This window comes from Dendrobium catenatum, unplaced genomic scaffold (genome assembly GCF_001605985.2).
Source record: "Dendrobium catenatum unplaced genomic scaffold, ASM160598v2 original_scaffold_109250, whole genome shotgun sequence".
In the NCBI taxonomy this organism is placed as follows: domain Eukaryota; kingdom Viridiplantae; phylum Streptophyta; class Magnoliopsida; order Asparagales; family Orchidaceae; genus Dendrobium; species Dendrobium catenatum.
Window position 1 is genome coordinate 915,403 of NW_021427685.1, and position 72,089 is coordinate 987,491.

Sequence of the window (72,089 nt, forward strand, 5' to 3'; positions counted from 1 at the left end):
CTACAGAATAATACCAAAGTGATGGGCATCAAAATATTAATTCTTAAAATTCTTTGAGGTAAGATGCTTCACATTAAAAAGTTTAAAAACCTTGTCCTTAATATTCTTAATAATATGATAGGAATTTATGCGACTGTTATTAAACCTAGCATTATTTCTAGCAAACCACATGTACCACAAAATCAAGGAAGGAATAATATTTCTGATATGCCCTTTAGAATTGACGAGTTAAGCATTAAGCAGATTTTTAATAGTCATATTCGCATTGAAAATGCTTAACTAGAAAATGAAGTCAAAGTGATACCAAATTTTGACAGCAATCGAACGAGAGATAAGCACATGGTGCATGTTTTCCACACATAAGCAACATTGACACTTAGAAGTAATAATGAAACCTTTTTCCTCAAATTGTGATTAGTAGGGATATAATTATGCAAAATTCTCCACATAAAAATAGAGATGGTATTTGGGATACTTTTATGCCAACTCATAGGAAAAACCTTCATAATAGCTTTTTTTAACCTTAAACACATGCCAAGCATCCAAAATGTTAAACTTACCATTATGAGACAAATCACATAAAACAAATCATAAGAATCAATATTAATGGGCAGATTAAGAATTTGGAATATAACATTTCCCAAAAGATTTTCAACTAGTTTGATATAATCCCAAGTGTTATCTATGATAAAACAGACAACTTTAGAAGCGACTGTAGAAATAGAGTTAAAAATAGAATCAATTAACATACCACCAAGCCACTGGTCTTGCCAAAACAATATATTAGCTCTACCAAGCCCCCATTTAAGATGAGGTTTTGCACTCCACTTGATGTTACAAAGTCTTTTTCCACACTATGGAGTCCCCAGCTTTGTAATAGCACATAAAAGGATGTTTTCCCACATAATACTTATCATCCATAAATTTGGACCAAAGAGAAAGCATAGCACGAATATTGGACCAAATAATTTAAAAATTCCCATTATAACCACACCAGAAGAACTTATTGATTAATTTCTCAATTCTACTACCCACAGTAAGCATAGGTTGCAAGGTTTGAAAAGAATAAATAGGTAAAGAGCTTAAGATGCTATTAATAAGTGTTAATCTACCACCATAACTAAAAAAATTAGAATCCCAAGAGAGGAGCCCCTTTTGCATAGAAGTAATAAGATCGTCAAATGCAAAATTTTTCTTTCTACCCGTGTAGAGAGGGACCCCTAAGTACTTAATAGGTAAAGACCTTTTAACAAAACTAGTGTTATGTTGAATAGTGTTAAGTAGATCATTGGAGACCTTACCAGACACAATAAAGCAGCTCTTGTTTTTAATGATAAATAGACCACTACACTTTTCAAAGATATTAATAAACCTCATGAGATTTTTAACCCTATTAATCGACGCATTAGCAAAAATAATAATATCATCACCAAAACATGAATGAGAAATAGGAAAGCCAACCTTAGTTCTAAAATAGTTGTTAGGAAAATTCTCATACAGAATGATAAGACCTCTAGAAAATATTCCATGGCAATAATATAAAGGGTCGGCAATATAGGATCATCTTGTCTCAACCCATGAGAGGACTTAAAGAAACCATGACTTTTTCCATTGATGATGACAAAAAAAAACAATTTTCAATTACTTGTTTAATCAAATTATTAAAAATAGAATTAAAACCAAATAATTACAAAATGTGATAAAGGAAATTCCAGCTAATATTATCAAAAGCTTTGGCAATAACCAATTTGAAAATAATATTCCCACCAAGCACCTTAACTTCCAAATCATTCAAAATTTCTTGATCAATCAAAATATTATATGATATAAAATGACCTTTGACAAAAGCAGTTTCATTAGGGGTAGTAATTTTTGAGAGCAGAGGAGCCAAGTGATTCACAATCAATTTAGAAATAACTTTACGAAACAAAAGTACACATACTGATGGGTATAAAATCAATCCATGAAGCAGCCCCATTCTTCTTAGGAATAAGCACAATGGAGGAAGGAGAAAATAACTTAGGCATCTGATTGCCAGCAAAAAAATCAAGGATAGCATTAAAAAGATTAAAACTCATGATATCCCAAGCTTTTTAGAAGAACTTAGTCGTATAACCATCGTGGCTAGAAACAAAGTTAGGATTCAAATCAAACACACTTTTCTTCATTTCCTCCATCGTAGGAGGAATAGTAAGAGCCAAATTATCCTCATGATTAAAGAGACTAGGAATAAAGCAAGGGATATCAATATGGACATGAGTGAAAAAGTTTTTAAATAGATTTCTAAAAAAATTACACACCATACTCAACAATCTCACCAACATCATCAATGTGAGCCCCATCATCAGAAGCAATTCTATGAATCCAATTCCTAGCTCTATTCCTTTTAACTAAAGCATGAAAATACTTAGAGTTATTATCCCCATCAATAAGTTCTTAGAAGCTGCTCTTTGCTTCCAATAAGTTTCTTCTTATTCGTGATAATTACAAAAATGAGTTTTAGCCAACTGAAGAGCAGTAGCATTAGAATCAAAAGGATAGTTTTGCAACAACTACTCCAAAATAGTAATTTTCTCTTTAGCCATCATAATTCTAGTTAAAGATTTTTTAAAACATTCTGATTCCAACAATTAATTTTTTGTTTAAGTCTTTTCAACTTGACCCACAGCCTAATCATACCAAATATATAATTATCAGAGTGAAGAGGGGCATGAAAATTTTCCTGAACCAAACCCATGAAAGAGTGATCCAATAACCACATATTTTGGAATCTAAAGTTGGAGATGGAGATGTCATTTCTATGCTTTTACCATGACAAGTAAAGGAGTAGGATCAGAAAGGGTTCTACTAAGTTGCTCAACATGCATAGAGGTAAAAGTATTAATTTAACTATCATTAAATAAGACATGATCCAACATTTTCTAAAGATTACCATGGTTCCAAGTGAAATTGCTACCAGTAAAAATAATGTAAATGAGGTTGCAGTCAATTATCATGCTATTAAAGTCCTCCAAAGATTGATAAATTGGGGTAGTCCCCCAAGTCTTTCACTAGGAGAGGAGATAGTGTTAAAGTCACCACTAACTATCTAGGGAGGGTTAATACTGCTGTGAAAAAGAATAAGTTGGCCCCACTCTTTCTACTACTATGAGAGAAGGCTGAATAGAAAAATGAAGCAAGACAACAATAGTGCATATAACTAATATGACAATGAATCACCTGAGTAAAATCTCCCATAATATCAATATTCAAACGATCCTTCCACAAAACCCAAATCTTATTAGAAATATTAGCCACAGCATGGTTAAAACCCAAAAATCTAGCATGACCATTCATTTTATCACTAGAAGTAAAAGGCTTGATCACAATCAACATGGAAATAGAATGAATATGACACAAGTTTTGACTCTGACTCTAGTAGAAGGGTAACGAATCCCCCTAAGAAATATCAGACTTAATCATGATAAATAAGTTGTAAAGCATGAGATCTGGTGGTTCTAGGGGATTTAAGCAAAACATTCTTATGTTTCTTGTTCTTTTTAGCAAACGTAGGATGGAAATCACTTTCCTCCTCACAATTTTACTTAAAATTATTAACCTCATATATAACTACCAATCTTAGAAATTAAGTGTTGAGAAATAGTTTAAGAAACCTTACAATTATTTACCGCAGGGGTTTCCACTAATTCTCCTTGATCAAATTCACCTTCCACCAAAAATTTTCACCAAAAACCAGCACAACGGAAGTAGAAGCATTATTAGTCTGTAAATTGGCCTCCTTATTAAGATTATCATTACCAATCTCAAGTAAGGTATTATTAGTAGAACAAGTTAATTGGAAAATATTAATCATATTATTTTGCTCAACAACCATAGCATCCATTTGCTCCCCTGAATAGGTTTCCACCCTTTGCTCATCCTCATTCAAATTATTGGTTGAGGCAAAACAGTTAGTGCTAGTAGTACCAAACTAAGGATCCACCTTCCCACCAAGCCTTGGGGGAAAGACAAGATGGATTTTCCCCCACCTAGATAGATGTGGGAGTCACAACTTTTTGAATCAGATTTGGAGTTCCCCCATGCTCATTATGTTCCTCAACAAATTCATGCACAAGGTAAAAATTCCCGTTAATTTCCCCTTGTTGATCTTTAGGTGCATCCTTATGCTAGCATAAATGAGGATGTAATTTAAACCATTCAGAGTTACCAAGACCATGCATTTTACAAAAAACTGCATAATATAGGGAAATTTTCAAAATCAACTTTTTAATCATACAATTGATCTCAGAGCCTACCCAAATTTCCTTGGGGTGCTTCTTCAAAATGTCCATTTCAACCAAAACCCGAACAACAAATGGGCTAGAAACTGAAGAAGTCGCTTGGTTTGTCTATAAAGGTCTACCAAAGATGGAAGGTAAATCAAAAAGAATTTTGGAATTAAAAAAATAGCAGCCTCAAATTAGGGAATGATATCAAAATAGGGGCTTCAGGCAATTCTTCTCTAACGTCAAAATTAGGTGTCCATTTAAGAAGACACATTTGGCAAATGATAATGTAATAAGCTCTTTTCAAAAAAATATGGCAATATATTAGGTCATTAGAAAGTTGTATATCAATATGTCAGTGATCCATCAAATTGATCTAGAAGTTACCATAAAGTTTAAGGTTAACAAAAAACTTGTGAATAATGTCCAAGTTAGGTCGACGCAACACAAATTTTCCTACAAGTGTAAAAGTGAAAGGAGCATCGAGGTTAGCAATAAAATTATTGTCAATGAACAAAGTCAGTAAACCTTTAAGCAAACTATGAATGAAACCAATTTTAGAACCAGAAGATAAAGCACCACCCTCAAGAACTTACTTGAAAGAGCAAAATTTACTTTCCCATTAGCAGTGATCCACGGGTTAGATGATGATGGAGTCGTCATTACCCCAAAACTACTAAAAATGTAAAAGGAAGAAACAAAATCACGTGGCAAAAAAGAAACAAAAAGAAGCACAAAGGGGGAAAAAGAAAATCAACCATAAATTATGCTCCATAATGAAGAGAAAGAGCAACGAAGGAGAAGCCCTATAATCACCTCGAAATTTCCAGAGAGAATAGAGTAGAGAGCCATTGCATGATGACCATAAGAAAATATGGTAGGATTTTCATGATTATGATCATACTGTATGATCAATTATATAATAAAATAGGTTAATTACTAATTTTGTCATTAATGTTAATGAATTAATCATATTGTATGATATAGATCATACTGTAAGATATGTTTCAATCAGTAAACCCTAGTTGCCAAATAATTTAAGAAAGTATTTTCAAAATCATATTTTGAACTAATCTTATTGCATGATCCTAATTATATTATATGATATTTCAAATTTTACTTAAGTTATTCCCAGTGATTAATCAATTAATCAAGGTTTAATAAATGTGGCTAATTGAACTGTACAACAAAGATCATACCATATGATTGACAAGAAAGAAATCCAGTCATCTATGAGATCGTATTAGAAGGAAACCTTAATTTTTGAACTAATTGTACAGTACGATGTCTACAACACTATATGAACTCTTGATATTTGAATTAAAAGAATTGTTTGAATCATATAAGATGATCGATGGAGACAATTTCCAATCATCCCCTAACATCTTTAATTATTATTCCATCATACTGTATGAATAGAGTGAATTTGAACTAATCACATTGTATGAACTCATTATCATACGATATGATAAGTATGTAGAATTTGAATAGTTTGTCAGAATGATTATTCTATCATACTAGACAAAAATCTATTTTTGAAATATTCATATTATATAAACTCAGATCGTACTGTGCGAATAGAGATCGCCTGATTAAAAAAATACGGTTTCATGAAGCCTTATACTTAAGCAACTCCATAAAGTTTTTGAAAATGAATTTTTTTTATTGAAGGAACTTTAAGGGAGAATTCTTTTGAGAGCTTTGGGCTCACAGAGGGAGAATGTGAGGTTGTGCATGAGGGAGAAGCAGTTTGATGGGTGCTCACATAGTTAGTCCAAGAAAGCTTGGACCTTGCTTCCTCTAGTGGCCTTGGTGTGTTCCTTGAGTTGCTCTTTAGAGATAAGCTTCAAAGTTAGAGTCTGGAGTTTTCTTCCTTGATGGTGAAAAATGATTGACAGTTCTCTTCCATCACTAAGAGGGTGAAAAAGACTTCGTGGGTACTCTGCCTTCACTAGGAGGGTGAAAAAAGATTGAAGGTTTGCTTTCATCACCAGGAGGGTGACATAGCATTCAGTTTTTCATAGCATCAGGTTTGGTGGAAGTGAAGGTTTGGAAGGGCTTCTCCATCTTGGTGTGGGGGCAAAAGGAGAATCACTATAGTGTTAGTGTAAAACATGGAGGGGAGGACACTTGGGAGTGAACGTAGGTCAAGGTTGACTAAACCACTATAAAATTTTTGGTGTGCTCTTTCTTATTTCTCTTTCTGGATTTTTAGTTTTTTCAGTTTAAATTTCCATCATGAATTTTATTTCTCATTGTAACCTATATATAGTTTAATTTGTGTTAGGAAGTAACTACATATTCTATTTGATTTAAAAATTAAAAAAAATTAAAATTATTATCAAGTTTTAAATGGCTTTCACTTTTGCTAGTTACTCATCAAGATTTGTTTTAAGTTTTTATCCTACATAAAACAAAAAATAGTATTTTTGTTGTAATGTTTTTCTAAGTACTAATTCTTGGTGTGTAAAGGGATAGTTCAATATGGTCTTATAACCACCCCAAACTATCAATTACATCCTAAGATGAAGGAACATTAGTATGAAATGTGAACCTCAACACCTGGAATACCATGCTATAGGGATTCTTATAAGGAAAATCCCTAGTCTGATTTTTTTCTTATTAAAAGGGTTTCTAATCAAAACTTTTGGGATGTTATTAAGTAAGGCCTTTAATCTTTAAGAGGAGATGTCTCAATTAACATTTTTTAAAAGAGCAATATCATGTAAAAAAAAAAGAAAAAAATGTAAAAAATGTTAGAAAAGAAATTTGGATTAGTGTCAATAGTGGATGAAGGGAAATAGCTAATATAGATTCAGATAGAAAATCTAAGTTGTCTTTCACAACATTAGTAGTAAAACAAACCTCAGAATGACATTGGCTCTGTCTAGGCGTTATGTTACTCCAATGGAAAATAAATGGAGGTTTTAGGAATTCAAAAATAAAAGCAATTCATTCCAAAGAGAAGCCATCAAAAGGATATTCAAAAATTGTGTGAACCTTAGAAGCATGAAGATGTGGGTAAAGTAGGGCAACCTAACGATTTCACATATCATGAAATGATCTATCCTGAAATTGAAGAAGATTGTGTATCCTTCAAAGAATGGCTTGAAAGAAGCATTAAAGATGGATCGGTTGTGATAACCAAGGAGTATTTTATTGATTCTAGTTAAGGATCTATTAAATACATAATTGATAAGCCTTTTATATCAATCTCAAATTTAAAATTGATGATGATTGGGATATTGATTTATCTCATTCTTATAAGAATAATTTAGAAAAAACTTTATCATTAATCTGCTCATGTATCTTAAGGAGTGTAGAGTCCTATCCTGATTGTCTAGTAGCTTTTAAAAAAAGAAGTACATAATAAGGTTCCAACTAAAGAACTTAAGAAGATGTCAGCTAGTTAGTCTTTGATAATTTAGAAAGAGGAATCCAAGAGTAAAAGTGGTGATGTAAATAAAAAAATTATAACTTTTTTCAATAGCAAATAAAAAAGTATTTTACCCCTTACACTGTATGATTTCCATTTTGTCCCACCAGGGGCAAAGAAAGCAATGAAGATTCATTCTATGTATATGTTTTCTATATCTTGTGATGATCAACCAAATGGTAACATAAAAAGTTAAATAGAAAATAAAAACTCTATAGAGAAACAAACAGAGATGAGTTAAAAGAATCTCTTCAATATTTCTCTGATATTGATTATCCTATCCTCAATGTTTAGGTTGATCCTATTTGCATAGAAATTAAGATGTCTAATTTTGATAGTTTGTTAGATGAAGTGTTAAAAAGTAAATAATAACTAATAATTAAAAGAATCTTTTGTCTCTTCCCTATAAGAGATGGTTCAAGTAAATTTGTATAGTGGTAATGTACTACCACTATCAGCATCTCCAGCTAACAAAGGAAAATGAATTGTTGATAATAAAGAAACTTCAACTCCAATTCAGCCAGATTCAGATATAGTCAATTCATATATTCCAAAGTGGAGTAAAATTTGTTAACTCACCTTCAAAAACTTCCTATGAAATTGAGTATCTTTAATGCCTTGGTTCTTTCTAAAGAAATGAGGGAGGCTGTTATTAAAGCCTTACTCAATCCAATGATATGCATGGATAAGTTAGCATTAACCCTTTATAAGGGGAGCAATATTTTAAAGTAATCATATGGATCACATTCATGAATGAATACTTTCTTGGGAATCAGATATCATAATCATTAGTTATTTTTTTTTAACATAGAAAATTTTAAATTTTCTTGCATTCCTATTGATAACTCTTGCATACATGAGATTGGATTCTCATAAACTTATCTTTGATAAAATGATGCTATAAGGATTCACCAAATATGGAGAGAGTGATTTGAATTCATAGCCTTTCTTTTAGGAGTAGGAAACATGAAAATTGAAGCCAAATTCTATATAATAGATTTTGAAACATCATTTAATGCCCTCCTAGGTAGACTCTAGTTAGAGAAGCTAAGTGCAGCTAGAGAGAGGGTGTCCCAGATTGTAGAGAGAGAAAACATTGTTTTTTGAATTTTTAAATTCCTGCAAAATTGTATGTCCACCGATGACGGTGGAAGGCCATCGACCTCCTTCCACTGACTCCGGTGATGGTCATTAGTCATCTTCAAATGCTGTTAGAATTCTTTCCAGTCAAAATAAAGCTTCGTCTCTGCTTACTTTTGGAGATGCAACCTTGATGTTCGAACAAGAGGCTAAGATACGGTATAAATCTGGTTTACCCCTTGTTATCAACGAAGGTGGATTACTTTTGCCCAAAAAATAATTGCATTGCATTAGAAAGGATAAGAAGGTGTTGATGGATGTCCTGGATAAATTCCCAAATTTGTCTAGTTTTCACAGAGAATCAAAATTTGAACTCAAATCATCTATTAGCGCATCTCAACCTTCTGAATTAGAAATTATCCCTATAGTGGTGAATGACAGCCTTATTACTGATGATTCTAGTATAATTGAGAATGTAATCTTTGTTGGTGGTATTTCAAAGTCTGGTCAAGGTTTGGAGGAGATAGCTGATAAGAAGAACTCTGTAATGAGCAAAGATAAGGTTGATCATCATTCTACATATGATTTGGATAAGGTACGTAGTTGCATTTTTGCTGATCTGGGTAACTTCAAAACTATTGATAATTTGATTAATGGTCCAAATCTTCAAAAGGGCAAGGTGGTAGTGAATGCTTGGAATAAAAAAGCTAACATCAAAGCCATGGATATTGATTTTAGTGACTGTTTGATTGAAGATGGGGTGAAGCTACATCAACAAAATAATATGGAGAATACACACAAATTGCATAAATATTTGTTAGTGAAAGTGTTTGGAGAGAATGCCCCATACCATGTCATTGCATGGAATTAAGGAGGCAATGGAATCAATTCGGGATGTTCCACTTGACTTTGCTTGGAATGGGATGGGTATTATGTGCTTTTGAAGATCCAGATGCAATGGAATTAGTCCTTTATAGCAGACCATGGTATGTAAATGGACATATCATAGGATTGGATAAATGGGGTCCCTCATTTCAGCCCACCTCTTTAAAGGGATTAACGGCTCCTGATCGGGATGCCTAATCTCCCATTACAGTGCTAGGATGAAATTAATGTTTGCAAAATTGCTTCAAAGGTTGGAACTCCATATTTAATTGATGGAAACATGTTCCAATGGGGAAGAACGGAATTTTCTAGAATCTTTGTTAGGATCAAGCTTGACAATAAATTGTCTGTTGGTGTTTTGGTGGAGGGAAGCTCCGACAAATTCTACAAGAAGATTGAATATGAGTGAATTTCAAACTTTTGTGTCAATTTTGGCAAGATAGGGCATTTAAAGATAAACTATAAAAGTGTTTGTTTAGAGAACATTCTAGACTACAATAAAAACAAAAAATCCAATCGAAGACATTTCAGTTTCAAAGAAGGTTTCTACAAATGTTGAAGAAGTGGAAAATGAAGGGAATGAAGTTAATAAAGAAGGCTATGGACCTTGGGTTCATGTTGATTATGTGAAGAGGAGATTTCGATACTATAGATTCAAAAATACATGGACTCGACCTTTTGAATGAAGATGTTAAGAAGACAATGTGTGAGAAGGAAAGTGGGGCTGCTATGAAGAACCAAAGTGGAACTAATAAAGTGAATGTTGAATCAGCTTCTCGAGTTGAAGAGTTGCCTAATGAGGTAAAATCTAATCTCCCTTGTAATAAGGTAGAAGTTATGAATAATGATTTCTCAGATAAAGGAGGGGATGCTGTTTTGAAAACTGTTTGTATTCCCAAAAATGTTAACCAATTTGATGTCTTAAATCAATTGATTGAGGAAGGGGAGTTTATTAGCCTTGATAATAATGTAATGGAATCTCCTATGGATTCTATATCTTAAGCCGGGAGTGTGGATGATGTCTTGGAGATGGAAGCTATGGTGAAGAGTTTTCAGGTGGGTATTACAGGAGAGGGATCTTCTAATGTTTAAGAGAAAAGGTTCAAAGCAGCTTAGAGGTTTGGGATCCATCAAATTGGTTCCAATAAGTAGAATATTGGATGGAGAACTTAAGGAGAAAATGGGGAATTCCTCTCCTCTTGTTCAATAATGTCTTCCATAGGTTTTTGGAATTATAGAAGAGCTAGAAAGAGAAAAGCTTATCTATATCTAAAAGAATTTGTAAAGAATCATGGGTTTTCTTTCTTGGGCTGCTTGAAACTAAATGAATTCAATTGATAAAAAAGATGTTAATATGCTAATTGGTAATGAATGGGTTTTTTTTCATGTTTCTTTGGATGAACTGTCATGAGGAATTATGGTGTTATGGAAACACAGCATGGCTTCTTTTAATATCTTGGAATCTTCTTCCCAATTTGTAATACGGGATTTAGATGTCCTTAACAGCGGTAAATGGAGGACTGTTACTGTCTATGCGAGTAAGGATGTTTATAGGACTCTATGGGATATATTGGAATATAATTTTTCTAAGGACATACCTATGGTGGTGGGGGGAGACTTCAACTGCTTTCTCTCTAAGGATGAAAAAAAGGGAGGGAGAAGATTGTTTTTTTTCCCCTTGGACAGACAGAAATGAAGTTATTTTTAACATGTTATGATTTACATGAGGTTAGTTGTATTGGGTCTAAGTATACTTGGCGTAACAACAAAAGAGGAACTGAAAAAAATCCTTGAAAAGTTAGACATATGTCTTTTAAATTTAGCAGCTTTGAACTCTTCTCACCGTTTGATGGTTACGCATCTGGCTAGAGTTGCATTGGATCATTGTCCGATTTTGTTAAACTTATTGGAATTCAATTCATTGTATAAGTAAAATATCAATTTTGAAGATGTTTGGGCTTCAATTCCACGTCAGCTGCAGTGGTAAGAGGTGCTTGGAGGAAGAAAACTTATGGATATCTCTAACAAATTCTGAATTATAAGATGAAAAGGTCTTTAAAAGAATTGTTCTATTGGAGTAAAGCTAAATTTAAAAACTTAAATCAATCAACGAAAATTTTGAAGAAGGAAATTCTAGATTTGCAAACTAAGGAGGCAGAACATGGGCAACTATTAGATGAAGAAAGCTGGCTTTTGAAAGCTAAAATAGATGATTTGAATTCTACATTGGCTTGGTTGTGCACTTGGTGGAGGCAGCGGGCTAAGGTCCAATGGCTCATGGAAGGTGATAGCAATTCAAGGTTTTTTCAAGCATTTTCTAGTTTTAGAAGGAATTCCAACTTCATACAAAAAAGCAGAGATGAAAATGGGTTGATTGTTGAAGATCAACACAAAATAGAAGTGGTTTTATTCCATTTCCTTAAGGAAAAGTGGAAAGATTGGAGCTGCTCTATGGTTGGATGGCCCAAACCAGGGAAATTTTTAAATGAAGAAGATATGGTTATACTGAATAAAGAATTCTCCTACGATGAAATGGAGACAGTGATCAAGGATGTAGGTGGGAACATTGCTCCAGGGTATGATGGTATTTACTATTCATTTATCAAATCATATTGGGTCATTATTAAGGATGATTTTTGGAAAGCAATTAATCACTTTTCACTTTCAGGAAGATATGTAAAGAGTGGAAAGAAACTATTATAGTGTTGATCCCAAAGGTAAAATATCCTTTATCTCCTTCAAACTTTAGACCCATCAGTCTATACAACACTGTTTTTAAAATTTCTTCCAAGGTGTTATTAAATAGATTGTTTCTGGTTATTCCTAAGTTGATCTCAGAAGAACAAGTGGCATTTCTGAAAGGAAGGTCACTTTCGGATTATGTCATAGTTGCCCAAGAAATCTTCCACAAATTTAGGCATTCTAAATCTTCTAAAGGTTTAGTCTCCTTCAAAATAGATATGGAGAAAACTTATGATTCAATGGGATGGCCAACTTTGGTGAATGAAATGGACTATTTTGGATTCCGTTCCAAATTTGCTAATCTTATTTTGGATTGTGTTTATAATCCTAGCTTTTCTTTGTTAAACAATGGAAATTTTTCTAATTAGATTGATGCTAGTAATGGTTTTCGACAAGGTTGCCCTTTATCACCATTCTTGTTATTATTTGTTCTCAACTCCTTTTGATTTTTTTTGCAAAGGAAGGAAAATATTAGTATTCGCATTTCTCCAAATGGACCAAAGATTTCTCACCTACTCTATGCATATGACATAATTATATTATCTGAAGCCAGATTGAAGATGGTTAAAGAAATTAAAGGCATAGTTTAGGACTTTTGTGGTTGGACATGGCAAAAGGTTAACATTAATAAATCGTGCATTCTATTTAGAAATTCAGTTAAGAGAAGGAAAAGAAAAGTAATCTCCAGAATTATGAATTTCAAGGTGGTCAAAGAATTTTCCTATTTTGGCAACAAAACTGCACTAAGGAGACTAGTAAGAGCAGACTTTCAGTTCATCTTAGACAAAGCTCTGAGTCTGTTGAATGTTTGGGGTGGCAAATTCATTTTTTAGCTGGAAGAATCACTCTAGTCAAGTCAGTTTTACTCTCCTATCCAACTTTTTATTATACACTCTCCTTGGTTCCAAAGGGTGTTTTAAATGAAGTTGATAAGCTTTGCATAAGCTTTATATGGAACAAAAAGGATAGGGGTGTTGGAATTCACTATGTGAACTGGGATCTCATGTGTAGATCGAAGAATTGTGGTGGTCGTGGAATAATATCATGTTCAAAAAAAGCTGGTCCTTTAAGAGCCAAACTGGCTTGGAGATATAGCCAAGATAAAGAATCTTTAATGCACAAAGTTCTTTTCCCTAAATATGGTTCAATTTATAATGAAGAGGCTTCAGAAAAAAATAGGTTCAACTGCTTGGAAGTTAATTTATAATGGATGGGAATTTCTCAAAATGATTGTCAAGTGGAGAATTGCCAATGGAAAATTAATTGATTTATTCAAAGATATTTGGATTATGGATAAAAGCATTGATAGATGACCAATCTTTATCCAGTTAATAGATAGCAGCAAATCATTGGTTGATAAGTTTATTTCCAATGGTTCCTGGGATGTTAGGAAGCTTAAAAAATGCTTTGGTGAAGAACTTGTAAATCTTATTACAAGTATACAGATTTCATCTGATTGCTCAGAAGACTAATTCGAGTTCATTCTTAAGAATTCTGGTAAGTCAATTTTGGCTTTAGCAACCAAAGCTGTAGAACACAATAACTCTGATTTCATTGGTTGGTCCTAGGTTAAAAAAGCAAAGCTCATTCATCAAGTGGAAACATTTTGGTGGAGAGTACTCAACAAAGGAATTCCGACCTATCAATTCTTATGTTATAGGAGATTACAAGGGAATGACGGATGCCCAAGGGGCTGTGATGGAGTTGAAGATATTGAGCACGTTGTGACCAAATGTAGAAAGCTAAAGGATGTTGTTCAGCAATTAAACAATTGGTGATTCGGTATTCCTAATTTCATTTCTTTTGATGTATGCTATAAATGGTTGGATAATCAGAATCATTGGCTGGTTATTTTATTTTGCAACGCTGTATACTTATCTTGAAATGCTAGGAACGAGTTTGTTCATGAAAAAATGAAGACCAGCCCGTTGGAGATTGCAACCAATGCTGTGAGTTTTGATGTTGTTTCAAATTCTTTTAATTGTTTTAACTCGAGTATCTAGGATGTTAATCAACCTGTCAGGTTGTTGGATAATCATTGGCATCCTCCTCCACCCGATTGGATCAAAGTTAATGTACATGCTTCATTTTTAACGTCCTACAAGGCTGGGATTGAAGGTGTTTTTTGAGACTACAAGGGGAGATTCTTGTTTGCATTTGGTCATGCTTGTGTTCATTAAGACATAAATAGGTTGGAGCTTCTAGCTATTCAATCAATCAAGGATGTTGTTAAAGATTGGATGTTTGCTTACAAGGCTATAATTATTGAAGGCGATAATAAAAATGTTATCAGATTCCTTAAGACAGTTGTTAGGAAAGGCGGGTAAGATTTGGGAGATCTCTCTTTTATCAAAGATTTTTTAATTGTGCAAATAGGGAAGGCAATAAGTTAGATGATCTTTGTGCTGACTATGCTATTTTTAGTTCTTTCTTTTTGGATGACATAGTCATAAATAAGGTTCCCCCTTTTATTAATTTGTTGGAGGAATCAGATGCTATTAGTTTGCAGTCTATTTTTCTTTATTTAGTTATTAATGAAGCAATTTGATTTTTTTTTTTTTTAAAAGATATACTCTAGATCTATGAGTATAAGATGGTGCCTTTCACCCTTCATCAGAGCATCAAATACTCTCCAAAGGGGGGTAGAGCAATGTATTATAGGTGATTTACAACCATTTTCAATTCATAAAGTTGGTATATATGAAGAAGCTTCATACTATAATATGCCTAAGAAGCATAATTTCTTCTCTAAAAATTTTAAATTTACTAAAGTAGAATATAAAGAAATAAAAAGAAAATAAAACGCATTCTAATCTCGAACAAGATGTTCATTGGTCACCTGCCCTTCCCTCATAAAGATGTGGTAGAATGGCTTAATGATCTAGATGAAGAGCTTGAGGATGTTAAGATTCAATAGTAAATAAAAACTGAAATATACAAATAAAGGATAATGTAATACATATTAATTTTGAATCCACCTCGGAGGATGAATCATATGTAATTGATATTAATCTATAGGCTGTAGAATATAGGAATCATATAAAATAATCAAAGTTTAAAATTTCTATAGAAGCTGATAGTGATGAGGACATCGCTAGGGAAACTGATTCAAATTTGTTTACCATGGACAATTTAAGAAAGTTTGTGGAAAATATTATCCTAACCCCACTCTTCCGGTTAGAGATGAAAGCTTATTTTTCATTAAACTCATAAACCAAAGATAATATCTTTGTACCCTCTTCCACAAAAACACTAAAATTGGTGAAATCCTTAACACTCTAATTATTGATGAAATAATAGAAATCTCTTTTAACTGGTACTCAAACTGCATAAAAAAATTCACTAAGAAAGGTTTAACGTCATTAAGTTGGACTAGAGGTGAAGCTCAGCAATTTAAACATCTATAGAAAATAAAAGAATATAAATATACATCAAAATCATATGTAGGCTTCCCTTCTCTATATTTATTTGATGACGATGAATATTTCTCAGTCATATAAAATAATCTAAAGTCTGATAGTCTCTTTTTAGTAAATGTTAAGAATTTTAACAAACTCCATTTAGAAACATTAGATGATCTGGATGACTCTCAAGTTAAGGATGCATCCCAAAACATAAATAGGAGATTAAATCTACCATTGAGGCTATAAATGAAATCAAACAGGGTACTGAAGATCTATTATTCATAACCACTATTGAATGAGGATAAGGTGAATAAAATGATCGAATTATTATCAAAATTTAAAGATTGTTTCACTTGGAGCTAGGAATAAATGGTTGAATTATCTCCATACCTTAGTTCACAAACTAAAATTTCAACTAGGAATGATCCAAATTAAATAAGTACCTTGATGGATGTGACTCTACAAAGGTTGCCCTAAAGATGAGTTACCACTCCCTATATCGAAACTTATGATAAATATTTCATCCTCGTATGTGATATTTTCTCTTATGGATGGATTATTCGTGAAAAGTTCATATAGGTTGTTAAACCTAAAGTAATTGTCTAAAGGTTAACCAAGAGGGGGGTGAATTGGTAATTTAAAAAAATTCTCTCTTGAAATTTCAAGAAAACCATTTAATAACTTTAACAAAATTTGGTTTTTTTTAAATAAATTTTTTAACCATCAAAATAAAATTCTTGAAAATAAAAATACATAAAAATAAAAAAATACAAAGATTTATAGTGGTTCGGTCCAACTAGACCTATGCCCACTCCCTAAAGACTCCCTCTTTAGGTATTGTACTATTACCTAAATGACTCTCCATTTGCTCTCAAAGCAAGGTAAAGAAGCCTTTACAACTACCCTCTCTTCCATCAATCCATGGTGAAGTATAGTATCATCATCCTTTCATACACTCCAAGTGTCAGCAGAGAACAATCATCCTTTCACACTCTCCAAGTGTCGGCAGAGAAATTTCATCCTTTCTCACTCTCCAAGTGTTGGCAGAGAATCGGCATCCTTTTACACCCTCCTAATGTCAGCAAAAAATCAGATCTTCTTTAAAAATCTTCCCTCGAGAGTCTTCAAAGAAGTAAAGAAGATTTTTGCAAAAAACATAAAGAGATTCTCACCTTTGAGAAATCTTATGAACCCTTCATACTCTCAATTTGTAAGAACTCTCTCACAAACACTCTCCTAAATCACTCTCACACTTTTGCTATCAAGAGAAATAAAGAAGGATTCATCCTAAGTCAGTTTTAAGAACTTTATGTATGAAAGACATGAAAAACTGCCTAGAAAATAGAAAATTTCAATTATAAGCATCCACGACCATACAGTACGAATGACGATTGTACCATACGAATAGTTTAAAATTTGCTCATATGATCTTATACGAAACATTTTCATACAAGCTGATCGTACAGTATGAAATTGATATCTTACATTACGAACAGTTATAAAAAATTTCCTATTCATATGGATGAAAGGATAGCCCATATTTTTCGTACTCAACATGTCGTCAGTTCGTCCCGGATAAACAATTCACAATGTTTTCGTACTCTGGATGTCATCTGTATGAACTCCAGATCGTCCTGGACAAACAGTTCAAAAAGTTTACCTATTCGTATGAACAAAAATGTTTGCATCATTTTTGTGCTCTAGACATCATCTTTATGAAGCCAACTATGTACAATTTGAATAGTACTTAGAAATTATTTTTTACATTCATGATTCGATTAATTGCTTTCTGGAGGAAATAATTGATCAAATTGTCTCGTACGATACGACATTGTACAGTACAATTAGTTTTTTTTAAATAATTAATTTTAACACTCCCCCGGTGTGTGTGTGTGTGTGTGCATGATTACCCAATTATAATCTCACTCTTTTAAACTCAATAAAAATATAAAATATAGACTTCATTTATAAAGAACCCTAATCTAATCTGATTTGAAGTCTTCAACAGTCAGAAGTATGATTTTCCTAAAATATTACTACATACAAATAATAACTATAATATATCCAATATATGTTAGGAGAAATAGAAGTTAAAATAATAATATTTGGAGTCATCCAAAACATCCATGATATGAAAATATACTTATGAAAACTATGTTGCAACAATCTCCCCTTTTTTGTGATGGAAAAATAATTATTGTTTGATTAACATTTAAAGCAAAAATTTCTCCTTAGCTCCCCCTAAATAAAAGACCAATGTAAATCTAGGAATTCCCATGAATATAAAAAAACCCTAAAAATAAAAAATAAAAAAATGCAAAAGCAAAATAAATTCGAACAAAAATGCGAACACAAAACACAAACATGAATGAACACTCAAAAACATACACATAAAAAATATACACATCACACAACAACCATCAATCAATCAAACATACACAAAAAATATCAATCAATCAAACAATATTATTACTCCCCATTTTGACAACAACAAAAAGGAAAGTAGAACTTGAAATGAAAGGGTCTCAATAGATAAACATAAAGAATTGATTTAGAAAGTATTTTTAAACTAATTGCAATTACAATATTAATTCAATAATACTAAAAAGGAAATTTTTAAAATTTTAAATTAAAAAATAACTAAGATAAGAAAAGTTAATCAAGGTTATGATTCATGCTAGATAAATTAAGTAAAGATGATTATTGCAAAAATGATGAAATAAAAAATTAGTTAAATTCAAGTACAATATAGAATAGAATTATTAATTTGATTAATTTGGATTATAGATTAAATGATAGTGGAATGAACACAATCAAAAATAATTTCAATTTGCAATATTGCACATCTTTTCAAATATTTGTGGTATACTTTGTGCATCTTTTCTATTTGAGCTAATTTTGTGTCTCTTTTCACTTTGCGAATCATTGCTTATTATTTTAATTTTTGCACCCATTGTGCATTTTCTTTTGATTTACTTTTTAGGACTTTCCCAGATGAATAATCTAAATTTAAATTTCACTAATAACAAAAATAAGCATACTGAAAAATAGATAATAAATAATAAGACATTAATATTACAATAATAATATTCTAGTTATGTTTGCCTAAAAAGAAAATGAAATTAGTCTCCTTACCTAAATCCAGTTATAATCTAATTTAAAATTTTGAAAGATTAGATTTTCATAAGGAAACTAATTTGTAAAGCAAAATAATTTATAACCCATTTTCATGATTAATTTCAAAATGATTTTTCTTATAAATCATACTAGCATTTCAAAGAAAAAGAAACAAATACAAGTTTCCAAAACATGACATTTTCCATTGATATCAAAAGGATCAAATACATTCATTTCACGAATATCAACTAGAACAAAACACATCATCATTACATAAAAACATAACAACAAACAACAAACATTACTAACATGAAAGAAAATACATCATAACATCACTTGCAAAAGCTCGGTAGAAACAACATCAATGAAGTACATCCAGAACTCAGAGGGGCCTTAATATGGTGGAGGCTGGTTGAACACTGAAAAATAACTATTTTCTTTTTTAGCACCCACTTAGTTCCAACAACACTTTGATCATTTGTCCTTTCTATCAATTCTTAAACATCATTTCTTATAAATTAATTGAACTCTTCATACAATGCTAAAATTAAAAATTCATCTGAAAGTGCTTGATTAACATTTATGGGTTCAATCATTGATATAAAAATAGAATAGTTAACCTCTTGCTAAATCCATGTCTAGTCCTAACACCCTCACTAGGTTCACCAAAAATTAATTCTTTAGGATAATTTTTAGAAAATTTCAATTCTCTAGCCAAAAGATTTTCAATTTCCATATTCTCTTCCAAATCAATCGTTTTTATTCTTTGGGGGTTATTTTCAATATGATCCTCTTTCAAACATGGCTCTTCCAAATTGCTAGATTTATTAAACAAAATATGTGTGATCTCCTCAATAACCAAAGTTTTTTTTATTAAAAGCTCTATAAGATTTTTCAACACTAGAGTATCCAAGAAAAATTCTTTCGTCACATTATGGATCAAATTTTCCTAAATTAGATTTTTTATTATTATGAATGAACACCTAACATCCAAAAACATGCAAATGTGATAAATTTGATGCTCTATCCTTAAGAAGCTTATAGGATGTCTTATTCAATTTTTATCTAATATTCACCTCAGAACATAACAAGTTGTACTAATCACTTCAGCCCAAAAATATTTTGAAAGCGAATACTCTACCAATATGGCTCTAACGACTTCAATTAATATTTTATTCTTTCTTTTGACCACTCTACATGTTAAGGGGTCCTAAGTATTGAAAAATTGTGATCAATTCCTTTCTCTTTACAAAACTCTTCATATTTTTTATTTTAAAATTGACCTCCATAATCACTTTGAATTGATAATATTTTACATCCTAATTTTCTCTGAATCCAAGTCAAAGAATTTCTAAATTCCACAAATAATTCACTCTTTTAAAATTAAAATATAACCGAAATGAATTTAGAAAAATCATCAACAATCACAAATCTATATACCTTACCTCCTAGACATATAGTGCTAACAGGTTCAAAAAAATCTATATGTATAATCTCCAATGATTTGTTAGTTCTAAAATCCTTAATGCAATGAAAAGAGGACTTCACCTATTTTTTTAGTTGACATGTATTATACAAGTGATCCTTAGTAAAATCTAATTTTGGTATGCTTATAATAAGTTCTTTTTGGAAAATTTTTCTAAGATTTTTTATGCTAGCATGACAAAATCTCCTATACCATAACCAAGATTCATTAGAAATTGTTTTCAAATAAAAAGTATTAGGAGATTTAAAATAATGTAAATCTAGTATATACACATTATTTACTCTAGTTCCATACAATACATCATTTCTAAGTCTAAAAATTCCTTTTTGAACCACTAAATTTTCCATAAAAGCCAATCTTCTGAATTTGGTTTACAAACTTTGATTAATTCCTCTAATTGTCACGTAGCAATGGAGCAACTAATCTTGGACAAGTATTTCTTGCTAAGCTTTTGGGTATGGGTTCTTCTATGAAAACTAATTAAATAATTGCAAGAAATTAAAAATGACATGAATAAATATACATCACCCAATTGCGACTACCATTGCCACCCACAACTCCATAATATTCTTCTAGCACAAACCTCTACCTACCATTATCTGTCATAGTTCAATACATTTAAAATAAATCATGATAAATATTTTAAAAATATTACAAACCATTCAATTTGCATCCAACCAAATAGTTTATAAATTTTTAAAATACAAACATTTTAATTTTAAACATATCCAGCCAAACAGCGCATTCTACAAAATAATTTCAAAGAAATGAGTGAACTAAAATTGAAATTTGGAAATTAGTAAATCTCATAGTTTACCTAGTCTAAAATAAAAATTCTTGGCAATTTATACAAAAATAAATATTCAGCTTAAACGTTCTGCGGACAAAGCTTTGGATGAGGTCTCTTCATTGTCGGAACATAATTAAAAAAAAAAGAGAGAAATATTTCGAATATAGTGAACCTTATTATTCCCTAATCAAAGACTAGAATAGTAGAAAATTTATTAAAAAAAAAAAAACAGCTAAAGCGTCCTGGGTTGTTAATGCTTTTTTTCAACTTAAGTTAATATCTAAATATTTATAGCCATCCTGAAACTAAAGCTTTCCATCATCGCTCACCATTTACAAAGCATAATATGAAAATGAGAAATTAAGAACTCCAAATCCGTCAGCTAGGATGGAGAAAATGATTGTACACATTATTTTCGGTAATGACATCTATATATATGAACCCAACATGAGAAAAAAATGTTATTAATCAATCATTTTTGCCGATTCAATGGAATAAATGAAACATCAAGCAAATAATGAGAACAGTGATAAATTTTCCAATATCCAAGCTTCTGGCAGTGGAAGATAAATTATGGGCATCAACAGTGTAAATTGCTCCGGTTTTCTCATCATGAATTTTAATGCTTGATGAACCTGAAATCAACACCAAACATATTAAATAGTAATTCAAATAATTATATCAATGTACATATATGCAATGAATATCACCAAATGTTTCAGAAGGCTATTTTTTAATCATATCATACAGCAATAACAATAAGTATTTATCCCACTACGTGGAGTTGGTTACATGAATCCTATATTCTCAATTGTATCCAATTAACGGTTAATTTATTTAAATTTAATAAAGAAATGCCATTTCTAAAATTTTCTAACCAAGTCTTTTTAAGTCTACCACTATCTTTCCTAACATAAGTCAAATCTAATAAATATACTCTCCTAATCAGGTCATAAGAAGCCTGTCGTTTTATATGACAAACCCATCTAAAATGATTTTCTCTAATCTTATATTCCACTGGAGCTTTCTTTATTGTCACCTACATCCAAAAATCTTTGGTACATACTTTGCTCATAAGCAATGAAAGAGCCTAGTAAGTTGTCAATAGAGTACATATTCAAATCGTTGGATTCACATATTCCATTGACTTTAGCATCAAAATTATCAGGCAAATAGTGTGAAATCTTAATTTCTCAGAGTTAAATAGTTCCCTTCCTAAAGCAAGCAAATATATCACTATCTTGATAAACCTAGTATAAATGTCAAATACAATTTTGCTAGGTTTCAAGCGAAAGAGTTCGAATTCACACAACAATAAATTTAGACGAGATTATTTCACTTCATTTGTACCTTCATAAGTAATACAAAGCCTACCCTATATCTCCTTACGAGTAGAATGAGTAGAAAACGTATATAATTCTCAAAATTTAAAGCAAAAAATAATAATAATAATAATTCAAGCACGTCACATTTCGTTGTGTAAGATCCCTATCATCTATACTTGATACATTAAATGTAATTTCGATTTTAACACCATTAACAATGCGAAAAGAAACATAATATACAATTTGTATCATATGACACATTTTATAGTCAATTGAATATAAAAATGTAGACATGCAAATTTTTAAGAAATCAAATGAGGTATCAAATAATAGTGAACGGCTTATTGAATAACCCTCTAGTTGCAAAGGGGTCGATTTATTTGCTGGCCAAATCCCAATATTCTTTTCATTAACATATAGCTCAAATTTCCAAAAATAAATAGCAATGACATATCACATAAGAACAATATATGCACAAAGAATTACAGTCACTGGCATGAGGCTTATGCCTCACGCTAAATATATTAAAACTTACATAAATCTTTTAGTAAATGCTCGACATTGGACTCTAGAGGAGAGGAGGAAGGGGAGAGAGTAGTTCATCATAATGATGATTCAAATGAAGAACCCCTTAGTGATGACAATGCTGATGATTTATGAGTTCTTATGTGATATGTCATTGAGGCGTTTTTTACTAGAGGCGTAAGCATTGAGGCGCAAGCCTCATAAAAAAAACTAGAGGCGTAAGCATTGAGGCGTTTTTTACTCGAATTGCGCAAAGGCGAGCCTCATATTGCGCAATTTTAAACCATGTGTGCACGTGACTGTAATTCTTTGTGCATATATTGTTCTTTTTATGCAGTGAACATTTGAGATAATATAATAATCTTTCGGTGTTGATTGAAAATCTTGTGTCGTTGATTATAAGCATGGGATTACGTTTCCATCTGATCGTTGCTTGTAAGCGAATGATGTTTAGAATAACATGCCCTCCGTTGTCTTAAAAAATAGCTTATAGTTCACAACGCATTTGTTTGTGGATGCTCACATTTCAACTATCATGATAATCTCACTACAAGTTTTGATTTAATTGCTTGGGATTATGTTCAACACAAGTTTCCCATTCATCATGGGTCCCTCACATCTCATTTATGAAAGTGCCACCCATCCAACTCTCTCTTTATTTACGTAAGAGCATGATTGAGGTACGTTGTTTGCATTCATGACGTACATCACATTTAGTTCAATTGACTGTTATTGCAAGCGAATTTTATACGTAATTTTATTCACCATGATTTTCTCATTTGCACATTTGAGTTTGATTTACATTGTAAGCTTAAATTTCATTCCGAGTGTTAAGTCCTATTCCCACCTGTCCAAATCAAGTTCCTATAGTTCACTTAATGTTCAATCCATGTCCTATGTTATTTATGTAAGTTCTCTTGTTAGTTCATTCAGTTCAATTTTGCAAGGTCCTGCTATTTACTTGAGTTCGAATATGATTCCCTGTAATTTTCTTAAGTCTTGTGCGTCTTCAGATCGAATTTCGACAACCTTCTGGCATCTTTCCCGTTTAGGGGAAACTATAGGAGTCTTAGACTGCCCGCCAAGTCAAGAAAGATGTGACGGTTGGTGTAGGGTGACACCGCAATTTTAGTATTCAACCCCCAACACACCACTGAAGGCGTGCATGGGCATTTTAAAGTACCTGTTTTAAAATGCAGTTGCTTTCCCCGCCATGCTATGAGAGCGTATACGGGTACTTAAATTTTTCCCTGCCGCACTAAGAAAAGTGCGCACAAGGCTCACCTGTCTCGTCGTAAACATCGCACCGAGTTCCCTCCCACCACGCTAAGAAAAGCGTGCATAGGGGGTCCCTCGGCGTGCTTCGAACGCCAAAAGGACTTTTGAAGATTTTCTGCTTCGTCGCGAGCACTACAACAAGCTTTCTCTCACCGCTATAAGAAAAATGTGTATAGATGGTTGCTAGCTGCGACGCAAGCATTGAAAGCGGGATCTTGAAGTTTAAAGACTGTTATATCATTTGCGAGAGGTGACGACTACGTCGAAAATGTGCACGTGAATAAAGGGACAAAAATATATTTTTCCCTCTTTTTTTCTGGATTTTCATTTTTATTTTTTTCTCTTTTTTTTTTCATTTCTCTTCCTATAAACATACTAAATTTGACAACAACAATAATCATCTAATAAAATGCTAATAATGTTAAACACACTGATTAGCATTGATGAGTGATGCTAATAATGAACTGAATAAATGAGGATAAAAATAAAAAAGAAACTGATCGGGTTGATTTGGATTTTGGATGGGCTGGGTCTTGGGTTCGGTGTAGTAGATGTGAATAGGGAGAGGGACATCGTGTTTAAAGAGGGCTAGGGCAAGGATGTTGGGGCTCGACTATTTACGTGAGTAGGAAGCCTTGGGGGGGGGGAGGGGAGATCCGCTTGCTGTAAAGCTCAGTTGAGGAGGGTGATAGAGGATATGAGAAATCGAGCTAGGCCTTGCGGCTTCTAGTGGGCATAGAGGGAGATCGGGGTTGAGCCGAATCATATAGGTGAGTCGGCGGCTTGAAGCCTTGGTCGGGTCTGCTATTCAAATAGGTGAGGGCTTAGAATGGAAGAGAAGAGCGGCAGCGATAGGCGTGAGGTTCTGAAAGCTATAGAAAGAGGGAATGGAGGTGGTTGGAGGCTTGTAGAGTTGGATTGAGACATCAGATCAGATATATCTGCGGCTAAGGAGTCAGGTCTGCGGCTTTAGGGAATCAAAAGCAGCGACAGGTTGAAGCTTCGACAGCTGGTGACGTGGGTTGAGGTTCGTGTAAGAGAAGGCGAGAAGAGGAAAGTCGTTTGTGTGCTTGAGGTCTGCGGAGGAAAAACCTGAAGGCTTTATTTTGCTTGGGTTTTAACAACAAGAATAGCAGAGTCGAGAGAGAGAACGCGTACACAACTCTCCTTGGCCTATTGGTTGAGAGCTAAGGCTTCCAACTAAGAGGTCTAAGGTTCGAGTCTATGTGTATGCATTGTGTGTGTGAGTTTGCCTTAAATGGCCTAAATGTCCCCAAAAAAAAAGAGAGAGAACGCGTGATACGATGTTTCTTCGGTGCCATTGCAGAGGGTACGTACTGTAGCTGCAGCAGGTATGGGCTGAATTTGCGCAGGATTCAGGAGCAGGTTCAGAGGTAATCATTTCAAGCATTTTTTATTTATTTATTTTGTTCCTTTAGCTGTAATATGGAGGTCAACATTGTGATTGTTAAAGCCCACTTGAAGTACAACAGCACATCAAAATGGGGTGAATTGATATTTTATTTTTTTTCCAAGAATCTCTTCTTTGAAAAACTTAAACCAAATTCACAGCTATAACTTTAAAACAAATTTTCTCAAGTGGAAGCGAACAATAAGAAAAATTAAATACTAATTTTTTTAATTTGGTAGAAAAATAAATAGCAAAAGATTTTTCTTCCCTTTTTTTTAGATTTTTGCTTATTTTTCTTTACTAACAAAACTTAAATAAAAACCAATCACAAGATTTTAAATTCGGATTTGCAAGAAGGCAATCGTGCAAGAAAAAAAATGCAAAAAAATATAGTACTGAAAAACAAGAAAAAAATGTCAAATTTACAGTAGTTCGGTCAAACTTAACCTACATTCACTCTTCAGAGTCCTCTCCGAGAATTGCACTAAACCATTTAGTGTATGTTATTTTGCCCCCACATAAGGCAAAGAATCCTATACAAGATTTTCTTCCACCAACCCGTTGCGGTGAATAACTGAATCTCTTTCACCTTCTCGGTGCGGCGAAGTAGTCGAATCCATTTCACCAAATTTGGTGCGGTAGAATAGTCAAGCCCTTTAACACCAAAGATGTCTTTTTCCCAAAGCTTCCCTCAAGATAGACCTTGACTCATGGAGGAAATAAGGTGCAAGTTTGCTAGAGTAACCATGTGAAAACACCCTCTCACACTCCCTTGAAACCCACATGGATCTTCTCCCTCTCTCTTAAACTTCAATCTTTCTCTCCCTAACTCAAAACCCTCTCTTCAACGTTTTCTCACATAATACATAACCAAATGACTTCAAAAAGACTTCTCCAAATGAAATTAGCAAAGTTAAATATTAGGCTCTAAGAAAAAGCTAATTTTCAATTCAGATGTCATTGTTCGTACAGTACGATTAGTTCAATTCTCTTGTAGTACTGTATAATTAATAGTACACAGGATGATCAGTTAAAGCCGATTAACTAATCATATTGTACAATTGAACAATAGTACAGTATGGTTAGAATGACTCATTATCAAATCATATAAGACAAACAAAAATCATATAGATAGTCCTTAGGTAATTTGTATAGTACAATTTTTTTATCGTACTGGACAAACAATACTTTGCCCAAAGACTCCTTGGGTAACTTGTACAACATGATATATGTATCGTATAGTATAGTATGATCTATAATCACTCAGATCCGATTTGATTGCCTAATTAATTGATCTAATTAGGCAATTATTTAAAAGATTGTATAGAAGCAAATGATTCGTATAGTACGGATTTATTATTACTGTATGGATTTATCATTATTGCATTATTTTACTGCCTCTGTCACTAGATTGTTGTTGTTATTGTGTAGATACAGATACTATTTGATACTACTAATTCATTGTACTGATATTAAGCATTTGATATATTGAGCACATGATATAGAATGCCTTGATAACATGTATATATTTCTATATGATTTTATTACATTGATTTGATTTCGACCGTCTTTACCGATATTTCAATTTGATATTTTATATAATTCTTGTACTGATTGGTATTACTGATTCGACGATTTCTTTATAGATTTGACACTCATACTGATTTATTACTTTACAAGCTTCCATGCTATAGTATTTTGTTGTTTATCGATTTCACTATTACTACATATAAATTTTATTATTTCTGCACTAATTCAATAATCACATGAATGCAACTATTATAATTTGACTGTTGACAAGCATATTGCTCTTTTACCGTACTTTGAATTCAGCTGAAGGTTTTGGTAACCTGCTGAGCCTTTTATGCTCATTATATGTGATTAAATGATTTCAGGTCAGGGCAGGAGAGCAGAGGTGTGAGGCATGTTCTATTTTTTTTATTCTAGTTATTCTTTTATACTCATGATAAAATAGTTATAATTTTAGTATGCATATCCTGAGTATTGTATATGATTTTGGGAATGAATATAAATGTGAATCTTGATGTTTTAAATTATAGAATATATTTTATTTATTTATTACTAATATATGATATTAGATAGCTCTGATTGTTGTTTATTTAAAGGATAAATAATTCTTCCAATTTAGATTATGGGACATCACAGAAGACGCGCACTAATTGATGAGACAAAACCAAGAGCCATTCATGAATATGGAAATCTAGACCTTCACAACTCATTATGATTTGATGATGACAAAAAAGAGACTAACAAAAATGAATCAAAAGGTGTTGAGGCGATCTGAGAGGGATGTACTAAAAGCAAGTACTCCCAAGGGATCCTTTGGCTCAACAACTAGTAGAGCATTAACTTCAATACCTCTTGTTGATCAGAGACACTCATGCCAATGATGAAGAGTATACTCCTCTAGCCAAGCAAGTAAGGATAAGACAGCTAGAGTTGACCAATACATTTTTTTGGGGAACTTGCAAAGGCAAAGCCACATGTAAAGTTGAAAATGTCTTACCTAAAGTCATATCATGGAAGATTTGACCCTGCCAACTATATCACGTATTATGGGTAAACAACGACATTGATGCAAATCAGTGACTCATTGAAATGCAAACTTCTCTAAACCTCCTTCAAGGAATACATCCTTCGATGGTTTCTTCGCCTATTGTTGGGCATGAGTAAGCCCTTCTCTGAGTTCAAGAGGTTGTTCATCACACAATTAGCAAGTGCTCTGTGCTCAAAGGCTCTTTGAAAGATGAAGAAATCAAGTGAGCAGTAAGGGAGCTTTTATCATTAGAAACTACAACGAGATACTAGAAGTCAAAGATCTTGATCCGGCTGTAGCACAGACCCCTCTGACTTAAACCAGTGGGAAGGGACATTTAGGTATGCACTTAATCTACATGAATCGAGAACATTGGTCGAGTTGTTAGAATTTACTAGTAGCTATGTCAGTGCAGAAGAATATAATAGTATGGATGAGTCTTCTTGGGGCACTCACCCTAAAGAGAGGGAAATAATATGATATCACCCTCAACATCATGAGCAAAATAGGAATTGCCTAAAGGCTCATAGGGCGGAAAGAAAGCAGCACACACAATAGGACATATATCATCACAACCAATGGAAAGTACCCAGATTAATAAGGCTGCTGATGATTGTAGGATTACATGCACCAAAAATGGAAGAGAAGAAGTGCATCACATAGCATGCCCATATAGAGATGAAAGGGTACACCTTACTCATGAATACTTGATCATCACTCCCCAAGAAGTATCCATAGCCGAGTTGATGGAGGCATTCAAATTGAGTTCATTTAAGTGCCCGATGCTAACAAAGGTGGACACAATGTTAGAGACACTTCCAAATTTTGCACATTCTACAAGACCACAAGCATGATACAACAGAGTTCGAGCACCTCCGAAACCTAGTTGAGGACTTTACAACTCATCCTACTAGAACCATTTAGGTGAGCAGAGAAGATGCCTGTAAAAGATCAGAGAAATGATTTATTTTCACTCATCTTAATAGACCCAACTGAAGCTTGTATTATTGGAGCTCTCTCCCGATGAAGTCGGTTAAGGATGGACATGTACCGAGTGAGTTCAAACAAAGAACACACCTCAATAAGCCTTTACTCGAGGAGGCACTCACATATGATGACTTGGCTCTCAAAACAATTCTCCTCAACAAAGGTTATTCATCATCCACAGATATTCCTTCTCAAGCTACTGGAGGCAAGCACCGACAGAGCCCATAGTAATGGCACTATCAACTATTTTCATCACTAGCCCATAGCGAAAACCACTCGTCGCTCACCCCGAGGGAGACTCACCACTCGTCCGAGAAGCATGCCTTCATAGAATAACCCACAACACATCCTGAAGGACTCATTCATGGCACTCACATTCGAGAACTGAAACATGAGGATTCATCGCCCACATAACACAATAACCAGAGGTGTCCAGAGCAATGACAGAGAAAGATGGCAACACGTGTATACTTTGGCCTATGCACACGTTTGTATCAGTCTATACATGTCAAATCATGAATATTTTTTTTATAGGACTAGCCTTTGCTATAACCCTCTTAACCCTGTACATAAGATGTTAAGAGGCATATTTTGCAATTCATGCCATTTTTATTGTTCATAGATACTACTTAGTTCATCTGTTTTCCATACTTACTAATATACCCCCTCCCAATCCCTTGCTTTAGCTCATCAAATTTATTAGGAACGTCAGGTGTCACTCAGAGACAAATTTGAATCCAATAACAAATGCTTAAAATTATTATTTCGTCTCCAATGTGCTAAGTTAGATTTTGAAACATAAATACATCTAATGACAAGCAAAAGAGGTATTAGTTTACTCATCATAAATTAAGTGCACCCTTCTCTAATTTCTTTAGCACCATCACCCTCGGGGGTTTCAATTACATCCAAGAATATAATTTGTTCCTCACGTTGATTTTCCATGTTTCCCTTCCTGTGGTACTTGAAACAAGTAGTGTCCTTAAATGTACCTATGTAACATCTAGGTGGATGCCCTATGATGAGCAATACTAGTAGAAGCAGATACTGAATCTGAGGGTATATCAATAGTACTAGAAGGGGTTGCACAGATGGTAAAATCTCTAGCTTTTAAGCTAGGAAATAACTTTTAACGTTTATCTATTAGAAAAGCATGATTAAAGGCATCCTTTAAAGTATATGGATCTAAATCATGAGAATCATTCATAAAATCACACTTGCTAGCTACTTGCCAATCTGGATCAATGCAATTAACTCTAACTAGAACATTCTCAATGGGGCTGAAATAATAAGTTACTTAAATCATGTCTTGGCCAAAAGTAAGTAGTTGGCTATGAAGCTGCTTTTCATAGTGCCTTCAGTAATATTTAGATTTTACCATCTCCTTAACTTTTACCCAAGTTAATGTATGTCACTTTATTCTTTTTTCCTTGGCATCAAAATTAAACTAATATATCTTAGCTTGTCTAATCAATTTCATCTTAGCAAACTTAGTTCTTTGAAAGTCATACATATCATACCAATCAAAAAAATAATCCAAGTCAATCTAAGAACTTAGTAAGACCATGAAAACTACCAAATATAAGAGCTTCTATTTTAACTCTTCTAAAAGGATCATTAGAATCATCAACAATTATATTTAAATCCATCATAGCTTTCTCATAACCCAATGGTTTTTCTCATGGTTTTGCAGGAAATTAGCTTCCAACTCAAGATTCATAATAGAGGCAAGTTGTGCAAGGCCAGGAGATCATGCATTTTTCCTAAGATTTATGGTACATTTGATTTATTAAATTATATATTTGATTATTATGTTTGATGTAAATAGAGGGCAGATAACCCATGATATTATAATGAAGATAAGATGGATAAATTCCACCAAATTCTAGCATTTTACTATTCCTCTTACATTGCATGAAATCAACAAAGTTTACTTTCCAATACAACTTGTTCACATATTTATATATTTTTTAAGCATGAAATGCATCAAAATATAAATAATATAAAAATCCTTTCAATAAGGGAGGGATCAGCTATCTCGTGAATCCATAGTCTATTGAATTCCATATTTAAGCACTTAATTGATTGATTCCCTTGGAACCGGAACTTTAAATTACTATTCACACTTTTGTTTCCATTGGAACCTTCATGGAATGTGGAGAGGGAGGGAAAGATGTCACAAGAAAGTTAAAATGATTACACAAATTGACCAAGCCCACTTCAAAAGAGTGCATGACCATGTAGTTATTTTCAAGATATCTAAATTATGTCACCTTCACTTGAAATAAGAATAATACATTCTTTATTTTTTTTATGATGATGAAGATCTCCATAAATGAACGTTAATGGTGATAAATAAATTTTCATCATATCTTCATATTAGTGATGATAATGATCAACTCCTTATATGATGATGATAATGATGATGGCAACATAATAAATTCAACATTAGGAAATTTTTTCATAATTGAATAGTTAATATTTTTTGCATAACTCAACATGTTCTGCAACAATGTTCATCCATCATATTTTGCATTTGAATATTTTTTTCTTTTTTTCAATCCAATCTTGGGTTTCAATTTAATTGGCAATGACCATAGTAGACAAATATTCTACAAGTAAACTTAAAACTCCATATGATTCATTGATGCTGATTGCCATCTACCCTTTCTTAGATCCTCCTGAAAAGTGTTCCCACAACGAGGGTGAGTCATAAAACTCAATAGGTGTGAATGGAATTCAAATAAATTTAGAATCAAAGAAGAAAACTATATCATGCTGGGATATTTTAACAAAAGAAACATCAACATAAAGAAACTTTTGCTTAGAGCAAATGCATATCTTTACCCCAACTTTCAATTTCTTATTCCTTTCATAACATTACCATTTTGCCTTTAACATTTTGCCTCACATGATAGTCTCAAATGCATAACATGAATATGAAACATTCTTAATAGTTTAATATGTAAATATAACACCCGTTTCGGGAGTATCACTTGTACTGATCAGGTACATAAAATTTGGCCATTTCCTTTACCATTGGTTCATAGGAATCATCCTTTACCATAGCTCATAAGAGCCTCCTTTATCATGTGATACTCCCGCGTCAACATGCACATACACTTAATACTGATATACTTATATAACCATAAGAGATGCTTTAAGTAAATCTTTCATAAACTAATCAAGTGTAGTTTCCCTATGGATATGCATGCTTGATATGCTTATGTGTGCTTTTCCATGTAAAGAGGAAAGACATGTATAGTAAGAGTAGAGAAATGAGCATAAGATACATTCATGAATTGTACATTTGCATAAAGAGAACCTTTGCTTTTGCTTTGAGTGTCCATGAACTTTTACAAAGAAGTAAGAGTCATAAAAAGATATCATAATAAGCATGAAAGAATTTACCATTTCTATGTAAATGCAATGAAAGAAAGGTTGGCTAAATTTATAAGAACTTCCATTCCACCTACCTTAATTCATGCACCACAATGCGAACCTCCAAAAATCCTTACTCCCCTTTTCCTCTTATGATATCAAACACTATAAATGACAAAACATAATGTGTAAGCATAAGTTTTCCTCCCTCAAACCTTAAAAGAAAAACCCTAGGCAAAGCATGTAGATAATCAACATATAAAGCATTGGTTTTTCTATAAAAATTCTTCACTTAAACCATGCTAAATCCATTTTATCTTAACTAGAATTAGGATTTCATCCTAACTCTAGCTTTGGAAAACCCTAACTATTAGGGCATGCAAAAACTTCTTCTAAAAAGAATCCATCTTCACAAAAATACTTCCTACCCACAAATAGAAACTTTTCTACAAAGGCATTTTAATAGAAAATCAAAATCAAATAAAACCCTTGATTTCAAAAATCCATATTTTTATAAAAGTAACTCACATTAGGGTTTTAAAAACATCACATTACCTTTCTCTAAGCTTATCCCAAAGAAAACTCTCATTTCTACAAAACCCTAATTTACAAAACACAATTTATTCTTATAAAACTTAAATCAAATTCCATAATTATCTTCCAAGAATCATTAAGAAACATCTTTGTGAATATACTTTGAAAGAAAATCATTTTTGAGTGAAACCCTAACTTCCAAAAATTCATATTTTCAAGAAATCAACTCGCATTAAGGTTTATAAATATCCTTTAATCATTCTCTAAACTTTTCTCAAAGAAAATCCAAGTTTTCTAAAAACCCTAGAAATCTTCTCATCCAAAAATCTTGAGAAAGAGATGGAAAACCCTAGTTTTATTGTATACCTTTGTCTGCCCTTAGTCTCCCCTACGATTTTCCCCAAGTTTGGCCGCCGGAAACCGCCGCCGGAGCCGCCGCCGAAGATGCCGTCCGAGCCTTGCGTCCGCCTTCTCCTTGTTCCGCTCGGTTTGGTCGTGACATGCGAATGGGAGAAGAGTGAAGGGTTTCGGTTTTAGTATAATGGGAGAATGGGTTCTGCCAAATGACTTAATTGCCCCCACTTAAGTAATTTCGGCCTTCATATTGCATAGGGGTAACATTGGCATTTCTAATCTTCCAAAATTTATAATTCTCAAAATACAAATAATTAAACATAAGTCCTATATATCAAAACGATCAGAATTTTGCGCTCTAATTTCTAAAATTATTCCCGTCGAAATCCGACAACCTCGAATTTTTCACTTAAAACTCGTTGCGGCGCTTTGAAAAGCGTGCGAGATCTAAAACGATATTTTCGGGTTTTAGAATTCTTCCTCCCTTATAAAAATTTCGTCCTCGAAATTTAAGACAAGCATAAGAAACCATACCTTAGTCAAATAGGTGAGGATAGCTCTCCCTCATCTCTGATTCCTTCTCCCAAGTAGCATTTTTCTCCGATCCATGTTTCCAAAGAATCTTAACATAAGGAATCTCTCTGCTTCGAAGCTGCTTAACATTATAGTCTATGATCTTCTCAGGCTCATCTACAAAAGTCAAATCTGGTTGAATATCTATTGCTTCAGTATTGATCTTCTGAGCTTCATCTGCAGACCAACAACCGCGCACTTACCGTCGTAGGGAGACGACGGGCGGCAGGTTCTTTTGAGTTTTGATTTTTGTATAGAAGGTTAAGAAATGATAAGTAAGAAAATGATTATTGGATCCCCTTTTATATTCTGTAAACTCAATGTGGAATCATTATATTGGTATTTTGAATGGATGAAATGAAAAGTTTTGCTTGGAGACTCTGCAGTGGCTCTTTCTTTATTTTTGATACAACTTGGAGATATTTTAATTGTTTATTATGAAGTTTCTTTTATCTTCATCCTGTCCGACCTCTGTTCCCACCTCGCACTTGCGAGCTAACCGGGCAGGGTCGTGACAATGATTATGGAGGCATGATGTACACAAGGCTTGATAATTTTATATTTTCATTTCAGCAATATAGGTATTTAATTTCCGATAGCAATTGGAGTCCTCTACGCTTTGAAGTATGTTCTATAGGCAATATTTGGATTCACTTTGTTGGCTTTTAGTTTCTCAAGGATTTCGGTTGGTTGTTCACGTTCTCAATGCAGATTTTATTGGTTGTTCATGTACCCAATGCAGATTTCGGTGGGCTGTTCATGTTCTTTATGAAGATTTTGTGGGCTATTCATGTTCCCTATGCAGATTTCAGTGGATTGTTCATGTTCTCCATGCAGTTTTTGTTTCCATATATTGACTATTTTTTCAAAGGTGTTGCTGCCTTTTTTCCTGTTGTTGTTTCATATTCTAGGGTATTAACTCCTCATTAAAAGGGCTAACTTGTGAGGCTTCTATTGGTTAATTTGGCTGGCACATTTATGTGGCTAGTTGTTAGGTCATTTTTCTTCAATATAAGGAGCTGTTTTTTTCTACAAGGAGTAGTATGTGATGATTTTTAGAATGTAACCTGCAGGTTTTATTCTAGCTTGCAAGCTAGCCTCCTTTCCCCTTTCCCACATCTATTTCATCTTTATTTTCTACCTCGTCTTCTCTATCCACGATTCCCACCACATCTATATCTTTCTCCTCTTAAATTATTGTAAGTCTTAAGTTGTATTGTATCTCGTTCTAATATAATTTGTATGAAGTTCCTATTAGAAGTTGAAAGCTTTGTTGTGTTATATTTGTCATATTGAAAGGAAGATCTTTTTTTATTTCAATTATAGTAGGTGTTTTTTTCTTTTGCATACCAAGTGTTCTCTTACTTGGCTTAGAATTCTTAGGTTGCATCAATTTGATATCAGAGAATTTGTTTTTTGTGAGTCTTCTTTTCTTTGTCTTTAGAAAAAAATTAAAATATACATATGGACAATCATTTACAAGCCGAAGTTTCAAATCATGATTTAAAGGAGTCTCAAGATGAATTTCATCTTACAAATTTTGAAAGTCAACCATCTATGCCAACTATTTTGGAAGAGAAAATTCCAAAAACCAGATGTGTTTCGCCATAAGGATGTTCTATTGATCCAGTTCAGAACAAACTTTATAAAATAAAATAGAAAATATATTTATGTGTAGAACCGTATAAAAATAGAAAACTTCAACTTTTGTTCAAATTTGAGCAAGAAAAGGAGATCATCCGAAGAAAGTATGATGCATTAATTCATGAAACAAAAATGTCACATCTTAAAAATTTTAAAACGATCTCATCAAGGGGTGAGAATTCTCCACGAGTAGAGAATTGATGTAGGCAAGGCTTGATAATTATCTATTTTTTTAGCAATATGGGTATTTAATTTTGGATGGTTGTTGGAGTCCTCTAGGTTATTTTGAAGTGTGTTCCCTATGCAACATTTGGATTCCCTTTGCTGGCTTTTGGTTTCTCAAGGATTTCGATTGGCTGTTCATATTCTCTATGCAGATTTTGTTGGTTGTTGATGTACCCCATGCAAATTTTGGTGGGTTGTTCATATTCTCTATATAGATTTTGCTAGTTGTTCATGTTCCATATGCAGATTTCAATGGGTTGTTCATGTTCTCCATGCAATTTTTTGTTTCCCTATGCTAGCTGTTTTTCCCAAGGTGCTGCCCCCTTTTTTTTCCTACTGTTGTTTTCATATTTTAGGTGTATTAACTCCACATTAAAAGGGCTAACTTGTGAGATTTCTATTGGTTATTTTGGTTAGCACATTTATGTGGTTGTTGAATCATTTTCCTACTATATAAGGAGCTATTTTTTCTGCAAGAGAGTAGTATGTGATAATTTTTGAAATGTAACTTGCGGGTTTTATTCTAACTTGCAAAATAACCTTCTTTCCCCTTTCCCTCTTCTATTTCATTTAAGTTTTCTATCTCTTCTTCTCTATCCACGATTCTCGTCCCATTTATATCTTTATTCTCTTAAATTATTTTAAGTCTTAAGTTGTGTCGTGTCTTGTTCTAATATAATTTGTATGTGATTTCTATTAGAAGTTAAAAGCTTTGTTGTGTTCTATTTGTCATATTGAAATGAAGGTTTTTTTTATTACAATTCTAGTTGGTGTTTTTTTCTTTTGCATACCTAGTGTTCATTTACTTGGCTTAAGATTCCTAGGTTGCATCAAGGCATGATATAGAACATTCGAGAATGTAATAATGTGCTTATTATATTTTTTTCCACGAAAATAATGCTGATGCAATTAAATAAAACAAGATGCAAGTGTGTGTATGTTTATTTTTTAGCTTCCAAGCACTTGTTAGCGATAAATTTCCAAAAGCACAGATAAGAATGCATAAAACATTGAAGTAATAATAATAATAATAATAATAATAATAATAATAATAATAATAAAGACAATAAAAAGAATATACTTTTAGTTCTTATGATCTAAATCACAAACATATTACCCTTAAAAATATAAATGGATTATATGAGTTTTAATGCTAGTGTTAGCTTGGCTTTTAAGTGATGCTCACTAGTTCGATGTCATGCTAATATTTTGAATTGTCAGACATGTATGTTACCTAAATATTTAATTGCAAAGATACGAACAAACTTAAAAAGAAACTAAAAGAGGTTACTGATAAGTAGAGAGCAAATCACCACTTTTAATGCCAAATCAAGGAGCCTTATTAAATAATTTAGTTGCACCTTTTTGCTATGCCAGTTTCTCCAAAGCACTTATATCAAATTTGATGGGATGATAGTGAAAAGATCATTTATGTGTAGAAGAAAATCATGGCTTCATAATGATTTATGGTGTTAAGGTACATGGAATGTATAAGTAATGGAAATTAGCGTTGGGGTTTGTTCCGAACAACTTTTCGATTGTTTCTGTGGTAAGAAAAGTCATAAAACATAATGTGTTTTGAAGATAGTGTTTTCAATACTATTTCAATCTTTTGCCTTTAAAAAATTATTTTTGGTAAAGTATTTTTGAAAATGTGCTGAGAAACGAACTTTAAAAATAAAAATAGAAAAGCTTAATCAAAACCCCAAATAAAGCCTAGGTCTTAGGAGTTTTTTGTGTAAGTTGAGAGTTGAATGTGGAAGGCGATTTAATTATAGAGTCTTGGCAATAGGGAGGGCCAAAGTTTAACTTGTTGGAGGCACGGTCAAGAGGTGGACATAGAAAGGTCGAGGCTGTGTGACCTTGGAGGGAAGAGGGAGGCCACTGAGGGCAAGGGTAGAAGCTATTGGTTTGCAGTGAGGTCCAAAATCAAGAGGACCTAATGTGGGATTTGAGGTTGGGTGGAGAGCATGGATGATCACAGATGCCGTTGGGGCCTTGTGGGATAATTTCTATGATCATGAAGATGTTCAGGATGTAAGCTAGACTTGATGTATGCTAAAACCACGAGTAGCAAGGCTGTAAACGAAAAGAAAAAAAAAACTTCAAACACAATAAATTTTCAAGGAGGTCGGCCAAACTTCACTAAAGATTGCTGACAGAGTAAAATTTCATTAAACATTCAATAATTTGAAATAAGAGTGCAACCATCTTAGTTTTAAAACAAATAAAAAAATTTAAAGCTAAAGCTAGAAATGAGGAGCTAATCATTCCTGCATGGAATATGCTTAAATTGTTGAAATCTTCCTTATTTTCTGTGGATTTGATCTTGATTTGTTTTAGAAGCCTTAAATCATGCCTTGAATGGTACAACTACCCAGATTTAAGCTTGTTTGAGCTTGCATTGGTTGGCCACATGAGTGAGTCCTATGTAAAGAAGGTCAATCATCCTTACGTCAACCACCAAGCAATCAACTCCCATCAAATTTTTAACCAATGTCTAAAAAACATTCAGTCGATTTTTCACTTTTAACTAACATTTTTTAATTAAAAGTTATAATAATACTGATATAAAAAACATAAAGCAGAAAATTGGAACTTGAAAATGTGTTGGTTAAGAGCTTGAGGGAACCTAGGAATTCTAAGCTAAGTAAGAGAACACTAAGTATGCAAAAGAAAAAAAAAAAAACATCAACTAGAATTGCAAATAAAAAAGACCTTCCTTTCAATAATGACAAATAGAACAAAACAAAGCTTTCAACTTTTAGTAGAAACCACTTAAAAATTATATTAGAACAAAACACGACACAACTTAAGACAAGCAATAATTTAAGAGAAGAAAGATACAGATGGCGCAAGAATCGTGGATAGACAAGAAGAGGTTGAAAACCAAGATGAAATAAAAAGGAAAAGGGGAAAGGAGGCTATCTCACAAACTAGAATAAAACCTGCAGGTTACAATCCAAAAATAATCACATACTACTCTATTGTAGAAAAAAATAGCTCTTTATATAAGAGAAAAATGACCCAACATCCTTATAAATGTGCCAACCAAAATAATCAAAAGAAGCTTCGCAAATTAGTCCTTTTAATGTGGAGTTAAAATTCTTAAAATATGAAAACAGCAGAAGGAAAAAAGGGGGAAGCACCTTGGAAAAAAAGTCAGCATAAACAAACAAAAATTGCATGGAGAACATGAACAGCCCACCGAAATCTGCATGGGGAATATGAACAGCCCACCAAAATCTGCATGGGGAATATGAACAGCCAACAAAATCTGCATAGAGAATATGAACAACCCAAAAAAATCTGCATGGAAAACACGAACAACAACCAAAATAGTGTATAGAGAACATGAACAGTCAACCAAAACCCTTAAGAAACCATAAACAACAAAGGGAATCCAAATATTGCCTAGAGAACACACTTCAAAACAGCTTAGAGGACTCCGACAGCCAGCAGAAATTAAATACCCATATTGCTAACAATGAAGCAAAAGAAAATATAAAATTATCAAGGCTTGCCCACATCAATTCTCCCCTGGTAGAAAATTCTGACCTCCTGATAGTACAGTCTCAAAACTTTGAAAATGCAGCATTTTTATTTACTAAATTAACGCTTCGTACCCTCCTCGGATGATCTCCTTTTCTTTCTAAAATTCGAATAAAAGTTGAAGCTTCCTATTTTTATATCATTCGCACAAAAATACATTTTCTCTAGTATTTTGTAAAGTTCGTTCTGAAGTGGATCAATAGAAAATCCCTGTGGCGAAACCCATCTAGTTGTAGGAATTTTCTCTTCTGGAATAGTTAGCATAGAATCTTGACTTTCAAATTTGTAGGATCAAATTCATCTTGACTCCTTTACATCATGACTTGAAACATCGGCTTGTAGATGATGGTCCATTTTTTTTTCTAAAAAAAAATGGAAGAATAAAAAAAAAGCAAAACTCTGATACGAAATTGATGAAACCAGGGAATCCTAAGCCAAGTAAGAAAACATTAAGTATGCAACATAAAAAAACACCAACTAGAATTGCAATAAAAAAGACCTTCCTTTTAATATGACAAATAGAACACAACTAAGCTTTCAACTTTTAATAAAAAATGTTGGAGAATTTTTGTGGCACGGCATAAGAATACGATATATTACCCCGGAGGGTAAAAATATCATTTTCTTATGGGCTCAATAATAAAATTTACAATTATTTAACAGAGATTCCCCCACTCAATGTTTGGTTGAGTGGGGTTTATTTATTTCTGGGGTACAGACATCCCATAGGGGCAAGCCCCTATGGTTAATTACATCCCAAATTTGATTTGGGAAAACTTTTGATTAAACTAGTGGTTTTCTTCATTTTTTTTTTGAAGTCATTTAAATGTTGGCTAAAGTTTGCTTTTTTTTTTTTTTAATCCATGAAAGTCTTGCTTAAAGGGTTTTGGCCTTTAGGATTTCAAGGAGGAGTAGATCAACTTAGATTTAGATTATGGGAATGAAAGCCAAATGAGGTGAAGTAGGGGCACTTGATTCTGAGATGAAACTCAGAGGTGCACAAACTATCCTATGTTGGGCTTTACATTTTAACAACCTAATTTTGGTTTAAGTTGACATTTTTATTAGAATGTTGGGGCTTACATTCCAACAACACTTGTTGGAGGAATTGCCCGAAAGTTGAGGGCTTATAGGGTGATTTGGAATCAACCCATGCCTCGGACCCTAAGACTAAGGTGAGGACTACCGATAGGTAGTGCCTCGAACCTAGATCTAACGAGTGCAAAGAGGGACTTACAAGTTACACCTCACAAGAGGCATAACCCGCCCGACTTCTGGATTTATTGCCCCGCCTGGAATGGACTACCAACACAACTCCTCCTAATCGCTTTTAACAAATGCAGTTCTGGCCGTCTCATGCAAATGTAGAGTGTAGGAGTTCTTTTTATTTAGACAGAGTATGACTATATAGCCTTGCGTTTGAGCCAAAGATTGCCTTAGTATGTGTGGTATGCCAATGTGACTCACAAAAAAAAGCACTTTTATCTATCTAATCCTTATATGAGGGCATTCTACTATGACAACACATTTTTGGCTATGCCATTTGATAATTTGTTTTTGAAAGACTTGCTCCTTGAGGGAGCCATGCAAATTTTTTTTTTTTTTTGAAAAGCATGGAGCCTAATTTGATTTTATTATTAAGTTGCTTACATGTTAAGGGGTAGAAATTTATTTTTATCCTTAAGAGCCTACGAATCCAAGTCCACGGCACACCCACAAAACAAGAGAAGAAAATCAAGGAAAAGACATTTCTTCTACTATGCGACACCAGTAAACACTTCAACACATGCTATATATAATAAGAAGAAATGTGATAATGTCCCAGTTATTACAAACATGTTAGGCAGCTGAGTTCCTGCCATTATACAACCCAAGTCAATATTTTACAAACTTACTTGTGGGGTCTTCAAGCTTTATCCAAAAAGGTCTTTCGGCCATCCTTTACCTTCCTTGCTACCTTGTCCAAACCTCACAAGTTTTACATCACTATTTCTTAACCAAATACATGAAAAAAAAGACTCAAATCTTGCCAAAACAGAGTTACGGAGGCATCTTAATATAGCAGAATCATCTCCAAAATTGTCTAAGCACTTAATGCTAAGTGCTAGGCCCCCTGCCTTCTACCTTTGGTCTCTGGGGGTTATAAGCAGTACCGCCATTGCAAGAACAGATTATAAAATCTATCATTTTTGAGCCCCCCTTTTTGAATACCACCTGCACAGAAAGCATTTATATTTCATTATTAACCCTTAGGGCAAGTGCCCACAACGCAGACAATTCCAAGGAATCAATCCACACATAATCACATGCGCACACAAAGAAAAATCTAATCCTAGCCATGCCTAAGGGGGTTGTGCACACAAGTGTTGAGGCTCTGTGTGTTAGTTACCACCTAAAGATCCCTTCTAGAGTTTGGGTCTAAGAAGGCCTGCCCAACAATGTAATTTTGATTACATGTTGAGGCATTCTTCTTAGCTTTTGCAGCTAAAAAGAGCAAACGTAGAAATTCTCGCTTTTAGCTTTTGGCTAAATTGTTGAAGCATCTTCCTTAGTCTTTTGCGAGCTAAGAAGAGAAAGTAGAAATCCGTCGTTTAGCTTTGCGCTAAAAGTTGGAATGATTCTCTTAGCTTTGGAGCTAAGAACGACGAAAGTAAAATCCGTCGTATTAGCTTTTGGCTAAAGTTGGAAATTCCCTTAGCCCTTTTAGAGCTAAGAAGCAGGGGAAAAATCTCCTACAAACTTTGGAGTGAAGGAGAAGGAAACCTATAAGCTTTTGGCTAAGCGTATTACATCTTCTAAGCTTTGAACCTATAAATAGATGATATAGGAGATCAGTAGCTTTTTGAGGCATACAAATCAAAAAGATGTCTCCTGAATTGTTGTATTCAAAGAGCAGTTGGGTTTCATTTGTTTAATTTGGATTAAAGCAAATCAAAAGTTGAATCACTTATTTGAAGTTTGGTTCAATACAGTGAGAAAGATTTATAGTAACTTTGGGTCTACGATATTCTAGAGAGGAGAACGTATCATTAGATACACTTCATTGTTCTTCAATGGATGGATTTAGCTTGCTAAGTATTGGAGACCTAAGCAAACATAAAAGATATGTGCTAGATTTGCCCTACACATCAAGCATTCTTTAACTTTCTGGTGTCCCAAAGGAGAGCCGAACTCATTCACCAAATTTGGTTAGGAGAACGGGACATTCCTAACAACTTTTGTTGTAGGAATAATGGAGAACAACAGCAAACAAATTTGAATTTCATGTTGAGGGATTTCTTGGACATGGTCCCAAGGAGAGCTTTCATTTGCTTAATTAGGACTAAGCACAAATGATGAATATTAGGATTTGAATCCTATATTCTTGGCGGGGTGAAAGATTATTCTGGTTTGGCCTCCAAACAGATAAGATTACTTGAGAAAGCTTCCTACAACTGAGTTGAAGGAGAAAGATGACCTTCCTAACAAACTTTGTGTGTACAAAGGGGAAATCATGTGCAACTTGAAGTTGCAAGTTATAAGAATTTTCTTGAGCACTGCGTGTTCATAAGAAAAGGACACACATTCACTTAATTTAGCGCTAAGTGAATGGTGTTATTTTTCTACACTTTCTTTTGTTGGTAGAGGGAGCTAAATAATGTGTAACTTGGAGTTCCACATTCTAGGTCCCTTGCAACACTTTGGGTGTTCAAAGGGCGACATGACCATTTCTTCTAGATTTGCCTTAGAGGATATGAGAGGATTTTCTACAATTCTTAAGTGTAGTAAGAAGAAACAACAAAGCAAAATTTTTGAATTTGCATGTTGAAGGGATTCCCTTGGACATGGGTGTCCAAGGAGGAGCCTCCTTATCCCTGACCTTTAATTGTATCCATAGAACTTAACCTCCACAATAAGTTACCAATATGTCATTCGAATATGCATATCTTTTCCTATTATTCTCACATCGCATACGACCTGATCGCATTTGTTACGTTCCAACCCAAACATAAACATCACTGAGAAGCTTCCTACAAACTTTGACGTGAAGGAAGAAACATGTTTTGTCTGTTCCCGCATCCAATGCAGAGTGATCTCCTAGCCTCCTTGAAACTTTGCGGTTTAAAAGGAAGAGAGTAACTTGAAGTTAACAAAAATCTCATGAATGCTCTTTGAGTACTTGATACTCGAAGGCAAAGGTCAATTCACTTGTTCGGGCAGCGCCAATGAATAAGGAATAGATACTTCATTGTTAAATTTTATGACTCAACAAAATAAAAACTCCTTTAGATTCTCCTAAATCCTAGATGATTCAGTACAATAACATTAAGACTGAATGTCCCAACAATAAACCATATATCAGAGAGAAGGCATGTGATTTGTCAACATTCAAATGGAGGATCACTTAGAATTTGCTTTCTAAGACGTCTTGACTAACATTAATGATAATTAATCGAGCCCTTTGGAACTTCAAATATCATTACATGGGGGAGGAACATTCATTTCCAATTGATCTTAACAAACGAAAAGAAGGAAAAATTGGTGATAAGCCTCCTAAGATAGAACTAGTAGACATCAATGAGTATTTTGAAGCTTGTCCTCCAACAAATAACATCACATTAAGAATAATTTTGTATTCTTCTTCGCACCACAAATTAAGGTCATTACCCTATTATACGTTAGGCAAATGAAATAGCTAGATTTTAAAAATCCTAAGCCTAAAAAGCAATTCTTTCATGATCTTAGTCTCAAAACAAAAGAAAAGGAAAACTTAGATCTTTGGCCTAAGCTCCAAAATTTTCATAATAATACAGGTTGAATTTTTAGAGAATTCCCAAATCATCACTATGAAGGAGAAACAATTTATTTGCTAACTTTCGTTTTGTTAGCAAATGTAACATGGGGGAAAGAGCTTAAGATTTTTCCTAAAACCTTGATTCATGTACGTATAATAATTGTACTTAGCAGAACGTCCCAACTATTAAGTGTGCAGACATGTCATTAAGAGAGACTTCCCACTACTCCTACAAAGTTAGGATTTGCTTAAAGCAGAAAGCTTAACTTCCTAATCGCTCTAGAAGCGTTTTCCCAAATCAAAATTTTGATATGATTTGGGACTTGAAATTCTAAGGAGAAACTAAAGATCTATTTGCCAAATCTCGAGGACCTAAGAACAAACATGTATGAACCTAGCTTTGAATCCTAGTTCGAGAACAATCATGCAATAAAAACGATGAGCTTTGTGTGCTCCAAACATACACATGCATGAGCGAAAGCATAGGTGCAGTGATTGTAGAATTCTGATCACAAGCAAAGAGAGTTGAACTACGATTTTTGTCCGTAGTTAAGATTTGTCACGAATGAAAATTTGACACTTGCAATCCCCCGAAAATTGCCATACATGAGAAAGAAAGACACTACTAGAAGCTCCAACATCAATGAAAAAGATTCCAAATTCAATTTTTGGCATGATTTGTATAGCAAAGATGTCCCACAATTTGAATTTGGAAGACAACTTATAATATTATCCAAAGCTCTATAAAAGTGTTTCCCCTAATCGCATACCAATATTATTTTGGAAATTTGCAGACTTGATTTGATATTATCTGCCAAATTAGGAAAAAAATTGAGCTTAAATAACCCCTTAAATATGATGAGCATTGATCATGGGCCTTAGGTCGTGAAAATGCCCAAAATCAATCTCACCAACACTTAGATTAAGTAACCACATTTATTTCAAAACTTTGCAAGTTAAATCATTCACTCAATTTTAAGCAAAAATAAATAACACATGCATTGAAATTCATCGATTTAGTAGGAAAACATGTATCTTAAAGCCTTAAGCGGATCAAACTCACTTTGGCATGCAGTTTTGCACCCATTTCAAAAAACATTAAAATGAGTTTCCAAACTTCGCAATATTTGCGTAACAAAAATGCATTAGCCCATCAACTTTTCTATCACACAACCACTACAACACATCCAAAGCGCAGGTTTTGACTCAAAAAACACTGCTCTAGGATTTTCGTAGTGAATCTTTGGACTCACACTAGATCCCTACAATAAGTCATCACCAAATATTTTGGATATGTGCAAGGCTTATGACAAGCCCCACAAAAGCTCCACAAAACAATTCCAATCATATGTCTATTTCCGCGCATACTACTAATTTTTATAAGTTACAATACACCGCATGAGATTTGGAAAAGATGTGACTATCCCACTATGTTTTACTACAACAAGAACATGCCCTAAGGTTTAATGTAGCGAAGTGCTAAGCTCAATATGATGCATAACCGTACATTTGACAGGGTTGATAACCCAACCCGACCACCTCTACACGCGTTAAAATCCTCTCCGCGACTCTCACATAAGAGTCGACCAATGAAATCACCAACATTTCCATAAATTTTGCGAATGACACCAACGAATGGCTTTTTTGGAGACCAAAAATTAAATTTCTAAGACCTAAGGCTTTGGATCCTCAACCACATTGCAATTGCCTTGGGAGCCTTAGGTTTCGCCTAAGTTTAGTGGTATACCTTCCCCGGGTTGTCCAAGCCTCCCAATTCTGTTCAAGCTCCGCTCCAACCTCCAAATCCTCCAAGCTCCGAGTCAAGCTCCAAAGTCGCTGTCCAAGTATCCGGAACTGTCGCCGCTGCTGTCCCGGACGCTCGAAGCGCCCTCCAAATCGCTGGTTTGAAGCTCCCGCAAGCTTTTCCTGCGCTGCCTGGTCTACACACCCAAACACAGGTTTTACTTTTCGATAGTCTCCCGCAACTATTCGCTCTCATGAGGGGATCGCCGTATTGAAAGGAAACTAACAGCCTTCCTTGCTGCTTGAACTCCAACAGCTTCCCGACTAGCCTCAGTCGCCGAGACGAAGAAGCAAGAGCGTAGAAAGCCTTCCTTTGCTGTTTGGAAGTCTCCAACAGCTTTCTTGACCACCACGAACTCGCCGGACTTGAGAAAGGAAGGAGGAGAAGCGTTCCACAGCAACAATGTCACACCAAACCCAAATCTGGAGGAAGTGGGAGGCGTTGGGGCAAACCTGGAGGTTAGCGGCTCCAAGGAATGCGGCAGACGGGAGAAGACCGAACCCAAAAGGCTTTGCCGAAGCCCTGGACGGGGTCGGCCGGAGGATCCGCACGCGTGAAGAGGGTTCCCGCTCCTGGCTTCCGCTCTCGGCCTCTCTCTCTCGCTCGTTCGCTCTCTGTGTCGCGGGACCGAAACGAAAAGAAAAACAGGGGAACCGAATGGCTCCCCTCTCTTCCTCCCACGCTCTTTGTTTCGCTCTGGCTTCGGACGGACAACCCAAGGGACCGCCCAAATGAGCCTATGAGGCTCTCTCGTTACTTGAAACGAGGAGAATGTACTTGAGTACATTGAACCCAAATTTGGGTGAGATTTGAGAGAAAATCTCAGCCCTAGGTTCAAAATTCTGATTTGGGGAGTTAATTGAGCCCAAATCAATCAATTGGGGCTGAAATTGGCTCCGAATTGGGCTCGACCCGAATCGAATTGAGTCGATTTGGGTCCGATTTTGTTCGATTGAGTCAATTTTGCGAAATTGAACTCCGATTGATGCCGAATAACGTCGAATTGGGTTCGACGACGCTCGACGAGGTTCGATTGGGTTTTAATTGATTTGATTTAATTTTAATTTAATTAAATTGATTTAATTTAATTAAATTGGAGTTTAATCTGAGTCGATTTTGTCTCGACGTCGATCGATCGAGTCGATCGAGCCTAGTCGGGCTCGATCGAGGTCGAGCCGGTGCGAAAATATTCGTCAACAGAAAACACTTACAAATTATATTAGAACAAGACACGACACAACTTAAGGCTTACAATAATTTAAGAGAAGAAAGATATAGATGGGGAGGGAACCGCTGATAGAGAAGAAGAGGTAGAAACTGAGACGAAATAGAAGAGGGAAATGGGAAAGGAGGCTAGCTCGCAAGCTAGAATAAAACCCGCATGTTACATTTCAAAAATCATCAAATACTCCTCGCTTGCAGAAAAAAATAGCTCATTATTTAGGAGGAAAATGACCTAACAGTCACATAACTGTGCCATTCAAAGTAACCAATAGAAGCCTCATACGTTAGCCCTTTTAACGAGTTAATACACCTAGAATATCAAAACATTAGAAGGGAAAAAGGGGGCAGCACCGTGGAAAAAACAACCAGCATAGGGAAATAAAAGCTGCATGGAGAACATGAACAACCCACCAAAATCTACATGGGGAACATAAACCGCCAACAAAATCTGCATAGAGAACATGAACAACCCACCAAAATTTGTATGGGGAACATGAACAACCAACAAAATATATATATAGAGAACATGAATATCCAACTGAAATCCTTGAAAAACCAAAAGCCAGCAAAAGGAATCCAAATGTTGCTTAGAGAACACACTTCAAAACAGCCTAGAGAACTCCAACAACTATTCGAATTTAAATACTCATATTGCTAACAAGGAAGCAAAAGAAAATATAAACTTATCAACCTTTGCCTACATCAATTCTCCCCTGGTGGAGAATTCTCTTCTCCTGTTGAGATCGTCTCAAAACTTTGAAGATGCGGTATTTCTATTTCCTGAATTAGCGCGTCGTACTTTCTTCATATGGTCTCCTTCTCTTGATCAAATTAAGAGAAAAGCTGAAGCTTCCTATTTTTATATCGTTCTGCACATAAATACATTATCTCTTGTATTTTGCAAAATTCATTCTGAAGTGTATCAATAGAACATCCTTGTTGAGAAATCATCCTGATTGTTGGAATTTTCTCTTCTGAAATAGCTGACATAGAAGGTTGACTTTCAAAAGAAAAAGAAAGGATTGCAAATGATTGTCCTTTTTTTCTTCTAAAGAAAAAGAAAGACTTGAAACTTAGGCCTGTAAATGATTGTCCTCTTATTTTTCTAAAGAAAAAGAAAGGAAGAATCACAAAAACCAAAGCTGTTATATCAAATTGATGCAACCTAGGAATCCTAAGTCTAGTAAGAGAGCACTAAGTATGCAAAGGAAAAAAATACCAAATAGAATTTCAATAAAAAAAGACATTCCTTTTAATATGACAAATAAAATACAACAAAGCTTTCATCTTCTAATAAAAACCACTTACAATTTATATTAGAACAAGACACGACACAAATTAAGACTTACAATAATTTAAGAGGAGAAAGATCCAGATGGGGCGAGAACCGTGAATAAAGAAGAAGTGTAAAACCGCGACGAAATAGAAGACGAAAAGGGAAAAGGAGGATAGCTCGCAAGCTAGAATAAAACCCACAGGATACATTACAAAAATCATCACACACTCCTCACTTGCAAAAAAAAATGGCTCCATATAGGAGGAACATAACCCAACAGACACATAAATGTATCATCCAAAGTAGCCAATAGAAGCCTCACAAGTTAGCCGCTTTAATAAGGAGTTAATATACCTATAATATGAAAACAACAACAGGGAAAAAGGGGGCAGTACGTTGGAAAAAAATAGCCAGCATAGGGAAACAAATACTGCAAGGAGAAAAATACCCACCAAACTCTGCATGGGGAACATGAACAACCATCAAAATCTGCATAGAGAACATGAACCACCAAAATCTGCATGGGGAACATGAACAACCAACAAAATATGCATAGAGAATACGATCAGCCAACCAAAATACTTGAGAAACCAAAAGCCAACAAAGGGAATCCAAATATTGCCTATGAAACACACTTCAAAGTATCCTAGAGGACTTTAACAACTATTCAAAATTAAATACTCATATTGCTAACAACAAGCAAAAGAAAATATTAAATTATCAAGCCTTGCCAATATCAGAGCTCCTCAATGTGTTGTATTAATGTTGATCTTAAAAAAACAAATGGTTAGTCATCAACTATTGGTTTAAACATTTGGGTCATAATTAATTTGATTATTGGTAAGATTGACTATAATGACCTTAGCACCCTAAATGAAAATAAAGATTTCTGTTTTTATCGGCGTATTAGTAAAACTGAAGTTAGAGAGACTTTAAAGAAAATGAAGGGTGGAAAAGCTGTTGGACCTGATGATATTCCAATAGAGGTGTGGAAATGCTTAGGAGATGAAGGAATTTCATGGCTTACTAAACTTTTTAATACTATTTTGAAGACTAAAAAGATGCCAAATGAGTGGAGAATGAGCGTGTTAATTTCTATTTTTAAGAATAAAGGTGATGCACAAGATTGTACGAATTATAGAGGTATTAAGTTAATGTGTCATACTTTAAAACTATGGGAGCGAGTTATGGAGCATAGATTGCGGCATGATACTAATGTTTCTCAAAATCAATTTGGATTCATGCCGGGTAGGTCGACTATGAAAGCCATACATTTATTAAGAGGCTTGAAGGAGAAATATAGAGGAGGATCTACATATGATATTTATTGATTTAGAAAAAGCATAGATAAAGTTCCAAGAGAAGTGCTATGGAGAGTTCTTGAAAAGAAAGGAGTCAATAATGCTTATATACAAATCATTAAAGATATGTATGCAGGAGCTATTACTTGTGTTCAAACACAAGGTGGATTGACCAAGTATTTCCCTATTTCGGTTGGGTTACATCAAGGATCAGCCTTAAGCCCATATCTTTTTGCTTTAGTCATGGATGTTCTCACTAGACATTTGCAAGAGGATGTACCTTGATGTATGCTTTTTGCTGATGATATTCTTCTTATTGATAAGACTAGAGAGGGAGTTGAAGGTAAACTTGAATTATGGAGGTCAACCTTAGAGTCTAAAGGTTTTCGCTTGAGTAGATCTAAAACAGAATATATGGAGTGTAATTTTAGTAGTAATAGACCTACTGAAGGGATTGTGACTTTGGGCGATCAAGTCATTAATAAGAGTACACGTTTTAGATATCTTGGATCTATTGTTCAGAGTGATGGTGTTAGAAAATATTAGGAATGACCTTTCTTTATTAGATTTAAACGAGAATTTGACTTTTAATAGGACACAAGGAAGAAAAAGGATTCATGTAGCCGACCCCACATAGTGGGATAAAGGCTTGATGTTGTTGTTGTTGTTGTTGTTGTAAATCAGGCCTAACTTTTGATCCCCATTTGGTTTCACGCTCCCAAACAAGTGGTATCATATCACATAATTTAGTTGAGATGGATGAGTCGAACCTTACCAACTTCTATCATCACCTAAAAAAGATCAAGAGCAGAAAATACATGATGAATCTGCACGGATGAGTGAGTTTGTGATAAATTATACTTGATGATATTAAAAAGCTTCCATTTCAAGGAGAATTGTAATAAATTTGGAGAGCTCTCTTATAAAGAGAGATTATTAAGACACATGAGAACATTAAAGTTACTAACACAAAATATTTAAAAAATATAATGTTTCAGGAACAAGTGGTTTACTACACTGCATAAAACATTAGATATCCCATTTCAGACATAAATGTAAATAGACAATTACAAAAACATTTTTACTAAGAGGAATATTATTAGAATTTAACTACTCATCTCATTTTCTCTTTTCTTATGAAAACCAAAATTCCTAATCTCTCTTCCTCAATTGGATGTCAGCCACAATCTCCTAATTCTTCTAAACAACTTGCAGTTCAAATAAAAGCTAAAACTCATACATAAACCCTAGAGTCAATATTTATTCTACCCTACATCTACAAAGAGCTGGATCCTAATTCACTATGGCTGCATGCTTCCTCCAAACCCTCTATACCTCCCTTAGACCATAGATTTAAATATTCCTTAAACCAAGCTCCCATGGCCCTAAGGTCAGCATAGCAGATCCATTCAAAGCTTCAACAAAACAAAATTATTAGCTCCTTCAAATCAATCCTATCGAGTAAATGCCTAAGATATCATCACTTATATTTGGATCATTCTGGTATAATATTCTATAAAAGGAAGCAATCCTAGCATCATACATGCCTGGATGTACGCAAGAATATATCAATATGTGCTTGCATGTACAAATGCGTGAACACTAGGACGCAGGTATCTAGGTATAGACAATTTTATGAAGAAATGTGAAGTGCACGTGTACACTGATACATGTTGCTTTAAACGTGTAATTATAAATACTTATGTATATAAAGGATAACTTTCTTTTTCTTATTGCTATAGAAATCCAAGACGAGATAAAGCAAAGTGATTTTGCACTATTAGATGCCCAGCAAACTACGTTCACCCAAATAACGGCTGAAAGCAAGGAACAAAATAAAGCCAGTGCTTCTCTTTAATAAGGAATTTCCTAAAAGAAGCAAATTTAAAAAACAGTGGGATTCATAGATACTTACAGTTGTAGTCAGTCCAACCAATAACTTGATTCTCAAGATCATAGACAACTAGCTTATTTGATAAGACCAAATCTGCAAAATGAGCTTAAGGTAAATATGTGAATAAGGTGAAAACAGTTGGAACCAAAAATATCTGTTTAGCCTTAAAGAATATATTAAGAGCCTGTTTTTGAGATGTTTATTACCTGTTTGGTTCAATGTTTTTGAGATGTCAAGCTTACTAAGATATTAGTGTTTATGTCTGAAAGTGCTCTAATGGTACTAGAAAGTTCTACAGGGATGTTAAGCCCTTATGAACTGGTCTCAAGGCTAACCAAGAGAGGGAGGTGAATTGGTATTTTAAAAAATATTTCAATCAAAACACAATCTTAAAACAAAAAATCAAGATTCACCACAGACATCAAAGTGCGGAAATTAAATGCAGAAGCAGTAATAAAGAACACAGAAATATATAGTGGTTCGGTCAACACGATGTGACATTTTAACAAAATTAAGTTCCAGGGTAAATTTTAGAAGGCAGATGGGTTTGTAGATAAGACACTAACCAGAGATTTCGCCCTCATTTTGTGACTTTAAAATCTGAGTTCTGGTTTCCTATAGGCGCAAGCCCCTATAGTTAATTACCCCTCCCGATAACGAGAGAGAACTTTCGATTAAGGCTAGTCGTCAATCAAATACGTTGTATCCATAGATACGAAGTATTAAGCATATAGTAGCAGCATGGGCAATCAGAATTTGAAAATTTGAAGATTTTGGAGGATTTGACATTTAAAATAGAAATTATACCATCTTGCACTTAAAGCGGATAGTGGGGGAATGGATGATGGACCCGATCAAGATCCTATGGTTCTGTCGTCCTGGCATGGTCACTGGTCTACTTAGTCAGAGCGGTACTTGACCCAACCTGACAGAAGGATCCTTGTCGGCAGCCATGGGTTGCTTCGTTTAAGGGTACCTGCAGACCTGGGGTGAATGTTTGTCTAAGGGGACAAATTTGAATCCACCTTAGCTAACAGAGAGCTTTGTGCCCTATCGATCATATCCTATTGATTCATATCTTAAGGATTTGATGTTATTAAGGAGCGTATTGGCTCTGACCATAACTGGTATTTTGTTGTGTCATTTAGTGGCAAAACAACTCAGTTCAGAGGGCCTCGGGTCATAACCGTTTATCCTGCGGTGCCATTTGGCGGGAAAACCACAGGTTAGAGGACACGTACCACGTCCTTACTGACAAGAGATTGTTTGAGAATAGATCCTAGTAATATTTTCGACTAGGCATTAACTCTTTGTGAGCTGAAGTAAATTTTAATTTGTCCACCACGGCAAACTGTTGCGGATGGTGGATGGATTTTGCGTTAAGTTATTTGATAGTTGGATTTCAATTTTAAATATTTTTTGGATTTTGAGATTTTGTGGCGTTTTTTTTGGATTTTGAATGAACTTTTGGTAGGCATTTACAAAAATTAGTGGACCCCTCCAGTTGAGATCTTCATTCAACACAGCCATCATTAGTGAATTCTCTTGATTATAAGCCTTGAAGGCCTAATATGAATGTATTAAAACAAATATATCGGTCGCCACAACCGTATATTTATTTGATGGTTCAAACCCTATCGACTCCTATTCATCCGCATGGAAGGATCGGGTTCGAACTTGAATTCACTTGTCGACCAGGGAGCATCTCTAGACGTCATGTGTGTACTTATAACACACTCGTCGGGGCCCATGCGGGTCTTTGGGAGCATTTTATAATTATACCCTGTCTACTCCTTTCACCTACCTAGGAGGATCTGTTTTAAATTTAATAACCCGCGCAGCATCCTTAGACGTCACGTGTGTACCAATAATATGCACGCCGGGGCCCTTGCGGGTGTTTGGTTACATTTACCCCTTTTGTGTACCTATGTGTATACAAATTACGGTGCATGTGCAGGGGTAGTTTGAAATATTTGTGAACGTCTTCTATCCGCTTGTATGGATACTGCGTATCCGGTGGCGTGAAGTAGCAACTTCTGGATCAGTTATTTGCTGCTTTGTACAGGTAGACTGTTGTATACTACTTGCATGATTTGCGTAGGTAAATTGTAGTGCACTAATGAATCTCCTGTTTTTGCTACAAATGATGACGACCGCTGGAAGTCTTCAATATTAATTAGTGGATGGCATGTATAGCAAGTATCATACGACAGCCTGTAGGTGTTTGCATTTGCTGAATGTGTCCCACCTCTTCTTGTAGCGGGCCAATATGTAACCTCAATTGTGTGGTTGTTGGCTACAAAGAGATTTTAACCTTTACTATTTGTTATAGATCATCACCCGTAGGAGCATTCTTGTGTATATGGTGACTCCCTCATCATTAATAGTGATTATTTGTATTCGTCGTCATCTTCTATCTCTTATTTGTAGAAGATCTCCTATACTATCGATGCATAATACACAACGTATGTAGTTATACATGCAAAGGAGGGTGATAGATTTATTAGACGTCGAATGGTGATTGATTATAGGAGTGTTATGACATCCACATCTATTGATCATCACCCGCCTATGCATATTATAGTGCATGAGATGCATTTTCCATCACGAATAGTAGATCCTTGTATTCACCATGATCTTTTATCTTTTGCCTATAAATGATCCACCACACTAGTGATGCATTCACTATCATTGTTTATAGATAGGATCATTATAAGAGAGAAGGGTTCCCCTGTAGTAGCTTGTAGGAATTTACACTTTGATGTGGTCATTTCACATTCATAGGCATTTGCACTTGATGTGCCAATCAATTACCTTCTGCTTGCAAGGGATATATGTATTCGTATATCGGTATTGAGTGTATGGTAACTTAGTTGTGTTCATTCATTTCTTCATGCATGTTGATTGTCATTGCTTGCAGGTTTGATTGCATTTGCTTGTGTCTTGACATTGATCATAGAACATCATCACATTCACTCTGCTCATATCGCTTATTGATATTTGCTTGTACTTAAATTACATGTTGAATTTCTTTTGGTCATATTTGATTGCATGATTGACATAGATTGACTTGGCTGCTAGATGTGTTGCATTTTTCGATTAGTATTTGCTTGTTAATATAAGGCATATGTCACGTATCTATTTAACCATCAATCATGCTTGACTAGTGCTCCAATAAAACTCAAGTTCAACTCAAATCCCTTTGGATTTAGTTCTATTTAAGCTTTGTTTTTAGTCAAATGTGCCATTTGAAATCAAGTTCAAAAATGGGTCCAAATCATTTGAGTTCCAATCCATCAAGCTCAAGCTGTTAGTATCCAAGCTCAATTCATTTAAATCTAACTTGAATTCTCAATTATGTTCAAGTAGTTCAAATTCAATTTGCACGTTCCTGTTAATTATCAAGCCATGGTTCATGTTCACATTATTTCTTCTTGACATTGAAATGAAATTCAAATATTGTTAGAGTTCTTTGCACTTAATTCATTTAAGTTCAAGTTCTATATCGTCTTGCTCGGTTCAAGTCATATGTCCCCTGCGGACCTTTGGGTTCAATCGAGTTCAAGCCTTGTTCATAAGTCCTCTATTTGAGTTCAAGTATCATACTCAACTTCACTTGAGTTCAAGTTCATTTATATTCAAGTTTAAGTTCAAATTAAGTGCATTTAATGTTCCTTCAATTTACAAGTCCAAGTCCTTGTCCTTTTCGGACAAAAATTCGGCAGCCTCCCGACATCTCCCCCGTTTAGGGAAAAAACCAAGAGGCAGTCTTCTCCTCGATGCTACGTGAACGCTTCAGGTAGGTGTCAAAATGACACCGCGATTGCAAATATATATATATATACTGTTTTATACCCGCCCGCTACGTGAGAGTTTAAGGGTTTTTTTTGTTTTTTTTTATTAAAGAGCACAAATTTTCCCCCTCTGCGCTACATGAGCGTTCAGGGGTACTTATTAAACATATATTTTTTTATCCCCCTCGCCGCAATCCCTGCACCAGTTTCTCTCCTTACAACGCTACATGAGCGCGTCTGGGGGTTTGTCGGCTCGTCGCTAGCAATGAAAAAGGATTTTGGGTCGCCACAAGCGCCGCACCGGTTTCCCTCCTTACAACGCTACGTGAGCGCGTAGGGGGTTTACCGACTCGTTGCTAGCATTGAAGAAAGATTTTCATGTTAGAAGTTTATACCTTTGCAAATAGCGAAGACGAGGTTGGCACATATATCGAGGCGAGCATTTAATTTATAAATAATGATAAATTAATTATAATTAGTTCTATTTAATTTACAACTAATTATATTTAATTTACAATTAATTACAAATTAATTGGATTTAATTTATAATTAATAAATTTTAAATATAATTAATTACATTTAATATATAATTAGTTATATTTAATTTAAAATTAATTATAAATTAACTAAATTTAATTTGAGATTAATTATAAATCAATTAGAAATAATCCCAAATAATAAATATAATCATTAATTAACAATAATGATTATTATTAATAATTATGGTAACATAACTATTATAATTAGTAGTTGTTATAATTATAATAATTATATCACCTAATTAATATAATTTTTAATAATTATAATAACAATGATTATTAAAAATAATTATTATTATAATAATTAAATGTGATTAACATTAATTAGAGGTTAGGGATTACCTTAGGCTAATTTGGGTTCCGAATGGGCTAAGAGGGGTTTGAGTTAGGATGATTTGGGCTAAGGACTGAGTTGAGTGAGTGAACTGAGTAGGAGTGAGTTGGAGTGAGTCAACTATGTTAAATCCTAACAGAGAGTAAAAAGGGGAAAGGAGTCGGTCGAGTGAGAAGTTCGGCTAAGGGCTCGGGTCTTGGTTGCTCTGTTGGAGCTCTATCGGCAAGGGGGAATCGGGAAGAGGAGGCGCCGGCCAGGAGATCGGGCAAGGTAGGTTTCTCTCCCTCTCTCTCTCTCTCTCTATCTCTCTCTCTCTCTCTCTCTCTGTGAGGATCGGGAGGAAGAAGGCACGGAAGAGGCTTTCCCTGAGTTCTAGCGTCGACTTTGGTGCAAGAGTCGGGTTCGGGAGGTGTTCGTGAATGGGGAAGTGGTGAACGGGGGAAGATGTGATTGGAGAGGGAGGAGGTCGGTTCGACGAGAGGGAGAGGCCGGCTAAAGCTCACGAAGGGGGAGAGCGACGGGTTGGGGATTTGCGTTTTGAAGCTTGTGACTCAGCAATCTCCCAAGCTCTCCTCTTCGGCCATATTTTATATGTGTGGGAAAGCAACGATCGAGGCAGATCACAGGAATAGCGGCGGGCTTGACGAGAGAGACGCCGAATTCAGCGGGATTTCAGCAAGATTTTGGTAGAAATTGTGGATCCATAGGATTTATATATTCCTCTCTTTTGTTTCTTGTACACAGGTTAACAAATGCCCCCCAACAAATGTGATACTCATCCAAAGCGAAACAAGTTTGTTGTATGTTGATTGACCCTATGGATCTCTAGATATTTGTTATAGATTTCACATTAGGGTTTCCATTTAGTGGATCTCCAATATTTTATTTGGATATCAAACTAAGATTTTCTTTTAGTGGATCTCCAAAATTTATTTGGATGTCACACTAGTATTCTTCCTCCACTGCTTTTCTAGATGTATCAATAAATGATTGAAGTACTGGTTTTAGTCAATGACCTCTAGGGTAGTTTTAGCCTCAGTCCTGAGATTTTGATTCTTTCTGCCCTGCACTTTGTGATGCGGACTTGGTGGATTATCTGATTTGTCTTTGGTGACTTGTCAGAAGATTTGTACCTTCGGCCATATGCTTCTTGTTTTTGCGGGCTTGATGAAGGAATAGATGCAGGTGACCTAAACCCTTAGGTTTGTATTAGGTCAATGGTGAAAAGTCATCGGTCCAAAGCTTTGTGCATAACGGACTTGTTGATAACATAATCCACTTAGTTCAACCTTGTGCTTTGTGTGAACTTTGGGATAATTTTCTTTGGTCCTTTCATTTGTGCTTTGGCGGACTTGTTGAAGAAAATCTTAATTGATTTCCTTAATTATCAGATTAATTTAGGCATAATTGTGTTGCATTGTCTAGGACGATGTCCAAAAATAAACAATACCTAAATAGATCTGGCGGATGATTCTTTCTGATTTGAGCCTATCGTCTCGGCCGATACAAAGATCGTCTAGGACGATGTGCTTAATGAAGGTTGCCTTAACTAGAATGCCCTAATTAAGGTTTCTATTTTTAGCTGATCGTTCAGGTCGATTTTTGGATCGTCCAGGTCGATTTTTGGATCGTCCCGGACGATGTGAGAAAAAACAGACACTCTAAATCAGATAGAAAAAAATCTCCCAAGTGTGTGTGTACTGGGTTACTTAACATCAGGAAGCACACTGTTACAATAGACTCAAGAAAGAGAAAAGTTTACAAACTTACTCAGACCTAGTCTATCCTAATCTTGAGCTGGTTCAAATTGCAGTCTGATCTTGTGGACCCGAAATGTTAGTAGTCAAGGCAGTCGTAGAGAAACAGAAATGTTTGCTATCATCAAAATCATATTCTCTAAAATAGATTCGCAACAGTCTCCCCCTTTTTTATGATGGTAAATATTTAAACAATCAAAGCTAAATAAAACGAAAACTACAAACACTACTCCCCCTTCTGACATCACAAAAATGAGGAAAAAAAGCATGTAAGAAGAGTTTTTTTTATCAATGCATGAATATGACAGTTCCATGTGATTAATTTTAAAGACTTGTAAGTTAATGAGTTAATAACGTCAAAATTCGAAAAATGATAAAATATTCGATCATATTAACTCTTAAGCTCGAACTTTTCTCAGGGCAAAATTGTCTTTTGAAATCAAAAGACCTAACTAGAAAAATCAATTAGATAAGAAAAAGATATCCGTTCAAGACTTGGTTTTAGAAAAATGTCTTATAGAATAATGTATCAAACTAATTTGTCAAAATCGCGAAATTCGAAATCAAGCATTTGAAAATCTCAAGTGAAACAGAATTCTTCTAAAAATTAAAAGTTTAAAAAGAGAAGATAACTTGCTTTCGGTGGGTTCATTTTATGACTCTTGTCAATTGAATGGCGCACTTTGCGCATCTTTTAATTTTTGATACACTTTGTATATATTTTTCAATTTGGCGTTATGGCGCATCTTTTGACAGTCGTAGAGAAACAGAAGTGTTTGGTATCATCAAAATCATATTCCCTAAAAACAGAATCGCAACAATCTCCCCCTTTTTTATTATGACAAATATTTAAACAATTAAAACTAAATAAAATAAAAACAACTACAAACCCTACTCCCCCTTTTGACATCACAAAAAAGGAGGAAGACAAAACTAGAAAGGAAAAAGGAATGTAAGCAGAGTTTTTTTTTATAAAGGAAAGAATATAACAATCTTCATGTGATTGATTTTAAAAACTTGTAAGTTAATGAGCTAATAACATCAAAATTCGAAAAATTGAAAAATATCTGATCCTGTTAACTCTTAGCTCGAACTTTTCTCAGGATAAAATCGTCTTTTGAAATCGAAAGACCTAACTAAAAAAAATAATTGGATAAGAAAAAGAGATTTGTTCAAGACTTAATTTTAGAATAATATCTTATAGAATAATGTATCACATTAATTTCTCACAATTGCAAAATTCGAAATCAAGCCTTTGAAAATCTCAAGTGATACATGAATTCTTTAAAAATTTAAAAGTTTGAGAAGAGAACTTGCTTTTGGTGGGCTCATTTTGTGTCTCTTATCAATCGAATGACGCACTTTGCGCATCTTTTAATTTTTGATACACTTTGTATATATTTTTCAATTTAGTGTCATTGCGCATCTTTTGATAGTTGAAGAGAAACAGAAGTGTTTGCTATCATCAAAATCATATCCCCTAAAAACAGATTCGCAACAATCTCCCCCTTTTTGATGATGACAAATATTTAAACAATTAAAATTAAATAAAATGAAAACAACTACAAATATTACTCCCCTTTTGACATCATAAAAAAAGATGAAAAAGTTAGAAAGAAAAAAAGAATGTATGTAAAGTTTATTTTTTTTTATCAAGGTATGAATATGACAGTCTCCATGCGATTGATTTTAAAGGCTTGTAAGTTAATGAGTTAACAACGCCAAAATTCGAAAAATGGTAAAATATCTGATCCTGTGAACTCTTAGCTCGGACTTCCCTAAGGGTAAACTGTCTTTTGAAATCAAAGACCTAACTCAAAAAAACTAATTGGATAAGAAAAAGAGATCCGTTCAAGACTTGGTTTCAGAAAAATATTTTATAAAATAATGTAACAAACTAGTTTGTCATAATTGTAAAATTCGAAATCAAGCCTTTGAAAATCTCAAGTGATACATGAATTCTTTTAAGATTTAAAAGTTTAAAAAGAGAAGAGAACTTGTTTTTGTTGGGCTCATTTTATGCCGCTTATAAATTGAATGGCGCACTTTACGCATCTTTTGATTTTTTATACACTATGTATATTTTTCAATTTGGTGTCATTGAGCATCTTTTGTTTTGACGTCATTGACCACTTTTTCTTGTTTATTTTTGCAATGTAGATTCCCTTTTTAAAACTCTTAAATATTCTTAGCTGTGAGTATATCTTCTAAATATTAGAGAATAAAAACACACTCTCTAATATAAGGAAGAACAAAACACAAAAAATAATAAAAAATTATATAATAAATGTAATGACAGGATAACGAGAAATCTTGAAGTAAGTTAGAAAAGATCTCAATCGCAAAGTATAGTTGTTAATTTGAGATGGACTTTTATTTAAAAAAGAAAATTACACCACTAAACTAGGTTAGAGAAAGAGACAAAATCAATGGTGTTTTCATCCTTTAATAGATTAAGAGATGTAAAACATTTATTACAAATTTTCAAAAAGCAAAATCATGATATATAATATCATTTCAGCAGTGACCATAAAAGAAGAAAAACTTAAAAAGAGACAAAAATTAGTATGCAAAGAGAAATAAAACAAAAAGCAATAAAATAGAATATTCAGAAATCAGTAAACAACAAGTTCATGTATTTATATCAATCACATCCAATTTGGTCCTTAAGGTGCTGAAAGTGTCAAAAGCCAGTGATTTGGTAAAGATGTCAATCAATTGATTCTCAGTTGTCACATGGTGTAACTCAATCTTCTTTGGTCACATGATCTCTAATAAAGTGATGCTTTATGTCAATGTGTTTGGTCCTTGAATGTTGGATAGGATTCTTAGAAATGCATATGGCACTAGTGTTATCACAAAGGATTGAAATTATGCCTATAGGTAATCTTAAATCCAGAATTTATTGCTTCAACCAAATGACTTGGGCCACACAACTTTCTAAGGCAATGTACTCAGCTTCAGTAGTGGAAAGTACAACAGTTTTATTTTCTACTAGACCAGAAGACTAAAGACAGTCCTATGAATTGACAAATTCCAGAAATGCTCTTTCTATCCACCCTACATCCTGCAAAATCAGAATCAGAATATCCAATAATCTCAAAAGAAGTGTTGTGCCTAAGATACTAGATTCCTAAATTTTGGATCCCCAAAAGATATCTAAAAATTCTCTTAACTGCAGTAAGGTATGATTATTTAGAATCAGCTTGAAATCTAGCACAAAGACAAACACTAAACATTATATCAGGTCGAGTAACGGTCATATAAAGTAAAGATCCAATCATCCCTCTATACTTCTTTTAATCAATATATTTTCCACTTGTGTCTTTATCCAACTGAATATTAGAAATCATGGGAGTATTTATTGGATTGGCTTTATCCATTTCATATTTCTTCAAGATGTCCTTAATGTACTTTGATTGACTTATAAAGGTTCAATCATTCAATTGTCTTATCAGAAGATCCAAAAAGTATATCATCAACATAGATCTGAACAATGAGTAACTTATCTCCGACTTTCCTTAAAAAAATGGTGGTGTCTACACTTCCCTTAACAAAATCCCTCTTTAGTAAAAATACGCTAAGCCTCTCATACCAAGCTCTTGATGCCTATTTTAATTCATATAAGATCTTTTTTAATTTAAAAACATGATTTGAAAATTGGAAGCTCTCAAAACTTAGGGGTTGCTCTACAAACAAATCATATTTTATTACCCCATTTAAAAAAGCACTCTTCACATCCATTTTGTAAAGCATAAATCCCATATAACATGGAAAGGCTAGTAGCACTCTAATGGCTTCCAATCTAGCTACAGGGGCAAAAGTCTCCTCAAAATTAATCACTTATATTTGGTTGTACCCCTTAGCTACTAATCTTGTCTTATTCCTAACCACCGCATCAGATTCATTCATCTTATTCTTAAAGACCTATTTGGTTCCAACTACACTTTGTCCCTTTGGTCTTTATACAAGCTCCCAAACATCATTCCTAACAAATTATTTTAATTCCTCTTGCATAGCTAAGATCCAAAAATCATCAGATAAGGCTTGATTAATATTGATAGGTTCAATCATTAAGATAAAGGCAGAGTGGTTCACTTCCTTCCTAAGTCTATGCCTAGTTTTAACACCTTCAGAGGGGTCTCCTAAGATCAATTTTTAAGATGACACAAAGAATATCTTCAATCCCTAGGCAAAGTGTGTGTAGTATCAACTCTTTTCTCTAGATTGAAATTTTCTACTTCTTGGGTAATCTCTGCTACTACTCTCTTCTCCAAAATTTCAACTCCTTTGGAAATCTCTCTAACGCCATCTTCATCCTCAATTCTTGACTCCTTAAGATCAGATTCATTAAACACTACATGTGTAGTCTCCTCCACCACCAATGTCCTTTTATTAAACACCCTAAAGGATCTCCCAACACTTAAGTAACCTAAGAATACTCTTTCATCAGATTTTGGGTCAAATTTTTCTAAGTGTCACTTCCCATTGTTATGAATGAAAACCTTACAACCAAAGACATGGAGGTGGGAAAGGTTGGGTATTCTATCCTTAATGATCTCATAGGGTGTCTTATCAAGTTTGGCTCAAACATTCACCATATGCAACACATAACAAGCAGTGTTTATCACTTTAGCCCAAAAGTATTTTGGAAATGAATACTCAGGAAGCTTGATTCTAGCGGCCTCAACTAAAGTCCTATTCTTTCTTTCAACTACCTCATTCTGCTGAAGATCTTAAGAGCTGAAAAGTTGTGACTAATCCATTTATCTTCACAAAAGTTTTCAAATCTTTCATTTCAAACTCTCCCCCATGATCACTATAGATGGTCAATATCTCACAACCTAATTTTTTCTAAACGTGGAGAAAAATCTAAACTCAGCAAAAGACTCACTTTTCCTCTCAAGCTGGCAGTGCTAATGGGTCCAAACAAATTCATGTGAAGAACTTCTAAAGGTCTAGAGGTGTTAATGTCCTTAATGAAGTGGAAAGAGGATTTAACTTGCTTTCCTAGTTAGTAGGCTTTACAAAGGTTGTCTTTAGAGAAATTAAGCTTGGGGACACCTCTAACTAGATCTTTTTGGGTTACTCTCCTAAGAGTTTTCATACTAGCATGACATAATCTCTTGTGCCACAACCAAGAATCATTAGCAATAATTTTTAAGTAAAATGAAGCAGCACATTCAATATTACTTAAATCAAGTATGTAAACATTGTTGATCCGCCTTCCCTGCAAAACAGTGTTTTTATTTAAACTTATAATATAAGTGTTTGCCAAGAATTTTATGATTAAGCCTTATCACAAAGCTGACTGATGCTGAGCAAGTTGTGTTTCAGTCCATCTACAAGCAAAATGCTTTCAATCCAAAGGTTCTTGGAATTTTTTATTATACCTGAGCCCACCACTTTCCTGGTGGTGTTATCTCCAAGAGTAACCTTGTTTCATGTCCTGGTCTCCAGCAAAATGAATTGATTAGTATCTCCAGTCATATGTCGTGAACATCCGCTGCTCAGGTACTACATGCTCTCACGAGATCTTTTGTGAAAGTTTACATACAAAATATCAAATGTTAGATTTAAGAACCCAAATAGGTTTGGGTATCTTATTATGAAAAGAAGAATGTAATACATGAGTGTTATGATGTGAATCATGCAGTTGTTGACCTCAGTATGAAATCAAAACAAAAAAAAGAGTAAGAAATGAAAATAAACGCTCAAATCCATACCTACGCAAATACTGCAGAAATCCCGCAATGAATCCTGCCGAATCGGCGCCGTTTGCATCACTTCCCGGAATTCCTGCTTAAAACCTACGACGACAGCCTCAATTTTGCTCCTTCTCGCGTTGTTAAATACCAACTCAAAGGGGATCATTCGGCTGCTGCTTCCACACGACCGAACTTCCGTCCCCTCCTCTCCTCCCGTCTGCTGCTTCCACACGGCCGAAGCTCTTCCACGACCGAACCCCCTTCCTCCTCCGACTCCACACACAGAGCCGGAACTTTGCTCTGCTCCCCGAGCTCCATCCCGACGTCCTCCCCTTGCTCCATTCGGCCAAATCCCGTGAGAGAGAGAGAGAGAGGGAGAGAGTTCCGAGCCTTACCTGTGCCGACTGAGGCTCCCGATCTCATTTCCCTAGTCGCCTCCAACCCGCCACCTCGAACTCCCTCCGACGACGTCCCTTCTTGCTCGGATCAGAAGTTACGACATTCTGAGCGGAAGTAGGGACGGGAGTTTGCTGGCTGTGAAGGTAAACTTCTACCCTTCGCGTGCTTCTTGCGGCCAAATCCCATTGCCGAGCAGCCCTTTGGGCTCTCTTTTTTTTAATTTTAATTTTATTTTTATTTATTATTATTATTATTATTATTATCATTATTATTATTTATTGTTAATTCATTTTAATTTATTATAATTAGTTAATAGTAATTATAATTAATTGTAATTATTTGTTAATATTGACGAATAATTATCTTAATTAGTTATAATTAATTTTTATTAATAATAATTAATTATTTTTAATTATGATTGGTTGTTAAAAAAAAATGTTTCTCCCTCGAGCCAGCATCCGTCGCCGACCCCGAAGGTATAAACTCCTAAACCCTAAAACTCCGAGAACCCGTTTCGATGTTTGCGACGAGACGAAACAACCACCTATACACGCTTTTCTTTTTATTGGCCGTGGTAGGATGGAACCCCGGTGCGGCACGTGTGGCGAAGCGGGGTCACTTTTAAGTACCCCTGGGCGGGGGAAAATCAAAAACTGCTTTTTCAAAAATACTTTTTAAAATCCCCAAGCACGCCTTTAGTTCGCGTGGTGGGAGAAAAACACAAATACAACCGCCGCGGTGTCTCACCAACACCAACCGTGCACGTCTTTATTGACGTGGCGGATAGGCGGCCTCTTGATTTTTCCCCTAAACGGGGGAGACACCGGGAGGCTGCCGAAATTTTGTCTGAAATACAGACAAGGACTTGGAGCAGAATGAGATTTGTGGACTTGACTTAATCTACTTAATCAAACTTGAATCCAAATAAAAAAAGAAATATGCAAATGAGATTGAACTTGATTTATACATCAAGTGGATTGAACTCAAACTGAAGTCAAACTTGGAACAATTTGGAACATGGACTTGGTTTGGACAACATGAACTTGGACTCTACAAGTACCACAGTGGACTTGATTGAATTCAAAGGACAAGGATGTGGACATTAACATATTAAGTGCAAACTTGAACAAAAGATTTAAAATCAAGCTTAATCAAGAAGAGTTTGAATTTAAAGCTTTGAACATTTGAACTCATTTTTGATCAAATGAGAACTATGACTTGGACATTATTTGGACTTTGTTTGGACTATAGAATGAACTAAATCTTAATGAGCAAAATACTTAAGCCAATTTTGACCAAGAAATCTCTTGAATGGTCACAAAATGGCTTGAACTTTAAACGAATTTGAACTCGGATTCGAGATTGAAGAGACCATGATGAACTCAAATGAATGTGGAGAGCTTGAACTTGCCAAGATCACATGAGACTTATGAATTGGGTTTAAGTCAAGTGAGAGGGACTTGCAAAAAATGTGTGATGAACAAGGGCCAAAAGCAATCTATTTGCAGTAAAAGAAAAGCAGTAGGATCTCAACTTGCAAGTGATGATAGAAGCAACTACTAATATGTAATAAAATATGTCATGATGATTGGAAGAAATCATCTACAAACTATATAACAAAGAGGCTTATCTCATGTGTCTGAGATCTTTATTTTACTGAGATGTCTTTGTGACATGTCAAATTTTTCAGAAATTGAAAAGGCAGAATTACAATTCACTTATCCAGTTAAGTGAAATCAACAACAATCAAGACAAGAACCCAATTCTACTACGAATAGTGGCATGAGATCTCCAATGTACTCATGAATAATATTCATCCCTATCATATTTGCAAAGTAGCAATAATTTCAAGGAGGGGGATATTCATGAATAATATAAGAAAAGACATGCGACGAATGTAGCAGATGTAGTGACCCCTACTACATCTACTTGTAAGCATTAACGAGGGTTATACCAAGCACACTAGTCTACTTGTACATAATAATGGTGGATGAGATGCAAAAGCAGTAATCTCCTTACAACCAACATCAAATGTCTTTCGACAACAAGCAATGACAAACGACATGTAACGACTTGCAAATGAAAACACATGAAGAGATCGCCGAAGAATGTGGTTCAACCAACAACTAGTATCAAGTTACAAATAAATGTTGAAGGTCATAACAAAGGCTGGAGGACCATAATAATGGCGAGCTTCTACGAGCTACCGTAGGAGACCTATTATACATACAGTCTACAAGTGAATACAAAAGGACTATAACAGATATCAACATCCTTGAGCACAAGGCAGGAGATTAGTTAGTGCACTATGACCCGCCAACAAAATCAACAAATAGTGCACGACAGTCTACCTGTACAAAGCAGCGAACAATCCTATCCAGAAGCTTCTACGCCGCGCCACCGGATCTGCAACATTCGTACAAGCAGACAGAAGACGTCTATTCCAAAAATACCCTTGCACGTGCACTATAAATTGTATACACATAGGTACACTAAAGCGGAAAGTACAATCTCAACCCGCATGGGCCCCGACGAGCGTGTTATTGGTACACACTTGACGTCTAGGGATGTTGCCGGGTTGACAAGTGAATTCTAGTTCGAACCCGATCCTCCTATACGGGTCAATAGGAGTCGACAAGGTTCAAACTCTTAAATAAATATACGATTGCTACGACCGATATATTTGTCTTAATACATTCATATTAGGCTTTCAAGGCCTATAACAATGAGAGTTCACTATCAAAGGGCATAAAGCCTACGAAACCCGATCCTCTGTCGACAGCCCGATAGAGTTGACAAGGTTCAATCCATAAAGAGAAATGACCCCGAACACCCCGATGATGGCCGTATTGATTGGTTATCTCAACCGGAGGGGTTCACAAATATTTTCAAATTCCACCCAAATGTCCATACCAAGTACTCAAAGCTCCACCCAAAAATCCAAAACTCCACAAAAATATCAAAAATCCAAAAATTCCAAAAATATTTAAAATTGAAATCATCCATCCGTACTTAAAGCAAAATCCATCCGCCCTCCGCAATAATCTGCCGGGGTGGACAAATTCAAATAAACTCTAGCTCACAATGAGCCAAATGCCTAGTCGAAAATATCACTAGGATCCATTCTCAAAAAATCTCTTGCCAGTAAGGACGTGGTATGTCTCCTCTAACCGGCAGTTTCGCCGCCAAATGGCACTGCAGGTAAACGGTTATGACCCGGGGCCCTCTGAACCGAGTGGTTTTGCTGCCAAATGGCACCACAGATAGCGGTTATGGCCAGAGCTAATACGCTCCTTAATGGCATTAAATCCTTGAGATATGAATCAATAGGATATGATCGATAGGGCACAAAGCCCTCTGTAAGCTAAGGTGGATTTAAATTTGTCCCCTTAAACAAACATTCAACCCCGGTCTACAAGGTTCCCTTGGACGAAGCAAACCATGGCTGCCGACAAGGACCCTTCTGTCAGGTTGGGTCGACTACCTCCTCTGACTAAGTAGACCAAGGACCACGATGGCCCGGGACGACGGAACCATGGGATCTTGATCGGGTCCATCATCCATTCCCCCACCATCCGCTTTAAGTACATGATGGTGAAATTTCTATTTTTAAATATCAAAATTCCAAACATCCAAACTTTCTAAATTCTCAAATTCTCAAACTATTTCCAAACTAATTGCTGCTACTATATGCCAGATAACACGTATCTCTACGTATCTGATCGACAACTAGCCTTAATCGAAAGTTCTCTCGTGATCGAGAGGAGTAATTAACTATAGGGGCTTGCGCCTATAGGAAACCAGAACTCAGATCATAAAGTCCTCGCAAATGAGGGCGAAATCTCTGGGTAGTGTCTTATCTACAAACCCATCTGCCTTCCAAAATTTACCTCGGAACTTAGTTCGTTAAAACTCCCTCGCCGAATAAGAAAAGCGAGTGGAGGCCGAGGCCGAATTTTCGGAGCCCACAGCAGTTTGGGTCTCCACACCTAATGTGTACTATGGCGAACAGTGCAAGTGTGTGAAATGTGTCATAGCATGTCACATGAAAAATATCTAACCCTAGGAAAATGATATACTAATCTACTTGGGCGGTGATGCTTCTTTATAACATTATGTTATGCATGCAATGTTGATTTATTTTCAAAAGCTTTGAGATTTATTTTTAGTAAATCATGCTCAATTATCAAATCAGATTTGTTTTTATTTAAATCATCAAATTCATCAAGTAAAGACATGTGATTGCTATCAAGTAGAGTGTGATCTTTGCTTAAACTTTCATGCTTTTTTTGTAAATTCAAAAACTTCAATTTTAAACTAGCATGCTTTTTCTTTAGTTTCTTATATGATGCATACATTTTCTCACAAATTTCAAGTAATTGATCATTGGTTAGTTCACATATCTCTTCTTGATCAGATTGACCAAGATGATCACCCATTAAACACAAATTTGTTATCTCATCTTCAACTTCAGTCTCAGATGAGTCAGATGCAGAATCCGCCCAGAAAACTTTTTGGTACTACTTCTTGTCCTTCCTATATTTGAGTCTCTTCACCCTTCTCCTTGCTTGGGTGCTCTTTAAGTACAAGAAAATCAGCTTTAACATGTTCAGGCTTCCTGCATTCAAAGCAAACAACATCAAAAAGAACTTTTATAATTTTTGTTATACTTACCTCTTTTGCACTTCTGATGATACTTATTGTTCTTTCTTAAAAAGCTTTTAAATTGCCTGGTGATGAAGGCAACATTATCATTTTTAGATCTGGAAAAATCAGTGTCTGTGTTGTTGGTCTTTAGTGCCACTGTTTTTTCCTTTTTTAGACCTGCATCAAGATTTCTTTGATTCATCACTTGCTCGTAAGCAATTAGTGATTCAAGTAAATTATTAACATAATAAATATTTAAATCTTTAGATTCAATAATTGCAGTGATCTTAGAATCAAAAGAAAAAGGTAAGCATCTCAAAATATTATTGACCTTTTCATAATTAATTATCTTCCAAAAGCATGCAATGATGTGACAATTTGAGTAAACTTTGTATACATATCAGAAATTGATTCAGAAGGATTCATACGAAAAAGTTCGTAATCATGTAATAGAATATTCAATCTAGATTATTTAACTTCATTGGTTCCTTCATAAGTTACACACAATATATCCCAAATTTCTTTACCAGTTTCACAAGTTGAAACACGCATATAATCTTCATATTTCAAAGCACAGAAAAAATAATTCAAGCATTTTGCATTAAGTTGTGCTAAATCACTTTAATCAAAAGTCCATTCAGTAAAAGGAAGTTCAATTTTAATGTCATTAATTTCACGAGAAGGTGGTGTATAACCTTCTTTAACAAGCATCCACATACGATAATCAAGCGATTGTAATAATGTAGACATGCGAGTTTTCTAAAAATCAAAAGGAATATTGTCAAACAAATGTGATCGTGTAATAAAATATCCTTCTGTTGTATTACGATTACCGAAGTTAGCCACCGATCAAAATTCAAAAGTTTTTAAAACTATATTTTATGAACCTGGCTCTGATACCACTTAAAAGTGCTCTAATGGTACTAGAAAGTTCGACAGGGATGTTAAGCCTTTATGAACTAGCCCCAAGGCTAACACGAGAGAGATTTTTCACTAACATCATTTGATTACACTCATTAGGATCAAGGTAAGAAAATTATCTTAAGACTATCAGAACATAAATATTGTCTCAACTATTATATTATTCCCCTCATAATTAAATATTTGGAAGCTGCAACATATTTTATCATACAAATATGAGCTTTACTAATAACTTAAATAAATTTTTGTTTCGTGAAATTTTTTAATTATAGCTTATTAATTTTGCTCTATCTACTTTTCAAAAGTATACCCTATAAAGGATATCTGTTGGTGTACGAATCATCCGTCAATGTCCTATTGGCTTTTTCTTTCTGCAAAATATCAATTAGTGAGTAGTGTTCAGTGGATAAATATGTAGATACGGATAACATATAAGAAATAAGATGTAATTAATATACATGTTGTTCTTTGAGCTATTGTGTCATAAGCAAAAATATATCTGCATTAGAAGTAAAAATATATTTTTAAGCGTAACTTGTATACTGAAGGAATGAATAAATATAATTCATCTTAACAAATAATAATGGCATAAAGTAAGGCTAATTACTAATAAGCAGTTGCTTAAAGGCTTCACCTAGCGGGTGGGCTAACCATTTAAATAATAGCATCTACTTCCTGTTGGATTATAACATACTAATTTTTTTTAGACGGAGAGTTAGGTACCGTCTCATATGAATACTTATACCACTTATATATGGCAGAATTTTTGTTTGCTGAATGCAATCAAATTTGGAGAGGGACCAAATTTTTTGATTCACAAAAAAGAAATACTCTTTCTACGGATGATAGAAAGCATAAATACTTAAAGAACACATACTATAAAACCAACTTTATTATAATAAAACGTTACCAACTTTTGACTCAAATGACACTTAAAGACATTAAATTTGGACGCTTCAAAAACTTTGAGCACAAACAAGAACCCTAAAATTGCTTCCTTTGAGAAGAAGGATACATGGAATGGATACTATGGAGAGAAGAAAGAGATTAGGAGACGGAGAAGATTGGAAAGAACGAGGATTTCGGAGGAGGGGGGAAGAAGATTTAGAAGACGCCCGCAGGATTTCTAAAGCAAAAACCACTCAGGTTTTTATACCAAAAATAACTCACATATTCTTTTTAAACAGCCAAAACATAATATTTTATAGGCACAAAAAGGGCACCAAACAGCCAAATGTTGGGATATGGGAGGATAAAGCACCTAGAAGAGGCTAAAAGCACAAAACTGCAGTAAGAAAAACTGCATAGAAACAGTAAAAGCTTTGGAATTCTCCAAAACAGCCACAAAAACTGATCCAATTGCTGTCAAAAACTGTCTAAAAACACCCCAAAGACCCTCATTCCCCAAGAAAGCCAAAAGACTTCCCTGCTGAAATCCAAGAGACCATCAAAAAATTAATGAAATAAAGCCACGGCAGACAGAAAGCACGGTTTTCAGCACAGGAAACAGGAGTCTTTTCACGGGAAAAGGGAGGAAGAAGTTACGGCAGAAAGAGGCAGATTCACTGAACAGCAGCAATTGGGAAAAGGAGGGACCACAGAAATAATCTGAGCTAGCGTGCAAAGAACCATGCTCCTGCAGCACAGGCCCGTGGGAGAGAAACCAGAGAAGATAAAAAAACTGTTGCAGAGCTTTATTCAAGGATATGAACGCAACAAGTTCATCTTCATCTAATCTAAGCTCCAAACATTATTTTATAACTAACATCAGCTATAATGAGTACACTTTATTAGAATATTAATGAGCTTGCACAACTAAAAATTCAACAAACTAAAGTCAAACCGAAAATAGCCAAGGCCCATAGAATTGTTGTTGACGCTCCACTCTTTGCCTACATCACTTCCCTATGCAAGCCATACTTGTTGGCCTATCATCGTACATGATTTTAATAAACTTTCATTATTTGAAGTTTTCGGTGATCTATGTGGAGCTCTGGATTGCCCTATACTCGGAGGAGAGTGTACTTGAGTTTGGGGGATGATAAGCTCTAGGGTTGATCGATTGTTAATGGCGATGAGCTGCAACCCTTATCTCTAGTTGAGATGAATGATCATGGTTAACGGTTGCTTCTGTCATAGATTGCGACGAGTGGCTTTGGATGCTAG

The 72,089-nt window shown here is 34.6% G+C and overlaps 1 long non-coding RNA gene across 1 annotated transcript; it reads right to left on the reverse strand.

Annotated features, from left to right (window-relative positions):
• Positions 1 to 21,536: 21,536 nt before the first annotated feature.
• Positions 21,537 to 51,980, reverse strand: LOC110110205. The gene is made up of 2 exons (XR_002304670.2): positions 51,846 to 51,980; positions 21,537 to 21,840 (listed from the first exon to the last, which is right to left on the reverse strand). It is a non-coding gene; the product is annotated as an uncharacterized LOC110110205 (long non-coding RNA).
• Between the last annotated feature and the right edge of the window lie 20,109 nt (positions 51,981 to 72,089).